The sequence below is a fragment of the Sorex fumeus genome, unplaced genomic scaffold (genome assembly GCF_029834395.1).
Source record: "Sorex fumeus unplaced genomic scaffold, SorFum_2.1 ptg000001l, whole genome shotgun sequence".
NCBI lineage: Eukaryota > Metazoa > Chordata > Mammalia > Eulipotyphla > Soricidae > Sorex > Sorex fumeus.
This window is the reverse complement of record NW_026606058.1, coordinates 3,978,789-4,050,877: the sequence shown is the minus strand read 5'-3', so window position 1 is coordinate 4,050,877 and position 72,089 is coordinate 3,978,789. Positions and strand designations below refer to the sequence as shown.

At 44.8% G+C, this 72,089-nt stretch overlaps 2 protein-coding genes across 2 annotated transcripts; one reads left to right on the top strand and one right to left on the bottom strand.

Moving 5' to 3' along the window:
• Positions 1-41,171: 41,171 nt before the first annotated feature.
• LOC130033401 (late cornified envelope protein 3C-like) lies at positions 41,172-41,887 on the bottom strand. The gene is made up of 2 exons (XM_056125142.1): positions 41,863-41,887; positions 41,172-41,478 (listed from the first exon to the last, which is right to left on the bottom strand). Exon 2 carries the CDS (start codon positions 41,457-41,459, stop codon positions 41,172-41,174), a length of 288 nt encoding a protein of 95 aa, XP_055981117.1. The 5' UTR covers positions 41,460-41,478; positions 41,863-41,887.
• A 9,781-nt stretch (positions 41,888-51,668) lies between these two features.
• LOC130033333 (late cornified envelope protein 3C-like) lies at positions 51,669-52,557 on the top strand. The gene is made up of 2 exons (XM_056125012.1): positions 51,669-51,731; positions 52,251-52,557. Exon 2 carries the CDS (start codon positions 52,270-52,272, stop codon positions 52,555-52,557), a length of 288 nt encoding a protein of 95 aa, XP_055980987.1. The 5' UTR covers positions 51,669-51,731; positions 52,251-52,269.
• The last annotated feature ends 19,532 nt before the right edge of the window (positions 52,558-72,089 follow it).

The following is a 72,089-nucleotide window of genomic DNA, read 5'->3' as shown; positions in this document are numbered from 1 at the left end:
ACAAAGTTAGAAAGAAGGAGAAAACTGCCACGCAGGTCCATTCCAGTCTTTTCGGGCCCAAATTTAAACGCCATTTTTTTCCAAAGAAATTGGAAACTGTCGGGCCACCAAAGAAAAAACACTTAGGAAATGTTCAGGAGTGGGAGACGCAACCACTGCAAGGGAGCAGCGTGCTCAAGGATCCCGGGGGCCTGCAGAAGAGTTACTTCAAAGAAGAGGGCACTCCCCTCAGCCAGAGGCGAGGGAAGGCTTGGTCCATGGCGGGGAACATTGCCCAAGAAAGACGGCAGGGGCAGCTGGCCCCGGAAAGACCGAAAGACTTTATCTTGGCAGGGAGGCCCAGGAAATTGGTGGAAAGCTCCTTCAACGAGGAGTCATCCTTCATCCAGGAGCACAGGACGCCGGCCTCCGTGCCCCTGGAACAGCACTCCATGGGCAGCCCGTCTGCCGCCGCTGCTTTCCAAGTGCCACCGGAGGACGAAATCCCATCCAAAGAGCTGAAAAGAACTCTACGCGTCTTAGAGGATGCGGGCGCTCGAGTTCGGAACATGAAGGTTCCCAGCCCCGTGTCACACACCGGGAAGAACTACCTGTTTCGCAAACTTGACTCTCAGCTGGGCCGCAGAATACCCCAGGCCAGAGTGAACACAGCGACAAAAGAAGCAGCACCGCAGAGGCCGGTGGTGGCCAGGAGGCCTCCTTTCGGTGCAGTGAAGAGCCTCGTCAACTCCCCGCCGAGGCGGGAGTCTCTGTCCTGGAGGCACCAGAACAAACCTGTCATGGAGCCATTCCTTTCATTGCGCTCCAGCCGGGAAAAGAAGACCGCGGAGAGCACGCGTGCTCCAAACGGGGGGGATGCCAGAAGCATCGTGCCGCCAGAGAAAACTGCCGGTATCCAAAGCACTGCCCCTGAGGAGGAAGAGGGGATGGAGGACAGCCTCATGCCGGCTGTCAGACAGCCCAACGAGATGCAGTGGGAATATCAGAAGGTGGCCACCGACATCGACTCCCCCCCACAGAAACCCGACCCCAGAGACGAACTTGAGATGCAGCTCATCCAGAAGTTGTGGCCCCTTATCCCCAACAGTAATGTGAGGAAGTTCATTGCCCAAGTAATTCGGACTCTGAAAATGGACTGCTCCGATCCCCGGGTGCAACTGGAGTGTGCCAAGGTGGTCCACAAAACCGGGCTCCTGATGAAGCTTCTTAGTGAGCGGCAGGACGTAAAGGTGTCCAGTGAAAAATGGGATACGGACCAGTGGGAGGCTGAGAACTACATCAGTGAGAATACCGAAGGCCAGGGTGATCAGAAACAGCCGGAGGCAAGTGAGGTGAGGACAGACTTTTGTTTTTTTAACGGAGTCTCATGCAGAGTGAAATAAGCCAGAAGGACAGACATAGAATGATTGCACTCATTTATGGGACGTAAAAATCACTAAAACTTACTATGAGATTAACACCCAAGGACAGTTAGAAACAATGGCCAGGATGAATGGTCCACGGTTGGAAGCCTGCCTCAAGGGCTGGCAGAGAAGGCAGCTGGGATAGAGAAGGGATCACTGTAACAATGATAGTTGGAAGGGATAGCTCTGGGTGGGAGATGTGTGCTGAAGTGTGTACAGGATCAAACATGATGACCTCAGTATCTGCACTGCAAACCATAACGCCCAAAAGGGGGGCATGGAGTGAGCGGAGAGAGTAAGAGGGGGGGGAGGGAAGAAAGGGGAAAAGAGGGGGGTGGGAAGAGAAAGGGAGGGAGAGAGAGAGAGAGAGAGAGAGAGAGAGAGAGAGAGAGAGAGAGAGAGAGAGAAGAAAAGTTCCTGCCATAAAGGCAGAGGTAGGCTGGGGGCGGGGAGGAGGTGGCAGGAGGAATGCGGGGATTTTGTTGGTGGGTAATGTACACTGGTGGAGGGATGGGTGTCGGAGCATTGTCTGACTGAACCTGGATCACGGTCAGGAAAGCTTTGTAACTGAATCTCACGGTGACCAGGCTCAGGGGCTTCCGGGCTCTCAGGCCATGCCATGAAAGAACACAAGCAAGAAGACCAGGGTGTCTTGGCTCTCCCTCTCCTGCTGGCTCGCTCTCTTTTTTGTGGCCACACAACTTTGACTACAAGAATGATTGTCCCTGTGCTCGTTTGTAGAAAGGTAGCACTGTTCCTAGGAGAGGTAAGAAGAGGACCTAACACACCAGATAAATAAATTGTAGAAGGAAAGGCTACAGACAAGATGGCATAATAGATCTGGTGTGCTCTTTAAGAACATATTGGGGCCTAGTTCATGCCCAATTTAATCAGCTAATCAGTGACTGAATAAATAGCAGTACTCCTACATTTGAAAAAAAAGAAAAAAAGAACATATTGGGGCCAAGGAGATAGTTCAAAAAGAGTCCCCCTGAGTACTGAGCGAGAAGTAGCTCTGAGGACCCCGGATATGGGCTGAAAAACAAACCACCCCAAAATAAAACCACATACAAAATAAAAACCTATAGTCCACTCATTTCAGAGGATGGGGTTTTAGATTAGTAGAATAACCATTCTTTAGAACGCGCTTAAAAATCCTTCCCATCATTTTGTTTAATTGTTCCTGGGTGTTGAAGCGATAGTACAGTGGGTGAAGCACTTACTTTGCATGCCACCAACCCGAATTCTATGCCCAGCGTCCCTTTTGGTCCGCCAGGAGTGATTTCCGAGTGCAGAGCCAGAGTAACCCCTCATCATCACTGAATGTGGCCCCTCCAAAAGTAATGCATGAAAATAATTTTTATTTTTCAGCTCATAAAAGTTCCAGGATATGTTGTGTACCACAATCAAAAAGCAGTCGTTGCGATAAATGTGGCTGTCGTCGTGATAATATTGGTTTTAATTTTATGTCTCATTGAGGTAAGAACAGTTCATTCAGATTTCCAGGATTTAATGTCATGATAATAGATTCAGGGGGTTCAAATGGAACATAAAAGCCCCTTTTCCTCCTACTGATGCTTGATTTTCCTCTTCAGTCTTGAGTAATGAGGTGTGGTTGCTTCTCATATTGCAAAGATAATCCCAGGGTTTGTTGAAGGGAACTGACTCCCAATAGGTCCCTGTGGAAATGAACCCAAATAACAAGCTTTCGAAAATTTTGAAAAGTTAAGAAGGCTAGAGATGAAACAAAAAGTAGTCTTCCTGTGCGCTGTTTGGGGACTACATCCTGTTTGTTCAGGGCCTGCCCCCAGCTCAGTGCAGAGGGGAGAGGGGGTGTCACTTCTGGTGGTGCTCAGGGGACCTTGCAGAACTAGGGATCCAGCCTGGCCCTTCTGCATGCAAAGCATGCACTCTGACCATTCAGCTCTCTCTCTGGTCACCATATAGACTTTTTTTCCCCCTTTTTAAATCAAAAGGATGTCAGTGGTTTAACTTAACACTCACTGACATTCTTCTACTGATTACTTTCCTTGTTGACTGGAAGGATCAAAAGTGTAGAATCTCCACCCTCCTAGGACCTGATCCAGTGCAGTAGCTCTCATTAGGTTTAAGCACCATCTCCCTGGATGAAGTTAAAACACTGCAGCTAAGACTGGGGAGAGAGCTCCGAGGGCTACTTTTCACGCTTTGCGTGAGGGAGACCTGGGTTCCATCCTCGGCAATGCATGCCCTCCCCGCCCCCCCAAGAGCCACCAGGAGCTACCCCTAAACAGCAAATCAAGTTGTTCCTGCCTATTACTGGGTGGCTCCCAAACCAAACACACCCGCACTGCAGCCTGAGCCCGAGCTGGGCTACTCTCAAGCCTGGCAGCGTGCGGTAGTTACTCCAGGAGCTTGCCTATATCTGTCTTCTGTTCAATGACACACCACTGACTTTTCCCAGCAGGCACATTAAAAAAGTGATTTAAGGGCCAGGGAGATAAGTCCAAAGACTCAAACTTCAATTCACTTTGCACGTGGGAACCCCAGGTGCTAGCCACAGTGCTCCATGGTCCCTGAGCACCACCCCAGAAGTAGGCCCCGCAAGCACCAGCTGGCAGGAAGAGCCTCAAAAAATGAACAACAGCAACATGGGATGGAAGGGGTTCGGGATATAGGTTAGTGATGTTGCACTTGTCTTGCATGTGTGAGGCCCTGGGTTCAATCCCTGGCAGCACCACAACCACCAACAAAGAATTAGAATAAATTAGAAGCCATGGTGCTGACTGAGGAAGACCTCTCTCAGTCTTTGGTATGTTTAAGCCGCTCCTTTGTGACGTCATCAGCAAACACAGCTCTGATTTATGCCAACCACAGTACAAGGAATTTCCTGTATGTTGTCTGGTTTAATCCTCGCAATCCTCTAAGGACGGCATTAGCATCCCTCCAATTTTGCTCTTCTTGTTGTGCTGGGTACCGACCCCATGTCTCCTGCATGCAAGGCAGGCATTCTCCCACTGAGCTACCTCCCCAGCCCTATCATCCCGCTTTCAAACATGGGGGTCACCTACAAAGTAGCCCGTGCTCCTTATTGCACTGTTCTGTTTTATCTCCTTAAGGACAAAAGCACGGAAATGCTTCAGGTATTGAAATTTCAGTCTAAGTCGCTCAAAGAGTTGACATATTGATTTAGTTATTTATTTGGGGCAACAGCCATCTGTGCTCAGGGCTTATTCCTGGCTCTGCTCTCAGGCATCACTCCAGGTGGGGCTCAGGGAACCATCTGGAGTCCTGGGATCGAATCTGCGTCAGCCACAGTCAATGCAAATGCCCCACCCACCGTATGATATCTGTAGCCCGAGGAATAACATATCTCATAGGACCTTTATTGTTTTGGGTTTTTTTGGGTAAGAATCATTGCAAATGCAACCAAGTTTTGTCTCCTGTAAGACTCGACTCTGCTTGCTGCATTGATGAGGACTCCTCACTGGGGATGCAGAGTGGTGATGGGAAAGGCATCAGACTGGTTCTTGACATTGTTTAGAAAACGTTGTGAAAAAGTATGTTTCTGTGTTTGGGTTTTGGCAGATACTTTTAATTTCCTACCTCATAGTTTTTAATTTGGATTAATGCGCTGAATTTCTCTGAAACAGTCACTAAGCTGTATTCCTAACGTGCCCCTTCAGTCATGTGCTGTAGGAGAGTCCAGGGACTATTAAACAGGAGAGAATTCCTGTTCTCAAAAAGTGATATCAGTGGGTAGATACAGCAAAGTCGATGGAATTAATAAGGTTTTAGAGAGATCGGTCACCGAGATAATCATGATCATATTTTTTTCCCAAAACAGATTTATTCTTGTAGAGCAAGACAGAGTAAAGATGGAAGATCCAGGTAAATATTAGTCTGACAATCTTTCACTTGCACTGGAGTGTCCTCCCCCTGGTTCTTGGGGACCCTGGAGCCCTTCTGTGTGCTTCTTGGCCCGTGACCTGGGCCTCCTGAGTTCAGTGTTAGTGTCTTAGGGCTCTGCAAGTCCGGGCTGCTCAGTCCCTCCTGTGGGGTGGCTGTTACCTATGCCAGCCCACCTGTGCTCAGGGAGGACATACGGAGCCAGAGGCCAGAGTTGGAGCCTCATGTCCAAAAGGCCCTTTTAACTAGCTCGAGACTACTCCAGCCTCAGTGCTCAGTGTGGTGCCAGGAATTGAACCCAGGGCCTCACACATGCAAGCCAAATACTTTACCACTGAGCCACATCCCCAACCTCTGTCTCTGTCTCTTATTAAAAGGAATAGAGGGAGAATGGAAACTACCTTGCCCTTAGGAACACACTGCTGGTGATTGGGAAAGAGCATGGTCCCTGTCCCTTGGGACCTCTCCATTGACTTGGGAGCTGCGTTTCTTGCCTCCACTCAGCACCCACGGGCTCTGTACACATGATAACACTGCCCGTAAAGTGCAAGACTGCTCTCTCCTCTCTTCACTCTCAAAACTCATCTCCGTGCCTCGGTGCGGTTCCTGCCTTTGATGCTGATACCTGTGGCTTCTTTGCTCACGGGCGATTGTCTGCAGCATGAAAACTAGTGAGCTAAAGGATTTGGCTAATTGCACACAGGCATTTACTCTGGTTCAGCATCTGGGATGAAGCAGCTAGGACGATAGAATCATCCCCCCAGCCCCAACTTCCGGTAAAGGGTGCCTGAGGGACTAAATCCAGAGGCGACCAGTTGAAAAGCTTCTGGACAGACTCTAATGCTTTCGGTGTGGTGGGTAGTTTGTTCATTGCACAGGGCATTTGCTGGGGCAACGGTGGTAACCAGAAATAAATATCCTGCCTGTTTTCCAAGCCAGGTACCTATAAAGGTCTCTCAAGAGTCTACGGGGTCCCTTTGAATGGACCCGACAAATTTCTAAAAATTGCCACAGGCATGCATGGAAACTTTGTCAAGGTGTCAGGTCCTAGTGGTTTGACTCCTCATGGTTCCAGACCAAGGTAGTTTCCAAACAAGACCAGAGACCTCCATCCTAGGAAGGATGGGAAATGGGGTGGGTTATGAATCATGTGCGTCCGTGTTTTCCTCCAAGGACCTTCTTTGGATTATTGCTGCATAGAAGTTCAGTGGAACACGAGAGTCAGGTAACCACTGGGGGGAGGCGGCACTTAGGCAGGACAAGAGTGGGCCGGGGTGCAGGCTTACGCGCTCCCCTTGCCTTTTCCAGAAGGGCTTTTTCTGGCGAAGACGGCCCCTGTGGCTGAGAGACATGTGTCAGCCACTCAAGGCTACATGTAAGAAAAACATGGCACAGAAGCTCCATGACAAGGATTCCTCTGACGAGGATGAGATTTTCAATAAAGACGCAGGGTAAACCATGGCAACAGCTCCAATACCTTCCTGAAGTCAGGAAGTGATGAAGACGGGGCACGTCCCTTTCAAGAGCTGACTGTATTCTTCTTGTTCCAGGGAGCCCAGGGAAGTCATGAAGAGAGCAGCACGGACTCCTGAGGAGAAAGCAGCCAAGGAGACCAAGACAGCCAAGACTCCCAAGACCCAGGGAGCACAGGGGACACAGGCACCACAGCGCCCCCCATCACCAATTGTCCCCCTGGCACGACAGAGCAGCGAGCCTCCACATGGCTCCCTAGAACCACAGAACGCAGAGTCACCACACTCCATCGGGTCTTCACAGCCCGTCGCAGCACGACAGTCCGTCAAGACTCTGCAGACCCCTCATGTGCAGCAGATCTTCAGATCCCAGGAGATCCTGTCATCCCCGGAGATTTCAGATCAAACGGATGAGTAACAAAAGGGGTCATCACAGGCAGCCGTGGTGTTAGAGGCCCTACAGTGAACACCTCCTGCTTCATACCACCTGGACATTTTATTGTCTGAAGAGCCTCTTGGCAGCTGCTGTAAAATTCTTCTTTTTCGTATGTTAAATACATACATGCATAAGAGCAGTGATGGGCTTTGAAATTAACGCCGAGAGTTCATCGATCATGTAACCAATTAAGGCTGTTGGCAGGAAATGCATGACTAGAATCCCTCCCAGAGGTGGGGATGAGGTCCGCGAGGAATGGATGGGATGGGAGGAAGGGAGGCTCCCCGTGTGGTCCCCTGCCAAGTGCCCTCACCGCCCGCAGTAGCCAAATGTAAACGCGGGCGCGTAGCCCGGCACTTTGCGCGCTCGGTGGTCAGTAGCTTGGGGGACATGGCACTTAAGGGGGGTGTCTGAACTGCCCCCCCCCCGGGGGGGATTCAGTGGTGAGCTAGTGTGAGGGGCCGCCCCTGCTGCGTGGCCAGGGTTTCTCCTCACCTTCTCTTCCCCTGGGCGGTCCTGGGGTTTGTGTGTCTGGCACTGGGGTTGGATTCCCTGGGCTGGCCACCTGCCTGGTAGGCATCAGCCAAGTCCCTGAAGGTGAGTGCTGGTGCCTCAGTCACTCCCTCCCCTGCAGGGGCTGGAACCAGCCCTTCCTTCCTGGTGCTGGCCTGGGAAAGTGGAGAGTGCCACCGTGTGGTCGCAGAATGCTGTGTGAGTTTTCCTGGCACATGTTAAGGCCTGTCACCCTGTGCTCCCCCAGCTAGGACTGTTTGCTGCTCAGCCCCAACAACCACCCACTCGGGAGCACTTGGCGATGAGTCTTGTAGTTAGGGGAGTGGATAAGGAGTCCTGGGGAGGCTACTGCCAGGGTGGGTACAGGAGCCATCGAATTTGTTTCTTCTTTCTGCGCGTGCCCGATCACTGAATTTTGACCATTTGGGACACTCCTGGACCCAAGGAACTGTGACATCAGAGCAGCACACACACTTGTCCCATGCGTGGTAGGTGCACATTCCCTCCACATTCTCTTGACCGGACAGCAGAGAGGTGGTTATTTCACAGCTGTGGATACGGACCCAAGGAGAACCCATCATCTCTGTGCCGCTTCTTTGAGTCTCATTCCTTCAGGCTGCTTAAGGTGCCTCCCAGATCCCCCTCCTTGAGACTGGACTCCTCAGAGATGCCAGGAAGTCCTGAGGTGCCAGGACTGGTTTTCTCCTCCTGCAGCTGTGTGTAGTGGGATGAGCTCTCCGGATATCCTCTGATGATGTGTGTCTTCACTTCCCTTTCTCGCCAACTGGAGACACCTTCCCTGTCCCTCTCTGGATTTGTGTGGTGCTGGGGATCAAACCCAACCAGTGAGTGAGTCACTGGCGACAGGAGAGACAGTCATGGCAGGGAAGGGGCCGGGTCTGGCCATCCGCAGCTCACATTGTACATGTAGGTCCCAAATGCTCAGGATCTCTTGAACAGACAATGTTGGGCTTGCCAGAGGCCCCCATGCCAAAGATCAGAGGTGGACCCTTTAAGACACATGCACGAGTGAGCTCAGAGTGTGAAGTGGCATGAAAAAACTGAGGTGACAGGACTGCAGCAACAGTATAATGAGTAGTAACGCCGCTTGCACTTGCCTTGTGTCCAACTGACCCGGGTTCAATCCCCAACACAACATATGATGCCTCGCGCCCTGCCAAGAGTGATCCCTGAGCTCAGAGCCAGGAGTAAGCCCTGAACTCCACTGACTGTGGCCCAGATCCACGATAAATTCAGCTTTGAAAGTTCCTAAAGAACAGAGTCAGTTTCGCAGTTGCTGAGGACAGTGGCACAGAGACCAAAACCAGGCTAGTTCAGGTGGTCATCCTCAAAAGGAAAACGTTGTCAGTTCCTGCGGTGCCATCAGGAAAGTAAAAACACAGCCCAAGGCATACAAAGTTTGGCCAGAGCTGTAGCATAGCGGGTCGGTGTTGCCTTGCAGCACCCAACCAGGTTTGATCCTCGGCACCCCGCATCTTTGAGTAACTTCTGAGCATATCCAGATGTCGCAGGGGAGGAAAAGAAAATTTCTGTACAAGCTCAGTACAGACGCACCCATCACCATCACGGTGGCCTAGTGGTGTAGTGTTTCCCACTGGTCGGTGGTGGGCCTGGGGGCAGAGGGTCAGCTGGAGCCACAGGAGTCCAAGCAGGTCTGGAGAAACGGCCCCTGTGCACAGCTGCCGGGGATGGGAAAGGGTGCAGAGTTCCTCAAAAAGATACAGAAGGCCGGGAGGAGGAGGAGCCACAGTGGGTCAGGAGCTTGCTTGGCATGCAGCTGACTAGGGTTCTGATCTTCTTCTCCCCCTCCCCCTTCCTGGCATTCTTTATGGTCCCCTGAGCCCAGCAGGAGTAATTCCTAAGTGCAGAGCCAGCCAGATGGAACCCAAAAACCCCAACGTCTGTAGGGCCGGGGGGGGGGGGGCAACATTTTTATTGAGCAACTCTTGGCCCATTCCTGTCATGGGAGAAAACTGTTTGCAAATGTGGAAGCAGCCGAATGGGGCAAGAGCAAAGGCCACAGATGAGGCAGTTGAAAGGGAGCATGGGAAGGGCCACAGGAGGCCAGAGCAGAGAGCCACAAAGGGGACCCAGGGAGTGATGAAGCCAGAACCAGTGTCTTGTCTCCTCAGGGTGAGGTGGAAGCTGCACTGTGAGGGCCGACCACTCTTTCCCTGCTTCACAGGCTGTCACCTGGAATGAGGCAGGGGCGGGGCGGGGGAGGGGGGAAGCCAACCTACTGTGGAGTTTTCCAGAACTTGTCTCTCTCCTCACTTGGGGATTCTCCACTTTGTCCTTTGTTTTCATTCTGTGTCACTTTCTTCCCTTGCCCTTCAGAAACCAAATGAACCAGAGCCTCGGGACTAAAGGGTTTCCAAGGGCTGCTTCCTCGTTCCCATGCAATTCCAGGCCCCTAGTTCCTGACTGTCATTCGTAAAACCAAGGAGACCCCGATGACGTTTCTATATTTGGGGGCTTATTAAAGTGCTCCTTGTACGGAGAAAGTGATCACATTTTCCTGATCGAATTTGAGTGACTACTGCAAGCGGAGCACTCAGGGTACTAGAAGGAAGATAAAACCTGTTGTCCGCAACATGTTCATCGTGAAGTGGAGACCGTGCGAACAGCTTCACAGGGAATGGGAGAGGCAATGGACGCTGTAATTACTGGCCTGAAACAATATCAGCCTCCAGTAACTTATCCACAGCCAGTTGTGTTTTGTGGAGAGAGAAAGCTTGGGTGCAGCTTAATGATCTGGTACGGAGGCATAGAAAATAGGGGTGGGCGGAGGAAGCGTGTCAGAATGCCGGTGATTTCAGGCTGCTTGGAAGAATGGACTAGAGTTCAGATCATCTTTCAAAAGTCCTGGATAGAATCTATGTCGTTCTTTTGTTTCGGGGAGAGGTATTTGGGACCACACCCAAGTGTCTGGGGCTATTCCAGAATATCTTGCTCAAGAGTGACCCCTTGGAGTGCTGGGGATACACTCCCAGTCATCAAACAAAACGAGGAACATTATTGATTAGGGATGACTTTTTAAAAAGACATTTTTCTTTATATTTTACATACTATTCCAAGGATCAGAGTTGGGTTGACCACATGGAAGTCAAGCACCTTACCCTCTCTCCTATCTTTCTTAGCCAGGATTTGTGTTTGTTTGTTTTTGCACCACACCTGATGATGTTCGGGGGTTCCTCTTGACTGTGCACTCAGGACTCACTCCTGGCAGTGCTCAGGAGACCATATGGGATGCTGGGGACCGAACTCAGGTCAGTCACATGCAAGGCAAGCACTCTCCCACTGTTGATTCCATTTTCTTTGGAGATGCCGGTATGGAATAAAACCCATTTAAGGACAATCCAGGGCAATTTTCAGAAAAGGGACAGATGGACGCATGTCCTGCGTGTAACACGCAACAGTCCTGATAAAACTGGGGTGCGCCTTGAATCCCTCACGCTCCTACTTCGAGTTTTCTCTACAGCAGCCAGAAAATGAGAAATGATGATGTGGTAGTTTCTAGACTTGTAGATTTCCAGAACAGATAAAAACAACAACAATTCAATTAAGACCATGAGCAAAGATTTTCCACTTTTAAAACAACTTTAAGACTGAAGGGGATAAATAAAAATATCTTCCTTTTCATAAAACAATTATTAGCATTGTAGAAAGGTCACACTTGATTAAAGGAACCAATTTTTTTCTTAGAAAAGAAGAACATTGGTTATATTATCCTTTATTTTTTGAGGGGTTTGTGTGTGGGGGGGGGGAACCTGGTAATGCCCAGGGGTTTCTCCTACCTCTGCACTCAGGAATTACTCCTGGTGGTCCTCAGTGGACCATATGGGATGCTAGGGATTGAACCTGGTCATCTGCATGCAAGGCAAATACTCTACCTGTTGTCCTATCGCTCTGACCCCTGAATATATTATTCTTTTTTCAAGGACCAGGCAAAATATCACAGATGGGATTTGGTGCTGTCCTGACTTTGCTGACCTGAGTTCAATTCCCAGATGCATAAATGGTCCCCCAGCCCCTTCCAGGGGTTCAGTGATGCCTGAGCATAAAGCCAGGAGTCAGTTTGAGCATCACCGGGTGTGGCCCCAAAAGAACACAATTCCATCTGACACTAACATTTTTTTCCCCTTTTGAGTCACAGGGATTATTTCTGGCTCTGCACTCAGGAATTACTCCTGATGGTGCTTGGGGGACCCTATGGGGTGCTGGGAATCTAACCCGGGTCGGCCACATACAAGGCAAACGCTCTGCCCACTGTGCTATTGCTCTAGTCCCTGACACTAACATTACAGATGGGTAGGACCTGCTTGCCTCCCAGGCCGTTGCTCCACCAAATAGCTACAGGGAAGCTAAGAATAGTCTCTCGGGCACCACGAGCTCCCATGTTGGAGCCACGACTTGAATCAACTCGATTCCCCAGTTTCTGCCCTGACCTCAGCTCCGACATCATCCCGGCCCCACAAACTCACCTTCATAATAGTCCAGTATCCTGTGGGGTCAGGATTGGGGTGGGGAGGAAGGAAATTGTTTTTTTTTTTTTTTAATTAGTGAGACACCATGAGGTACAGTCGTAGACTTACAAATTTTGTGCTTGGGTTTCAATTATACAGTGATCAAATACCCATTCAGGCGGGACTAGCACTGACAAAAATTTTTATGACCTGCCTCTTCCACAAGGTCAGCGCTCCTTGTTTTCCAGTTTCTCTAGGTGGTGCTCTCTGTCTGCTACCCAAAGGTCCCTGATGAACAAGAATCCGCTGCTTTCTCCAGGTCCTTGCCCAGTGTCCTTAAATTAGCTCTCTGTCTCTAATCCCGGCGACCAATGGCTCCAAGATGAGATACAACAATTTTCATACACTTTCCTCTACGGAAACCTTTTTGGATCATTTTTAGTCAATTATTTATAGCAAGCAATACAAAATAAACGTTTTAAAATTTTTTATTAGTGAAACACCATGAGGTATAGTTGTAGACTTAGAAATTTTTGTGCTTGGGTTTCAGTTATGCAGTGATCGAGTACCCATCCCTCCACCCGTGCCCATTTTCCACCACCACTGATGCCACTATACCTCCCACCCCCCATCTCCTCGCATCCCACCCTGCCTCTGTGGCAGGGCATTCCCTTTTGTTCTCTCTCTCCTTTTGGGTGTTGTGGTTTTCAAAAGAGGCATTGAGTGGCAAAGATGTTCGGTCTATGGTCTACTTTCAGCATGCATGTCCCATCCTGGGAGGATCCTCCCAACACCCTTTCTTTGGTGTTCCCTTCTCTTTCTGAGCTGCCATTTCCCCTAGCATGTGCAGCTGGCCTCCAAGCCATGGAGTAGACCTCCTGGTACTTATCTCAGCTCTTCTTGGGTGTCAGTCTCCTATTCTGTTACTTTATGTTCCCCAGATGAATGCATATTTTGGGGAAATCTCGGGCAGTGGTGGGAAAACTCACAATAAAGGTGGTGGAAAGGGGTCATGGTGGTGGAATTGGTGTTGAAATATTGAGTGTAATTAAATACTGTGAAAAACTCTTTGAGAAAAAGAAATAAACAAAACTAGCACTCTGGACTCTTCAAGAGAGACTTGTGCTGCTGGAACCCAGCAGGGGTCGAAGGTGGGGACTTAGCACCAAGCCTCATCCACTATGGGCGGGACACAGTAGCCCCGCGCCCAGCAGCCCCACCCCTCGGGCGAGCCCCCTTGGAAAAGCCCGGGCGCGTTCTGCACAGGTGCAGTGCTGCGGGAGCCTGGAGTGCGCAGGCGCAGTGAGGCCGAGGATGGCTGGGCGGTACCTTTCAAAACCCTACAGGTGCGGGAGCTGAGCCCTGACCCGCGCCCGGCTGCATAGCATTGCCTGTGAGCTGGTCCGGAGGGCAGGCCGGGTGTTCCGGGAAAGGCGCCCCGCGAGCCCAGACTTCCCGCCGTGGGCCCGCGTCCTGCCGTGTGCCAAGGGCCCTGTGGCTGTCAGCAGCCGCGACAGTTTCTCGTGCTGGACCCCGGGACCCTTGCGACGCTGCTGCAGCCCGGCTTGCAGAGTGCACAACGCTGGGAACGTGGCCCCCGCGCGAGGGTGGGGGTGTGCGGGGAGCGTGGGCCTCGGTCGCGGGTCTGTGCGGTGGGTGACCGCGGTGCCCCGCAGCATTCTCTGTCCTCAGCCTTCTGCTTTGCCTTCTGATTGCGGTGCGAGTCTTCCCCAAGGCTGTGGCCGCCCAGAGAGGGGTTCGATGTCGTGGTCACCTTTTATTCAGCGTGCGCCGCCCACGCAGCCCAACTGGCCTGCGACCTGCAGATGCTCTTCCAGTCCCCTCTGCTGAGGACCGGTCGGAACTTGGCGGGGGTCGGGGCCATGGGAAGCATTGCTCGGCAGGGTCACCTTACACTGGCAGCTACCCAGCCCACCCACCAGCTTCCCCCTGCCTTGCAGAGTGTCCCCTGGTATCCGGGCAGCACGCAGCTGCTCCCCCAGGGCTGTCTGCTATAGAAATGCCCAGGCTGGTTGCAGTAAGACTAGCTGGAAGGGTCAGTGCCCAGTTCCCAGCCTCTTCTCGGCTTTGAGGGGGTTCACATGTGCGCTTGACAGTCCTGCTGGCTGGAGGGACTCGCGGCCTGCGTCATAGCTCTGTCTTCCGCCAACCGTTCCCAATGCCCACCCTCGTTCCCAGTTCCCACTGAAAACTTTCTTCCCTTTGGCTGCTCCTTGGTCTCCACGGACTTCAGCTCCTGAATTCTGTCTCGCTTAGGCCTCAGTTTAGTCCCATTCTTTTGTCTGGCCCATTTCCATTCTTCTGTGGTTCGGTTTTGGTGGAGCAGAATTGGGTGTGGAGGCGATGGGGGTAGAACCTAGGGGTCTCCCGCTCTGCTGTTTTCCCATGCACACCCCCATCCCTCCCCATGCCTCTGAATATATGAGTGAGGATTATTTTTTCCAAACCTTTGACATGATAATTCTAAGGCTTCTCTGATTGGTTCCCTGAACTGGTTTCTCACTCCCTGTCCTTTTGTCCTCGCCTGCGCCTTCACCAGACATGAGAACACCCTTCTGTGTGACCACAGACCCTGCTGCTCCTCTGCAGACCCAACACCTGCTTCCGCCCCTACTCCAACCCCTAGGAGTGAGATCAAGGTCTCTTGGACCTTATTTGCTTTGCAGACAGTAAGCTGCAGCTAAACTCTGGCCATCTCACGGTCATATTACAGCTGGTATTGAAAATGTTTTTGGCCAGAGTGATAGTAAAGTGGGGGAAGGCTCTTGGCTTGCTCTTGCTAGCACTGGTTGGATCCCTGGCATCCCATAAGGTCTCCTAAGACCCACCAGGAGTGGTTCTTGAGTGCAGAGCCAGGATGAAGCCTGGGCATTGCCTGACCTGGGTTCCATCTCCAGCATCCCATATGATTCCCCAAGCTTGCCAGGAGGGATTCCTGCTATCTGTCCAGGCATATTGCCCTTTATCAGTACCCTGTGAGCTCAAGGTCAGGGGCAGATTTCAGTCTTAGAAAATGGTAAGCTTTCTCAGTCTCAGAAAAAGTCCCATCATTTTTGTTGTTGTTTGCTTTGAGTCAGTGATGCTCAGGGACTCCTGGCTCTGCACTGAGGGACGACTCCAGCAGGCTGGGGGAACTCCACCATATAGGATGCCAGGGATCATCTGGGTCAGTAGCACACAAGGCAAATGCTCTGTCTGCCTTGAGAGACCAAGAATTTGCAGGAACGGCCCAGGTCCCACCCCTCTGCCTTGTAAGCTCATCTACTGGCCTTGTTCCAGAGACTTAAAAGAGATCAACTAGCCTCAAATCATCTCTAGGATACCTGTTCCCTCCAGGCTGATCTCAGAGGGAGGTGGGCCAGCTCTTGCCCTGACAAAGCCTCGGCAGTTGCCCCTACACCCCAGACTGCAACCAGGCTTCCAGCCAGACTGCCCAGTTAAATATTCTGGATTTTCTGGACATTTCCAAAGTCTGCAATACTGATACCCCAGTGGCAGCACATCAGATTGGATGGGATACTATGTAGAAGCCAACCAGTCTTCACTAACAAAAACCTTAACATAGAAGGCTTAAGTTACAATAACAGCTCGGTAAACCCTCAGGCAAGGAGTTAATGTCCCCATGGTGAAATGCAACAGTTTTCACAAATTTTCTTCTACGGAAAGATTTTTTCAGTCATCCCGTTAGCTCTTTGGGGTAACAAGTAATATAAAATAAATTATTGTGGGCCTGCTACAGGGCCAGGTTTGAGGGGTGGTTGGGAAATGGAGACAATGCTGGAGGGAAGGTGTGGTGGTGGCATTGATGTTGGAATAGGGCCTGCCTGTACCAAATCATCATGAACTTTGTAAACCACAGTGTTTAATAAAGTGGGGGGAAAGGAAGAGTGTGCAGGAATGTTTAAAATGTAGAATGGGGACAGCTAAAATGGAACTGTTTGCAGCAACTGTGAGGGGAAGTTAGACTTCCTCTTTCGGTATAATTCAGCAGCACCACTTACAGGCATTTATCCAAAGAACAAAAACACACTAATTCAAAGTTATATTTGCACCCCAATGTTCATAGCAACAATATTCATAACAACCTAAACATGGAATAAATTTAACTGAACAATGAGAAGATACAGAGATCATGGTAGGGCCCAGAATAACACAGTACAGCAGGCAGGACGACTTCCTGGCATGTGGCTGACCCAGGTTTAGTCCCCAGCACCCCATATTATCCCCAAACCCCACCAGGAGTGATTGCTGAGAACAGAGCCAGGAGTAAACCCTGAGTATTGCCAGGTGCACCCCATTCCCTCCCCAATATCTAAAGGAAAAAAAACCATGGTATATATATTCAATGAAATACTACCATGCCATCTGTCACTGTCACTGTTCTCCCCTTGTTCATCGATTTTCTCGAGCGGGCCCACTAATGTCTCCATCGTGAGATTTTGTTGTTACTGTGTTTGGCATATCGAATACCTCACGGGTAGCTTGCCAGGCTTTGCCATGTGGGGGAAAGACTCTCAGTAGCTTGTCGGGCTCTCCAAGGGGGGCAGAGGGATCGAACTTGGGTCGGCCATGTTGGTTGCATGCAAGGCAAACACCCTACCCGCTGTGCTATTGCTCCAGCCCACCATGTCATCTAAAAAGATAAAACCATGTCACTTGGGGCAAAATGAGGGTAGCCAAGGTGATTGTGCTACGTGAAATAAGGAAGCGAGAGGCAATTATTGGATAGATTCACTCTTATGTGGATTATAAATAATCAAGCTAATAAATTGGAAAAAATTAAGAAAACAAATTCCCAGACTCAAAAAAGACTATGGAATTGAGTGAAGAGAAAGAGTGAAGGGTGGCAGAAATGGATCACGGAATCTGTAGTCCTCAAGCCCCACCAGGAGTGATCCTTCATCATAGAGCCGGCATTAAGTCCCGAACACAGCAGGGTGTAACCCAAAACAAAAAAGAAAAGAAAGAGAGAAAGAGACTTGCATATTAGAACCAAATATCTTTGATTCTAATATCTAAAAAATTAAAATACAGATTTCAACAAAATATTGATTTCAACAATGACTTGAGATTAAGTTCAAACATCAAACTAAACTAAAGGAAAATTCAACAAATGGGATAACATCAAACTGAAATCCTATACAGAAAAAAGCAAAATAAAACAAACTATGATTAAAATTTCAGATTCAATACCTGGCACTGCATGGCCCTAAGAATCACTGGGAATAAAAGAACCCTATTAAAATGAAAAGACATTCTACTGAATGGGAGAAAATCTTTATTTGTTCTCTATCTGACAAATTCTTAGTAGCATATACATAATTCATGAAATTCAAAAATAAGAAAGCAATGCCACAAAAGACTGAGAGAAAGTTAAATACTTCAAGGTAGCCATACAGTTGACAAACAGGTATATAGACAAATTATCTTTTATTTATTGTCAGGGCATACAAAAATGACAATGAGATATCACCTGACATGTGTAAAAATTATCTTTATCAACAAATCCATAAATAATAAGTTCTGGAGGGAATGCAAAGAACAAGGAACTCTTCTTTTTACATTTTAATTTTATAAGGTAGTTCACAATTTTTGATTACATTTAATATTCAAACACCAGTCCCACCACCATTACACCTTCCCAACACCATATTTGGGATGTTTCCATCCCAAGCCCCAAGCCCTGTCCCAAAGCACAACTGAAATAATTCCTTGTTCCCTGAACAAGGAACTCTTGTACACTGTATAATTGGTTCATACTCCATGAAAAACAGTGGCATGATGTCTCAAAATATTCAGAGCGTATCTACCATATGATCCAGATCCAGCAATTTAATTTCTAGGTATGTAAAAAAGGTATGTTAAAAAAATCACTCATTAAAAAAGATCCTTACTATATTTCTTGTAACACTATTTAAACATGTTTGAGAAAATACAAAAATAATGAGAGAATTGTAGTCAAAGAAGAGGTGGTAGATACATGCAGTGGGATCAACTCTAAGAAACGATAAAATAATTGCCTTTTGTGACAACACGGATGGAGTCTATGCAAAAAAAGAGTCAGAAGGAGAAAAACAAATACCAGATGATCTCACTCACATGAGGGATATTTGGGTGGCAAAGGGAGGGAATAATTAAAGCCGAAGAAAAATAAACCCTTGGATTCGCAGCAGCACTTAGGTGACTAACGCTGGAGGTCCAGCGGACGGTGGCAAAAGGGGTTATTGTGGATAGCAGGTACTTGAGACCATGTGCACTAGTTAATAATATACATGTTGAAGAGGCATAACAATTTACCCTCAGCACGAGTACTTTCTTGTAAACCATCACCACCTCGATGAAAAATTTCAAAGAAGCAGGGCCAGAGTCATAATACGGCAGGTGAGGCGCTTGGCTTGCATGTGGTTCACCTGGCTTTGATTCCTCGTACCCCGGACGGTCCCTGGAGCTTGCCAGAAGGGACCCCGGATGCAGAGATAGGAGTAAACCCTGAGCACAGTCGTGTATGAACCCCGAAAAGAAAAGCAAATAAAAATCTAAAAATCAAGTAACTAAATCAATAAGACATGCCTCCGTCAAAAAGAGACTGTAAACAATCGGGTTTTTGCTGGGTAAGAATTGGAAATTCCGCTTCTTTCCAGGGCCTGCCAGAGATGGGCGGGGGCGGGCGGGGCAGTGCCTCTGAGCTGACCCCGAGGTGGGGGGCTGCGGGCCTGTCTGGGGGAAGGGAGGAGACCAGGCCTGAGCTCTTGCAGAGGGAGTCATGGAAACCAACACCCGCCCCCGCTCTGGGCTTCCCCCGAGGGCCCCGAACCCGGACAGCCGGCCTGAGGGTATCCCGGATCCCAGAACCTGCCCACCCTTGTGTACAGCCGGAGGGGGCCGCTGCCCAGCTGGTGGCCGGCAGGAAGGGCTGGCAGGCACCGCCAGGGGCAGGGCGAGGGCGCCCGGGCAGCGGGGGCTCCGCGTCCAGGCCTGCCGGGGGACCCGGAGCTTCGCTCTTGAGTCTCAGGGCCTTGGCTGAAGTGACTTATTGAATAAATAATAGTGCCCAATCTCAGAGGGAAGGATTTCAGATTTTTGCTGTTGAGTATGATATTGGGTATGAATTACAAGTGACCATTATTACTTTGAGGAAGAGTCCTTCTATCCTTATTTTATGGAGTTTTTTTTTTTTATCATTAAGGGGTGCACTGAATTCTGTTAAAAAATCTCTTTTTTTTTGCATCTAGTAATGTGATAATGTGACTTTTATTTATTTTGTTGATATGTGTATTGAATCACTTAATTTGTCTATAATGATTCAGCACTGCATCTCTGGAGTAAATCTCAATTAATTTGCTGCAACTTGGATGGAACTGGAAGGAATCAAGCTGAGCAAAATAAGCCATGTGGAGAAGCACAGACACCTGATGATCTCACTCATCAATGGCTTTTTGAGAAACAAAACAAAGGGATAGACATTTATCAACTGATAGCAAACCTTCAGCATTAGGTATAGAAAGGAGAAATCAAAGTGAAAGGCATGGGGAGAAAGTTAGGGGAAAGGTGAGTTGAATTGAAATGACACAGGGTGATTGGTGGGGAATCTTGGGTTCTTTGGTGGTGATGAGGAATCTTGGTGGTGATGGGGAATCTTGGGTTCTTTTGTGGTCAAGATGTTTATCTTGATGTTTATAATATTGGAAATAGATTTACTACAACTATTTAAGTAGATTACTAGCTGAAGAAAGAACACACCCTGGGGCTGGAGCAATAGCACAGCGGGTAGAGCGTTTGCCTTGCACACAGCCAACCAGGGTTTGATTCGTAGCATCCCATATGGTCCCCTGAGCACCGCCAGGGGTAATTCCTGAGCGCAGAGCCAGGAGGAACCCCTGTGCATTGCCGGGTGTGACCCAAAAACCAAAAGAAAAAAAAAAAGAAAAAAGAAAGAACACACCCTTGTTGGGATCCCACCCTTGAACAGATCTCCTAGTAATCTGGGATAATCTCTTAAAATGAGATTTTATCTTAAGTTAATCTCCTCGAGGAGTGGTTTTACCTCTCTTTCTTGATTTGTTAATGTTCAACCCACCTTTGTGTCACCGCCCTTACATGATTGCTATAAAAACTAAGACTATAAGCTGAGAAGAAGGAGAAGGCGCAGGCAGGCAGGTGGAGGCTGAGGCTGAGGCTGAGGCCGAGGCTCGGGCTTGGGCTTGGGCTCCAGAGGGCAGAGTCAGAGGTGAGAGGGGCTCAGGCTTGAGAGAAGCAGAAGGGGAGTGAAGGTTGGAATAAACTACAATTGATACCGACCAGTGTCAGCGTGGCCCTCGCTCATTCCTTCACCTGACCATCGCCATCGACCTCCCCAGGGTGGGGGAATCAACATAAGACTACCAAACGCGGGTGGCGGAAGAGATAGAGTGCCACTGGACTTTTGAAAACACACAGTCTTTTTTTTTTTCTTAATCTTATTGTCTTTGACTTTGACCGTGAGTGTGGAAAGGCAGGACTACAGCTGAATCTTACGAAGACAATGTTTATGAGAAACAGCCTCGTTCCTGACGCCCCATTTGCTCTCAATGGAACGACCATCTCCAAATGCAACAGCTATGTGTACCTAGGTCGAGAGGTCAACATGACAAATGACCTGGCACCCGAGCTGCGCAGGAGGAAGAGAGCGGCTTGGAACGCCTTCAAGAACGTCGAAGAAATAGCTAAGAGGACGAAGAACCTCCGGCTCCGGGCACATCTCTTTGATTCCACTGTTCTTCCTGCATTAACATATGCCTCAGAGACCTGGGCCCTACGCAAACAAGATGAGAAGCTATTCAGGTCTCCCAAAGAAGAATAGAAAGAGCTATGCTTGGAATATCACGTTTCACTCAAATGAGAGAACGAATCCGGAGTTCTGACATCCGTCGACGATCAAGGATCAGGGATGCTGTCTCATTTGCCAAGGTGTCAAAAATCAGATGGGCTGGTCACGTGATGAGATTTAAAGACGACCGTTGGACTAGAGCTGTTACTGATTGGATTCCACGGGATGTCAAGAGACCGCGTGGCCGCCCACCTACCAGATGGTCAGACTTCTTTGTCAAGATCATGAACGATCGGTTTGAGGCCCTCCATGTTCCCGGAGCGAAGAGATGCCATTGGGCTACACTAGCACGCGACAGGGACAAATGGAGACGTTACTGGCGCCCGCTCGAGCAAATCGACGACTAACGGGAAGTTAAGATTCACTTAAGTGATTAAGTGAATCTTATTGTCTTCTGAGTCTTACTTATTTACTTGTTATTTATTGACTTTTGAGTTTTATTATCTTAATTTTATTTTGAGCTTCTGCTTACTTTGTGCTATCAGGTACATAGCACAGCGGGTAGGGAGTTTGCCTTGCACGCGGCCGACCTGGGTTTGATTCCTCCGTCCCTCTCGGAGAGCCTGGCAAGCTACCGAGAATATCCCTTCCACACTGCAGAGCCTGGCAAGCTCCCCATGGCCATCTTCAATATGCCAAAAACAGTAACAACAAGTCTCAAAATCGGAGACGTTATTTGATCAACAACGGGAGGACAGTGCTACAGTGCTAGTACTACTTAGTTTGTTTCATTTGTCTTTTTCTAGTTCCTTTAGGTCTGAGGTGAGATTTATTATTAATTATTATTATTATTAGTGAATCACTGTGAGGTACAGTTATATACTTACAAATTTTCGTGCTTGCATTTCAGTCACATCCCTCCACCAGCGCCCATTCTCCACCACCAAGGATCCAAGTATCCCTCCCACCACCCCCACTCCATCCCCACCCCCACACTGCCTCTGTGGCAGGGCATTCTCTTTTGTTCTCTCTCTCCTTTTGGGTGTTGTGGTTTGCAATAGAGGTATTGAGTGGCCATAGTGTTTGGTCTATAGTCTACTTTTGGCATGCATCTCCCAACCCAAATGGGTCCTTCAAATACCCTTTACTTGGTGGTCCCTTCTCTATCTGAGCTGCCTTTTCCCCCATCATGTGAGGCCAGCTTCCAAGCCGTGGAGCAAACTTCCTGGTCCTTATCTCTACTATTCTTGGGTGTTAGTCTCCCGTTCTGTTACTTTATATTCCACAAATGAGTGCAATCTTTTTATGTCTGTCCCTCTCTTTCTGACTCATTTCACTTAACATGATACTTTCCAAATTGATCTACTTATATAAAAATTTCATGACTTCATCTTTTCTAACAGCTGCATAGTATTCCATTGTGTAGATGTACCAAAGTTTCTTTAACCAGTCATCTGTTCTTGGGCACTCGTTTTTTTTTCCCCCCCAGATTTTGGCTATTGTAAACAGTGCAGCAATGAACATACAGTGCAAATGTCATTCCAACGACATTTTTTTCGTGAGGTGAGGTTTTTTATTATTTTTGCTTTTTGGGTCACACCCGGAAATGCACAGGGGCTACTCCTGGCTCTGCACTCAGGAATCACTCCTGGTGGTGCTCGGGGAACCATATGGAATACTGGGAATCGAACCCAGGTCTGCTGCGTGCAAGATAAACACCCTACCTGCTGTGCTATTGCTCCAGCCCCGAGGTGAGGTTTTTAAATTTGTTATTTTTCTTGTTTCATGTAGAAGCTTGCACAGCTAATGAACTTTTTCTGATACAATATTCAGTGACATGTTGTTTAGTCTTTCTTTCTTTCTTTCTTTCTTTCTTTCTTTCTTTCTTTCTTTCTTCCTTCCTTCCTTTCTCTCTCTCTTTCTCTCTCTCTTTCTTTCTCTCTCTTTCTCTCTTTCTTTCTTTCTTTCTTTCTTTCTTTCTTTCTTTCTTTCTTTCTTATTTTGATTTTAGGTCGCACCTGGGAATGCCCAGGGTTTACTCCAACACTGGAGGTTCTCTCACTGGGCCCCTCTGTGTGAGAAAATCTGACCCATGAATGTTCCGTCTCAAGCCAGAATTATTGAAGCTGGACTATCAGACTGAAGGGGTGCATTTGAGGGAGGTCATTGAGCAGCCCTGGCTCTGCTGCTGGCTCTGCTCACAGGACATCTGGCAGAAGTTGATGATTCTGTGCCAAACAAAATGTATGTCAAGGGAGCAACCTCAGGCCAAGTTCATCCCCTTGGTTTTGGTTAAGTATTGCACCCTGGATGCCTTCTAAGCTAAAATCTCTGTCAGAGTTATAGGAGGTTGGGCAAACATACACATCTGACACCCAGAAGCTCCTGGAAGATGCCCTGAATCCCCGTGCTCCCCATGACAACAGGGGAAGAAGGCAAGTGGAAAATTATCTCGATCTGGGTTCCTCTCATTTCTCCACTTGCTACCCCTTTGCCTGGGATTATTTTAAAATGTATTTTAAAACAAATTTGTGATTTTATTTTGTTTAGGGAGAGCCACACCCAGCAGTGCTCAGGGCTTACACCTGGCTCTGTGCTCAGTGCTCAGAGAACACTCCTAGTGGGGCTCTGAGGACCAGATGGGGCACCCTAGATCAAACCTGGTGAGCCATCAAATCTGGGTCAGCCACAAACAAAGCAAGTGCCCTACCCGCTGTACTATCCTCCGAACCTTATTTTAAGACACTTGTAAGTTTTACACCCAGGTAAAAATCATCGTAACCCACAGTTTAACAAGTTAGGTTTTTGGGGTCAGAGGAAGGGTATTGCAGGGTTGAATATCTGGCACCACTTGTGTCCCCTTAGACCTGCTAAAAGTGATCCCTGAATACCCAACACTTCCAGGGAGCTCTTCATTCACTCACCAGATACAAAGGAGGCAGGAGAAGGCTGCTCTGAAGAGGTGTGAGGAGCACTCGGGCACGAGCCCTTTTATCCCGGCAGCTGCAACACAGGCTGCGCTTTCACCACCACAGAGGTGACCGCCTGGCACTCTCAGGACCCGTCTTCCGAGCATCACCTTCCCATGCGCCTGACTCAGACCTGAGATGAGGGGAACAGGAGGTTCCATGACTGTTAACTCACCTCACTCAGGCACTAGGGGTCCTGCCACCTTCCTGTCAGTCACTCAGCTCACATGCCCTGACCCAGCTCTGCCCCAGGCCTGGTTGGGAATTAGGCACATCTGGATACATGTGGACTCCTCTGTTCCTGGGCAGACACAGTCTGTCGGGAGAGGGATACAGATCACTTGAGACATACTGTTCTTTCCGGTCAGAGTTATCCTTCAGTGCTGGGGTCGCTGTGTGATGTCTCCATTCTTGAGGCCATTGTCTTTGCTATAACTCTTCCTCCTGAACATACCCCACTGCCTGCCCCTCAGAAATCATTAGCTTTCATCTCTCAAGCTGTTGAGAATGAGATGAGTGAGCCCCAAGATGGAAGAGCAGACGGAGAGTCTGTCTGGGCTAAGCCCCCACCACCCAAGTCAAAGTTCATAACATCAGGAGCGTAATCCCAGGTTTCCTGGAAAAGAAGTGGCGAGAGCTGGGTACCTTGTCCTTGGTTATGTATTTGCTACATTTTGAAAGAAAAATAATGGTTAAAACCACCTGCAAAATGTTTAAATCTTCTGAAAGATTTTCCTAAAATTATATTTTATATATTTTATATGAGGAAAATTGTTCATGGACCATTTAGAAATGGTTGACAATAGTTATAAAGCAATATGCATTTCAGCAATATGCAACAATTTGGTTTTGTTTTAAATCCTGCTGTGTTGAGGGGCTGTTCTGTACTTTGTACTGGGGGTTGATCCTTGAAGTACTAGGGGGAACTTGCATTGCCAAAAATCAAACCCAGGTCTCCCTAATGCAAAGCTTGTTCTTAACACTTGAGCTCTCTTCTTAACCCCTTATATGTCATTTTAAATTAAACACTATATGGCAAGTGTGTTTTATTTGTGTGAATATTAAAGTTATAGGGCTGACTTTCTGTTTTTAGAGAGAAAACACTCATTTTGGGGAGGATTTAATTTTCCTTTTTGTTATCTTGTACCATACTATTTAAAATTTTTTTTTATAATTTTATTTATTGAATCACTGTGAGGGCAGTTACAAAGCTTTCGGGTCTAAGTCTCAGTCATACAATGAAACACCCGTACCTTCACCAGTGCCCATTCTCCACCCCCAACAACCCCAGTATACCCCCATCCCACACCCTCCCCCTACCTGTGGGGCAGATGATTTCCACATTACTCTCTCTCTACTTTGATCACATTCAATATTTTGACACCAGATCCACCATTATTATTTGAGATTTTACCCCAACACTCAGATCTGCTGAAAAGGTAACAGTAGACAATTTGTGTTCTATTGCTGGTTATGAATAACATATGATGTCGCGTGGCTGCAGTAAGGCCATGTGATTTTGAAATTCCAAAATTTTAACACTTCAATCTGGAGGGATTTCTGCCCAAAACTGCTGGGTTCCGAGATTTGCTCCCGAGTCTCTGGGATCATGGCCGTTAAGCAGCTTGATCAGGAGCCAAGGAAGCCATCCATGGGCGATGACTTGGGGTCTCGTTGGGACAGGGAGGACAGGACCGGCTCCACCCCCATCCTATGAGGCCCAACAAGTTTCGTCACTGCGGGCCCAAGCCTGACTGTCCAATGGTCTCTGGAGGATTATGGCCACTGAGCCGCCAAGAGGGACCAGGCAGAGGGACAGCACCCTTTCCCCCTGGGGTGGCCCAGTGACAGTAACCTACTGCGGGGTCCAGACACATTTCTGCCAAAAGCCACTGGGTTTCAAGATTTGTTTCTGAGTCTCTGGGATCAAGGCCGTTAAGCAGCTTGATCAGGAGCCAGAGAGACCATTCGTGGGCGATGACTTGGGGTCTCGTTGGGGTGGGGAGGACAGGACCGGCTCCACCCCCATCCTGTGAGGCCCTGGCTGTCTCGTCACTGAGGGCCCAAACCTGACTGTCCAATGGTCTCTGGAGGATGACGGCCACTGGGTCGCCAGGGGGAAGCAGGTGGAGGGACAACACCTTTTCCCCCCTGGGGTGGCCCGGCGACAGTAACGTACTGTGGGGTCCGGATGCATTTCTGCCAAAAGCTGCTGGGTTTTGAGATTTGTTTCTGAGTCTCTGGGATCATGGCCATTAAGCAGTTAAATCAGGAACCAGAGAGGCCATGCCTTCAATTATATAACTGAGCCTGAGGTGGTTTGTGGATGTGTTTCCCACATACCTAATTTGGCCATTTACTCTCTTGGTGAGTTTTTGGGGTCTGGCCAAAGGCACAGCAGCAATTTTGGGGTATCTGGAAGTCTGAAGGTGCCATCAGGCTGCTGATGCACTCACCTCACAGGTACAGATTGACCTGCTGGCGGCACCATACCCGTGATTTTATTTTTAATTTTTTTAAAAAAAATTTGATTAGTGAAACACCATGAGGTACAGTTGTAGACTTACAAATTTTTGTGCTTGGGTTTCACTTATACAATAATCGAGTACTCATCCCTCCACCAGTGCCCATTCTTCACCACCAATGATCCCAGTATACCTCCCATCCCCCATACCCCCCATCCCACCCTGCCTCTGTGGCAGGGCATTCCCTTTTGTTCTCTCTCTCCTTTGGGGTGCTGTGGTTTGCGAAAGAGGCATTGAGTGGCAATCATGTTCAGTCTATAGTCTACTTTCAGCATGCATCTCCCCTCTTGGGTGGATCTTCCCAACACCCTTTACTTGGTGCTCCCTTCTCTATCTGAGCTGCCTTTACCCCTAGCATGTGTGGCTGGACTCCAAGCCATGGAGTAAACCTCCTTGTTGTACTATGTTTAAGCTATACTTTCTTCTAGGGTCCCTCTAGCCCAGGTCTGTGATCCTGTTAGGAAACACCATCCTCTATCTGTTTTCCACAGACTTTACATGTGACCTGAACCCATCTTCCTTATGGCCATCAAATACTGGCCTTACTGAATTTCCACATAACTTTATCTAATAGGTTTTGTGGATCATAAACCATGGGTAAAACCCCATGAACAATTCCTGGAAAAACGGCAGAGAAGGGAGACCCCGTTTCTGTTCCTTTGGAGTTTATAGCCTTGCTCCAGAGTCAAACATCAAGGGCAGATTTTCATCCTTTCCTAGAACATGAGAGTGCTGTGAGACTTTCCTAATCAGTCCTTTGTATAAGTGAATTTAATTTACATGTTTTGTGATGCTCAGAAGTAAGATTAGAGATTAGAAAAAATTATTATTAAAAAGTAAGTTTTAGGAGTTGGAGTGATAGCACAGCCAGTAGGGCATTTGCCTTGCATACAGCCGACCCGAGTTCGATTCCCAGAATCCCATGTGGTCCCCTAGGCACCACCAGGAGTAATTCCTGAGTGCAGAGCCAGGAGTAACCCCTGTGCACTGCCAGGTGTGACCCCAAAAGAAAGAAAAGTGAAAAAAAAGAAAAATAAAAAGTAATTTTTGATCACTTGATCACTTGATACCCTGTTACTCATTGATTTGCTTGAGCGGGCTCCAGTAATGTCTCCATTCATCCCTGTCATGTGCTAGTGTAGCCCAATGGCATCTTCTCGTTCTAGGAACATGAAGAGCCTCAAACCGATCATTCAGGGTCTTGACGAAGAAGTCTGACCATCTCGTAGGTGGGCGTCCATGCAATCTTTTGACATCCCATGGAATCTAGTCTGTAATGGCTCTAGTCCAGCGGTCATCTCTAAATCTCATTACGTGTCCAGCCCATCTGATTTTCGATGTCTTGGAAAATGAGACAGCGTCCCTGATTCTTGAACATTGACAGAGGTCGGAACTCCAGATTCTATTTCTCATTTGAGTGAAGCGTGATACTCCAAGCATAGCTCTTTCGATTCCTCTTTGAGAGACCCGAATAGTGTTCTCATCCTGTTTTCGTAGGGTCCAGGTCTCTGAGGCGTATGTTAATGCAGGAAGAACAGTGGAATCGAAGAGATGTGCCTGGAGCCAGAGGTTCTTCATCCTCTTAGCTATTTCTTTGACGCTCTTGGAGGTGTTCCAAGCCGCTCTCTTCCTCCTGTGTAACTCAGGTGCCAGGTCATTCATCATGTTGATTTCTGAACCTAGGTATATATAACTGTTGCATTTGGAGATGGTTGTTCCATTGAGAGTGAATGGAACGTCAGGAACGAGACTGTTTCTCATGAACATTTTCTTTGTGAGATTCAGTTGTAATCCAATCTTTCCACACTCACGGTTGAAGTCGGTCAGCATTTATGCTGCTTGGTTAATGTTTGGTGTTATTAGAACGATGTCACCAGCAAAGCGGAGGTGGTGTAGTTGCAGACCATCTATCTTCACTCCCATTCCTTCCCATTCTAGTCACCGCATGAAGTTCTCGAGGGTAATTTTTATTTAGCTTTAATTCAATCTTCTTTTCTTTTATTATTATCATTGTTAGTTTGGTTTGGGGGCCATACCCAACTGTGCTCATGGCTTAATCCCATCTGTGCTCTGGAATCTCTCCAGGTATGTATCTGGGGTTCACAGCATACAAGGCAATTGATTTCAACTTTGAGCTATCTCTTTGGTCCCATGAAACCCTGTGTCATTTGATGACAATAATTATAATGTAACCCCTATCACAGTTTTTATCAAGTTCCAAGTCTCAAGCATTCAGAACATATCAGTGGGATGTTTCCTATGTTCTAGAGAAAGTCTAGTCACCTTGTGTTAGGTTTTCCTCAGTTTCCTTGCTGCCTGCCTATCTCAGATTCCTGGCCTTTAACACTGGAGGAGAAACTGCCCTTGAGACATGCAGGGTGTAGCAGGGAGACTCTGCAAAGGTCATTACTTCCAGGGGGCCTATCCCGAAGAGAACAGGCATCACACAACCCAAAGCTGTCAGACAAAGGACAGATACAAAGCTGGATGCATGATTTTAGAGAGGTTCTTAAGTTATTGGTGCTCAAAAGAGGTATTCAGCTCCTCAGGTTTACCTTCCTGGGTACATTTTTATTAGGCCATATAAGTCTAAAAGTTAAAACTAATTTTTTTTAGCTAATCAGCATTAATTATCAATTCAGACTCTCTTGTCACCAAAACTAATCTACTTTGTGACACACTCCTGAGTCACAAAGTAAGTTGAGAGAGATGGAAAATGCCAACTTTTTAATGTTGATTTTGACACTGAGATGTGATTCATATACTATAAAATACACACTTTAAAATGTACAATTGGGGTGGGGGTACAAAGTGATAGTACAGCTGTTAGGGAGCTTGCCTGATCCAGGTTCTATCCTCAGCACCTCAGCATCCTCGAGCACTGCCAGGAGTTTCTCCTGAGTGCAGAGCCAGGATTAGCCCCTGAGCATCACAAGGTATGGCCCCCAAATGAACAACAGTAAATAAATTAAATGTTTAATTTGGAGGGCAGAGAGGTAATACAGTGGTAAAATGCTTACTATGGTTCTATCCCAGTCACAACATATGGTGCCTTACTTATTAGTAAAAGTTATTAGTATAAGTCCTAATAAAAGCCACAGTGGCCCTACCCCTCACCCCTCCAACAAGTTGTTTTTGTTTGGGGATCACATCCAGTGGTACTCAGGGGTTACATTTGACTCTGGACTTAGAAATTACTCCTGATGTGTTCAGGGGACCATATGAGATGCTGGGATTTGAGCCCATGTCAGCTGTGCCCAAGGCAAGTGCCCTACTGCTGTATTATCACTCTGGTCCTCCAACAAAAAATTTTGGAATGAGGTATACAATTTGGTTAGCGGTATAGTAGTTTCACAAATCTCTGTGCCCATCATCACTAATCTCAGAACATTTTTATCATCCTGAAAGGTATAGTCTGTTCCCACTATTCTCCGTTTGCTGTGATCCTCCCTCCCACAGATCCTCGGACAGCCAAGCAGTGCTTTTTACTCCTGTATTTGCTGAATCTAGACATTTTTAATAATTAGAACCTAACAATATATGGCCTTCTGTGTTGGGTTATTCATTTGTTTTCTAGATGATCCATATTGTACCATGTGTCAGAAATATATTTCACTTATGGCTGAATAAATCCTACTTCATGGATACACCCAGTACATTTTATTTAGTTATTCATAAGATGATGGATGGTCTTTGAAAATTTATTTTCTATAACATATAATAATTCCCTTATGAGGTTAATCTTTATTATTTCCTTCCTCTGCTCTAAGTTTGCTTGTCTTTTCCTAATGTCTTCTTCAATAATAAATTATTGATTTATCATTTTTCCTGTTTTAATATAGGTTGTAACCATATATTTTCAACATCCTTTTTACTAAAATCAGTAAGTTTTATTATTTGTGTTTTAATTCATATAGATAGCACAGCGGGTAGGGCGTTTGCCTGGCACGCGGCCAACATGGCCGGCCCGAGTTCAATTCCTCCGCCCCTCTCGGAGAGCCCGGCAAGCTACCGAGAGTATCTCGCCCGCAGGGCAGAGCCTAGCAAGCTCCCTGTGCCGTACTTGATATGCCAAACACAGTAACAAGAAGTCTCACAATTTGTTGTGAGATGTTACTGGTGCCCGCTCGAGCAAATCAATGAACAATGGGAGGACAGTTCTAATTCATATCAAGTATTTTCTGAGTTCTTTCAATATTTCTTCTTTGAAACATTGGGTGCTTTAAAATATGTTGATTAATTTTCATATATTTCTAATTTTTTAAATTTTCCTTCCATTACTGATTCCTACTAGTTAGAGAAAATACATTGCATGATTTCTGTGTTTTAATATGTATTGATATTTTTCAGCAACAGTACTGTAAACCATAGTACAAAGGGAGGGGTCACTGTAAAGAGAAGTGGACACTGGTGAAGGGATTAGTGTCGAAACATGGAATCATAAATAATTTTGTAATTTTATGGTGCCTACGCTGAAAAATATTTAAATGAAGATAAGATTTAGTGATACTTTTTTGAAAGTAAATAGTGAGGGGCTGGAGTGATAGTACAGTGGGTAGGGCATTTGCCCTGCACGTGGCCGACATGGGTTTGATCCCCACTATCACAAATGTTTCCACAACCAATGCCAAGGGTAATTCCTGAGTGCAGAACCAGGAGTATCCCCTGAGTATCTCTGGGTATGGCACACACACACACACACACACACACACACACACACAAATCAAATAAATAAATAAAATAAATGGAAATAAAAGAAAGTAAATAGTGATCTATCAGGCGAAATATTCATATATATACTTTAGAAAAATATGTTTCCTATTGCAGTTGGATGGGTCAACAAGATAACAAAAAAGTACAGGAAGTAGGGAGGGATATGGGGAATGCAGAATATATTGGTGTTTGGAAATCAAAGAAGTTGAAATTTCTGGTAAAAACTGAGAATTCAGGCTAGAGCTATAGTATGTAAGGAATTTGCCTTACACATGGAGCCAGGAGTAAGCCCTGAGCACAGTCAGGTGAGCCCTCCTCCAGAAATAAGCAACAACAAACAGAAAGTTTCCCATTAGAGATTTTCAGTTTGGGCTACATATTGAAATAACTGGAAAGCTGTTTTCCTACACACACACACACACACACACACACACACACACACACACACGCACACACACACAAACACCCCCCCCCCTTTTTTTTAACCGACTCATGAGTTTCAATCCCTATGACTCTGATTGACCTGGCTACAGTTAATACGATTGACTGGTTCAGCACCTCCATGATTGTGTAAAGAATGCCGAGAGAGAGATAGCCACAAAAAGACACCTGTCTTTGAAAACTTTCGGAGCTCATTTGCTATCATGGCTTGGCACAAGCCTCAGGCAACTGCGAGGGAACATCCAAACTTGCAAAGCAGTGCAGAGAAGCGATAAAGGAAGACCTCAAAGAGAGAAGAGCAGCAGTGCTGGTGATGTGGCAGAATCTGGGAAAAGCATTTGCAATGCCTCCCTGTCCTTCGCCAGCTACAAGACCAAGATGACTGCCCTCTGACGTCCTGATGGATCTGTCACATCTTCCAGAAGGGCAATGGAGAAGATTATCCATGACTTCTACTCGGATCTCTTCAATAGCCATGTCCACCTGCCCACATACCAAATTTCGCAGAATGGATATGTCATTCCCAACATTCTCCCTTCTGAAATCCGACATGCCATTTTGTCAGTAAAGAAGTGAACAGCACCCGGCCCAGACAAGGTCAAACCCGAACACCTAAAGAGCCTGCCGTCGGTATTCATCAATACACTGGCTCGGCTCTTCACATGCTATCTGTCTGAATGCAAGGTTCCGTCCCAATGGAAAGCCAGCAGGATTGTACTACTGTACAAGGAGGGAGACATCCACGACATTGGCAACTATCACCCGATCTGCTTGTTGTCTTTCGTCTACAAGCTGTTCACTCTAGTCATCCTGAATAGGATTGGCAGAACACTAGATCAAGGACAACCATGTGAGCAAGCCGGGTTCCAAAAAGGATTCAGCACAATCGACCATATCCACCCGATATCCAAGCTCATTGAGGTTTCTTGGGAGTTCAAGATGCTGCTCTGTCTAACACTCATTGATTTAAAGAAGTCCTTTGATTCTGTTGAGACTGAAGCGGTCATCGAAGCCCTAGCCAGCTTTTTGGTGTTCAAACTCAATATATCAGGATCCTCCGTGAGCTGCATTGCAGATTCACTACCAGGATCTCACCATTCTACAGGGAGGTGATCATTGACATCAAGAGAGGAGTTTGGCGGGGTCATACCATTTCACTAAAACTCTTCATTGCCACCCTTGAGAACGTCATGCAACATGGGAAGGAATGGGAAGGAATGGGAGTGAAGATAGACGGTCGGCAACTACACCACCTCTGCTTTGCTGATGACATCATTCTAATAACACCTAACATCAGCCAAGCTGCACAAAATCTGGCCGACTTTGACTGTGAGTGTGGAATGGTTGGACTACAGCTGAATCTCACGAAGACAATGTTTATGAGAAACAGTCTCGTTCCTGACATTCCATTCTCTCTCAATGGGACAAAGATCTCCGAATGCAACAGTTATGTGTACCTAGGTCAAGAAAGTCAATACAACAAATGACCTGGCACCTGATTTGCACAGGAGGAAGAGAGCGGCTTGGAACACCTTCAAGAGCATCGAAGAAATAGCTAAGAGGATGAAGAACCTCTGGCTCCAGGCACATCTCTTCGATTCCACTGTTCTTCCTGCATTAACATATGCCTCAGAGACCTGGGCCCTATGAAAATAGGATGAGAATGCTATTTGGGTCTCCCAAAGAGGAATTGAAAGAGCTATGCTTGGAGTATCACGCTTCACTCAAATGAGAGAAAGAATCTGGAATTCTGACCTCCATCAACGATCAAGAATCAGGGACGCTGTCTCATTTGCTAAGGTGTCCTAAATCAGATGGGCCAGACACATAATGCAATTTAGAGATGACCACTGGACTAGAGCTGTTACCGACTGGATTCCACAGGACTTCAAAAGGACACGTGGCAGCCCACCTATGAGTGGGTCAGACTTCTTCGTCAAGACCCTGAATGATCGGTTTGAGGCTGTTCATGTTCCTAGAAGGAGCAGACACCGTTGGGCTACACTAGCATGTGACAGGGATGAATGGAGATGTTACTGGCGCCCGTTCGAGCAAATCAATGAGTAACAGGATGTCAAGTGATCAAGTGATAGTTAATATAGTTCAAGTGATTCTTTTGGGAGGGGATGAAGGGTGTGATTCTAATGTATCATGAATTTGTGCTTGCTTCACTATATGACGTAGATGTTAACAAACTAGAGGTTGAGGAATAGGATAGGATTTTCTATGGCCCTTCCTCTTTGCTTCTGTCAAAACAAACACAATTATGAGGCAGGCAGGATCAGTTCCTGTTCAACTCTAGCCTCAATGCTTGCCACCTTCCTCTCCAAATCTCTACAGCAGATTCTTGCATGTCAATGACATTCCAGGGGCTTAAGGATCTGTATCAAACCTGGGCGGGAGGCATCTCAGTGCCTGATGCTTGGTGCTCAGAGACATGGTCTGAACTCCATGAGGAAAGCTCAGGTACCACAAGGAGTGGCATGATAGAGTGTCTGAGAAGTACCTGGCCACCAGATCCTGTGTCACTTGCTTAGAGTCTGTAGTATCATGCGGCAAGTGAGGGAAAGAAGAAAAAATAATTAATTTTATAAAAGAAAAGGAAAAAAGAATTAATTTCCTAAAAGAAGGCATCTAAAAGGCACCAAGACCATCTAGAGATTTTTTTAGTTGCTTGTGGGCTACATTTTTTAATTTCAAACTCATGATTCTTTTAAAAAAAAATTACTCAGCACATTGGGTGTGGTGAAGAACATAGTGAATCATCCATGAGTGAGATTCAGTACTGGTGGGACAGCTCACAGATAGCGGGGCAGACAGACAGGTTGGCCACTAACTATTACACAAAGTGATGAGTGTTGTATTAAGCATGTGGATGGAGGCCTTGGGCTTAGGCAGGGATGGTGGGATGAAGAGTTCAGATGAGACCACTGAAAAGAACTCATGAAACCAGAAACAGAGGCGTTCCCACAAAGAGGAAGGTGACCAAGTGCTGTTTGAATGAAGCTCCATTTAATAATAGATGTGTCAAGATGTTTCATTCTGTGCATTTCTGAAATTTAGGATAGTTCAGAAGAGGTGATTCTTCTAGGCAGAAATAGTTCAGAAAATTTTTATAAAAGATGAATTATCATTATTGCGGGTAACAATGGAAAGATGTGTCATTATATACAACTGGCATTATTCAGTTGATGTAACTTATCTGTTAAAATGACACTTAAATCTGCTTATAGAATTTTCCTCTTTATTTTCTTGTAATACAAAAGATGAGATAAGGGTCTTAGAATACAGTTCAATGGTAAAGCACATGCCTTACAAATACAAGGTCCTGTGTTTGATCTCCTACCTCTCTCTCTCTCTCTCTCTCTCTCTCTCTCTCTCTCACACACACACACACAAACACACACACACAGAATATTTTCTATAAAACTTTTTTTGTAGTTTAGGTAACATGGTTACAGTAATGTTAATTTTCATGATTTTGATGAACAAAATTACTGCACTTACACCTTCACTGCAAGACCAAAGTGCCCAAGACCCACCATGGCTGTTCTTATGTCCCTCTAATTGCATCTCCACATACAAACAACATCTTCCGTTTCCAAACAACACAAAAGCAGAAAAGCAGAAGGTGGGAAGTTTACTACATGTATGGATTTGTAATGCGAAACTTTGTGACCTTGGACTCTGGACTCAATAGGACCCAGGAGCAGAGATCCTCTGCCTGCTTCCCCCAGTCTCCAGTGACCCAGGGGTCATGCCCCTAAGTCACACTCTGACGGCACCAGATAATCTCCTCATCGACCACCCTCCAGAACTCACAGCTGCTCCTCCCAGACTGGATTATAAAAGGAAGCCCCCACGACCATGCCACCTGACACCTCAACAGGCTGTTTTTACTCTGGGCGCCCTGGAGGGGTCCACTGAGAGCCCTCCCCGCCTTGGGGGACCCAGCCCTGCAGCCCACCTCCACTCCCCAACCATGCTCCAGGCCACTTTCCAGACCACGAGGCCATGAAACATCATAAGACACTTCTAACTCATTTTCCATAATTACCATACCATGCTTGATGGAGTTCAGACAGTAGGCAACAAAATATATATGTGTGTGTGTGTGTGTGTGTGTGTGTGTGTGTGTGTGTAATGCCTCTTGGAGAGTATATATATATATATATATATATATATATATGTATATATATATATATTTATCGGAGAGCCCAGCAAGTTATCAAGAGTATCCCGCCCACACAGGCAGAGCCTGGCAAGCTCCCTGTGAGGTATTCGATGTGCCAAAACCAGTAATTATAACAGGTCTCATTCCCATGACCCTGAAACAGCCTCCAATCATTGGGAAAGATGAGTAAGGAGAGGCTGATAAAATCTCAGGGCTGAAACAAATAGAGATGCTATTGGTGCCCGCTCGAGTAATTCGACGAACAACGGGACAATCGTGATATAGTGATACAGTGATGGATTCGTATATATCAAATAATAGAATAATTTCAGAAGACCAATGACACTTAGCAATCTAATATAAATGTATTTGATGAGGAGAGTCATGTAATAAAAGTATTGCTAATTTCTTAAAATGTAAGATTTAAAATATACATTCATGATACCAGAAGTCAGCTGGTACCTGTGGTCTTACCTCTGTGTAATTTTGTGCAATGGTCATTATCAATTCCTGATGTATAATTTTTCTTTTTTGTTTTATAAATTTTATAAAATATAATTAGATAATTGTGACTTACAAAGTTATTGATAATTGAGTTTCAGACATATAATATTTCAACACCAATACCACCACCAATTTCAACTTCCCTCCACCAGTTTTCCCATATTTCCCGGCCACAACCCCACCTCCGCCTGCCTCCTTGACAAGCACATTACAAAGTTCAGTGGTTGCAGCTTAGGTCTCATGTTTTCAATGTTGTTGAGCCTGTGCTGTGAATATATACCTATACCACTCTCCTACGTTATCAGTAGAATCAATGCCCCCTCTCCCACTCCCCATTATTTCCCTTTCCCAGATTTCCCCCCCCCCTCTTGGTTTCTATCCTTTTCTGTTGTCACCCCTAAGCTCTGGGGTCGAGGGTGAACTGAGCATCCTCTCTTCACTATATTATATTTTCTCACTGAGTTAGTCTATGTGCTACAGATTGGTGAGATTATTCTGTTTGTTTTTCTTCTTTTGTCTTCACTCAACATATATTCTAGTTCTAACCATGGTGCAGAAAATTGCCTGATTTTGGCTATAAAATCAAGACCCCAAAGTCCATGGCTTTTCTATACACAAATAATTAGCGAGAAGAAAGTGATGTGAAAAAAAGAAATCCTGTTTACAATTGTGCCTCAGAAAATCAAGTATCTCAGAATCAGCTTAACCAAGGAGGTAAAGGACCTCTACAAAGAAAACGACAACACGCTACTTCAAGAAATAAAAGAGGACACGAGGAAATGGAAAGATATCCCCTGCTCATGGATTGGGAGAATTAACATTGTCAAAATGGCAATACTCCCCAAAGCATTATATAAATTTAGTGTGATCCCTGTAAGGATACCCATGATATTCTTCAAAGAAATGGAGCAAACACTCCTGAAATTCATATGGAACAATAAGCCCTCTCGAATAGCTAAAGCAATTCCTGGGAAAAAGAAGATGGGAGGCATCACCTTCCCCAACCTCAAACTCTACTACGAAGTGGTAATAATTAAAACAGCATGGTACTGGAACAAAGGCAGAGCCACAGACCACTGGAACAGGATTGAATATCCTGACACACACCCTCGAATATATGATCATCTAATCTTTGATAAGGGAGCAAGAAATGTGACGTGGAGGAAGGAAAGCCTCTTTAACAAATAGGGCCATACTGGACAGCTACATGCGAAAAATGGACTCAGACCCCTACCTAACACAAAGCACAAAAGTCAGATCAAAATGGGTTAAAGACCTCAAAATCAAACCAGAATCCATCAGGTACATTGAAGACAAGGTGGGCAAAATCCTCCACGACATTGAAGCTAAAGGTATCTTTAAAGGTGACACCTTTAAATTTAAATCTTTGAATTGACCAAGCAAGTGGAAACAGAGATAAACAAATGGGACTGTCTTAACTGAGAAGCTTCTGCACCTCAAAAGATACAGTGACCAGACTACAAAGACAGTCTACAGAATGGGAAAGGATATTCACACAATACACATCTGATAAGGGTTTGATATCAAGGTTTTACAAGGCACTGATTGAACTCCAAAAGAAGAAAACATCCAACCCCATCAGAAAATGGGGCGATGAAATGAACAGAAACTTTCTCAAGGAAGAAATCCGATTGGTCAAAAGGTACATGAAAAAATGTTCCTTATCACTAATCATAAGGAAAATGCAGATCAAAACAACAATGAGATACCATTTCACACCACAGACACTGACCAGCAACCAAAAGAACAAAAGCAACCAGTGTTGGTGCGGATGTGGGGAGAATGGGACTCTCCTTCACTGCTGGTGGGAATGCCAACTGGTTCATCCCTTTTGGAAAACAGTATGAACACTTCTCAAAAAACTAGAAATTGAGCTCCCATTTAACCCAGCAATACCACTTCTGGGAATATATCCCAGAGATGCAAAAAATATATATAGTTGAAATGACATCTGCACTTGTATGTTCATTGCAGCACTGTTTACAATAGGCAGAATCTGGAAAAAACCTGAATGCCTGAAAACAGATGACTGGTTAAAGAAACTTTGGTACATTTACACAATGGAGTACTATGTAGCTGTTAGAAAAGATGAAGCCATGAAATTTGCATAAAGGTGGATCAACATGGAAAGTATCATGTTAAGTGAAATGAGTCAGAAAGAGAGGGACAGACACAGAAAAATTGCACTCATTTGTGGAATATAAAGTAATAGAATGTGAAACTAACACCCAAGAACAGTAGAGATAAGTATCAGGAGGATTACTCCACAGCTTAGAAGCTGGCCTCATATGATGGGTGAAAAGGCAGCTCAGATAGAGAAGGGACCACCAAGTACAGGGTGCTAGGAGGGCCCACTCGGGGTGGGAGATGAGGGCTGAAAGTAGACTATAGACTAAACATGATGGCCACTTAATATCTCTACTGCAAACCACAACATCCAAAAGGAGAGAGAGAGAGCAGAAGGGAATTCCCTGCCACAGAGGTGGGGTGGGGTGGAAGGGATGGGGTGGGGGTGGTGAGAGGGATGCTGGAACCATTGGTGGTGGAAAATGAGCACTGGTGGAGGGATGGGTACTCAACCATTGTATGACTGAAATGCAAGCATGAAAGTTTGCAAGTCTGTAGATATATCTCATGGTAATTCACTGATTAAAATTTTTTTTAAAAAAATGCCTGATTTCATCATTTCTTGCAACAGCATTGGGTATGTACGCTGCATTCATAATCCACTCTCTATATGGATATATAAAATAATCCATTCATCTCTGCACAATTTTTACTATGTCTAATTTTCTTTGCTTTTTTTTTTTTTAGGGCTGGAGCGATAGCACAGCAGTTAGGGCATTTGCCTTGCACATGGCTGACCCGGGTTCGATTCCTCTGTCCCTCTAGAGAGCCCGGCAAGCTACCGAGAGTATCCTGCCCACATGGCAGAGCCTGGCAAGCTTGCCGTGGAGTATTCAATACGCCAAAAACAGTAACAACAAGTCTCACAATGGAGACGTTACTGGTGCCTGCTCAAGCAAATCGATGAACAATGGGAGGACAATGTTTCAATGCTACAATTTTCTTTGTGGCTTTTTGTTTTAACTTTATGTTTTAATATTTCTCCCAACATTTTAAGGCCTCAGTAGTTTTATTGTGCAAGTCTCCATGGTATATAATTCACCTTCATGTCATTTTTGGTCATCTACAATTGTGCAAGATGTAATATATTCAGATAAACAATTTACCATGTAAAGTGGCCATTAAATATTAGTTTTCTCTTCGTTTTATATGTGCTTCTAAAATTATTTCTGTTATAAAGATGTAAGTAAATGTCTTTTAAGAGTTTTTAAATGATTCTTTCCAGAACTATATTTGCAGGACTTTGATTTTTTGGTATTATAATTTTTAGGAACTCAAGATTGGATAGCACAGCGGTAGGGAGTTTGCCTTGCACGCAGCCAGCATGGCCAATTCGAGTTCGATTCCTCCGCCCCTCTCAGAGAGCCCAGCAAGCTACCGAGAGTATCTCGCCCGCACGGCAGAGCCTGGCAAGGTCCCCGTGACGTATTCGATATGCCAGACACAGTAACAACAAAGTCTCCAGTGGAGACGTTACTGGGCCCGCTCGAGCAAATCGATGATCAACGAGAGGGCCTTTACTTTACTTTACTTTACTTTACAAGATTGAATGATCTCATAAGTACCCAGGGGTTCCTAGCACATGACAAACACTAATAAACTTGGATGTTACAATAAATGTCCATTTACACTCACACACTACTCTTGTTTCTTTTTCCCGTTCTTCTTTCCTTGTCCTCAGATCCATACTCTAGATAGAACATGTGTCCCAAACTCCCAGCAACAACTCTCCTTCAAACCTATATAACTTAAGCATTAGTTGATTCTGTCTTGTCTTCACTCCATCTCCGGTCCCTTTGTTGACTGATTGACTTGTCCATGCTTCCTGATGTTTCTCTGCCTTTCCTTTTTCTTATCATCTCCTCTGAGGATGTTCCACCTTGGCACTCTTGGTCTGTAATGCTGGTGCTGCGGGTGCTTGGTGCCTCCCCAGTGGCTCCCTTGGCTTCACCCACTAGGTACACATGGGACCTAGAAACCACCCAGGGCCCTGTGGCCAGAAGCTCCTTTCAGGGACACATCTCGAGTTCGGAGTCTCCATTCTGCCCACTATTGTTTTGTTTCCATGACACAGTCTCTATTTCTTAATGTGGATGTCAGGAACAGGTCCTCAACAGCCAGAAACAGTTCCTCAGCAGCCAACAGGAACTCCTGATGGAGTCTGGGAGGCCATGCAAACACCCACCCACATTTCACATCTGTCTCGGTGACTCCATTTTCCAGAAGGCTTCCCCAAATGGGTGCATCGCCTGGGGCTCCTTGGAGACAGACCATCTGGGAAGGTCGTTCCTTTACCTCATGGTATGACCCTCTCCTCCTGTGCCCCACTGTCCCACATGTAGGGCACAAAGACCCAGTAACCTCTGTGACCCAGTGACACACGCATCCATCCCTGGGGAGGGGCAAAGTGAAAACATGAGAGTCACCCATAGTGGAGAGTAAGAGAAGCTTTATTCGTCACTGGGTCTGGCAGGGGTGCTGGCCCTCCTTGCTGTGGGAGAGGGGGGCTGTGGGCCTGGGCTTGAGAGAGAAGAAGCCTCCAGGGGACAGGGCCTGGGCAGGGGCAGCCCAGCAGGGCCTGGGAGAGGCGACACTGTGTCCTGGAAAGGCTGCACCAGGCAGGGCTTGTCCTGGCCCTTGGGTTCTCTCTCCTTTCTCAGCATCGAGCTGGTCAGCAGCAGCCCCCAGAGCCCTGGCCACAGCCAGAGCCCCCAGACAGCTGGCCACCGGCTCTGTCACAGGAGCCAGAGCTGCGGCGCCGGCACCCGTGGGACCTGCGGCGCCTGTTGGGGCTCAGGCAGCAGCCGGCCTCGGAGCTGGGCCCGTGGCAGCCCCCGGAACTCAGAGCACAGCCAGAGGGGGCGGGAGGGGAGCACTGTGCTGGGCTCTTTGGGGGGCACTTGGGCGAGGGGCACTTGGCAGGCGGCTGGCTCTGCTGCTGACTCTGCTGGCAGGACATCTTGTGCGAGATGATGATTCTGAAACAAACAAAACTTATGTCAAGGGAGCAACCTCAGGTCAAGTTCACCCCTCCTGTGTTTAGTAGGATATCTGCTCCCTTATGCCTTCTAAGCAAAATCGCTGCCAGAGAAATTAGAGCACTCTGAAGAGAGCTGTCCAGGGCTGTCCCCTGGGTCGCTGTGCTTCCCTGATTAATTACTCAGAAGGATAAAGGGATGCGTTCACGAGGACCTGATGTTGGGGTTCACGGTCCTCATTAAGTGGTGCCATGGCCCTCACTTACCACATGCACAGCCAAACACACACGGAGCCTAATCAGAGACTCTTTCTATTAGTTCTATTCAATTTTGAGCTTGTGCCCCAACCCTCCCAGGGGAAATTCTGTCCTTCCAGACACTCACCGGTCAGAGGAGGCAGGAAAAGGCTGCTCTGAGGAGGCTGTGCTGGGCACCTGGGCACGAGCCCTTTTTATCCTGTGCAGTGGTGATGCATGGCCAGAGCATGCTGTGATTTCACAAGCAAGGGTGGTGGGGGTACCACCCATTGCTTAGTTGCTTGCCTCAGTGTCTTCTGGGACATGAACCAAATGTTCTAACACCATGGAACCAAGGTGTCCTTGTCACTGAAAACTGCTTGCCACTCTAGACCTGTTGTTGCAACTTCATTCATTTATTTATTTGCAACACTGCATTGTCACAAGCTCTGTTCCTTTCACTCCATTCAACTAAAAATAGTAATATAGAAAATTGACAGCATCATCTTTGAGTGCCTCACACTCTTAAATGCTCTACTTCTTAAGCAGATACATCTGTCCTGAAGATCTGGTCCTGTCACAGGAGAATTACTAACATCTCAAGGCTGAAATCGCAACTTTCATTATGTTGGAAGTTCCTAGAGGGGATGGGGTCTCAGATGATCTTGACTGGTGACAATGGGCAAAACTATTGGCAGAGGAGGCTAAGGTATGGACATTTGGAGACAGTTCCAGTCTAAGAGTATCTCTGGCTCCTAGAAGAACCTCATAGTCCCACATGTCAGCATGAGCTGGAAAGGAGTCAGAGAAGAGACTTAAGAGGGGCACTGGTGGAGGGATGGGTATTTGATCATTGTATAATTAAAATCCAAGCACAAAAGTTTGTAAGTCCACAACTATACCTCATGGTGTTTCACTAATAAAAATTTTTAAAAAAGAGTGGCAAAATTGGAAATGTTGAAATCAAGAGAAAATCTTAGAAAAAAAGAGTAGATATGACAATATTAGCACTCAATATTATTAAGAAAGAGGAGAAAGAGGAAAAGACCCACTTTTTCATTGTGCCCACATCCACCTAACTATGGAATATGTTTGCTGATTCTAATATTGTCGATATTCATAGAAGAAAGTGATTCTTGTGAGCATTAAGAAAAATTTATGTAAATGATGAAAATGAGCCATTTTCAAAGACTTAATTGTTAGTTTTGAGATTAACAACGGTATATGAGCCCAACTTTAGATAAACTGAATACAATTTTCTCTTTTTCAGTGTGATATTACAGATGTGACATCACATCGAATTTTTAATTTTTATCTCACATATGATAATGATTCATTACATTTACCAAAAGATGTTTTTAGCAAACTCCAGATGTAAGTATCTCCCATACTTACATCTTCACATACTCTTTAATTTTAAAAATTAAGTAGGATAGTATTACAGCAAAATTTTCTGATTTTCTGTGAGCCTAAAGGACTAGTCCTATGTTTTCAGATACTAAAGTAGTAGCAAAGGCACCAATTTCCTTTTCATATTCAATTTACAGTTTATTTAGTCTGAATAAGTACTTCTCAAATCTTTTGAAATACCTCTAGGGACTCGATTGGCCCTGAATCTAGAGATTGGAGTGCTTGCAGGAGGGCAGGGGAAAGTGGGTTAGGTCTGGGCCCCTCTGCTTCAACGTAAGATCCAGCTCCCTGGGAGTGTGTTTTCAACTAGATCTGGGAGCAGCTCTTCACTCAACTCAGGTATTGTCCCATAACGTGCCCAAACAGAAGATGAGGTTTCAGAGAAGTCTGAAGTGTCACTAGGCCAGAGGTAACAGGACAAAAGCACTGCAGAGAGGGTGCAGATTTCAGGAACCTTCAGCAGAGAGCCCTGCCTGCTCCATCTGACACTCTCTCTGTGAGTACTGTAGACACATCACTCAAAGGCTTTTCTCCTCAACCTCAAGTTTGATTTGAGCCTCTTTCCTTCCTAACTTCCATCTCATGTACCTCTGAATGACGCCATGAAGAGGAGAAGGAGGAGATAAACCTAATTATTATTAGGTTTGTGTAAGGGAGATACATCTGGAGTTTATGCTGTTTAAATTTCTTACTGGACAGTAGTGCACAAACTTGGGTTAATAATAATCCTTAGTTTGTAACAAATATTGTCATTGGTCCATGTAATCCACTCAACTGATTTATCTACCTACTTATTCTATTACCTATCCTCAAATAAAAACAGAAAATCTGCCACACAAGTGAAAATGAATAGTAACTTACAGTACATTCTTAATAGTCCTTCGCCATGCATCTGTCTATCCCAGTTGATGTAAACACTAGCTTGAGTATTGCATTAATTATTTTTGCTTTCTTTTGCATATATTATATACCTTATATGTTACCAAAATGATATATAATTTTTTTAATTTTTAGATTTTAAGTCATGTTTCTTGAGTTATAATTTGCCTATAGAGAAAAATCTATTAAAGCAAGTATATAATTTTATGAACTTTGTCTAGCATATGCAGTCAGGCAAACACCACTGCAATTAAGAACAGTTCCATCAAACAAAATTATTCTTGTTTTAACTTTTATTTTATCAAAGCAGCATTTTTACAAAGTTATTCATAGTTGACTTTCAGGCATACACCATCCCAACCCTAACCTCTTGTTGTCTCATTCTTGCTTTGGACAACCTGGCAGGCTACCGAATGTAACCTGCCCACATGGCAGAGTCTGGCAAATTCCCCGTGGTGTACCCAATATGCCAAATATCAGTAACAATGATGGGTCTCATTCTCCTAACCCGGAAAGGTCCTTGAGTATGGCACTTTTTAAAATCTCAGGGCTAGGGCGAAGGAGACGTTACTGGTGCCTGCTCGAGGCAATCAACGAACAACAGGATGATCGTGATCGTGACCATCCCAACACCAATCCACGACAGTGTTCTCTTCCCTACACCAGGTCCTCGGGTTTCTCTTACCCACCTCCAGCCTACCTCCTTGACACACACATTGTAAAATTTTAGTTGTTGTGATTTGAACCTCATGTTTTCAGTGTTGTTAATTCTGTGGTTTGTGTATATAGCAATACATGTACAATCAGTGTATCCAAGGCCCTTGACCCCAACCTAAAATATTCTGTAATTCTCTGCATTTAACTGCTGATCTATCTTTATTCCTAAAATGTTGACTTTTTAATTATGTAATATAATTGGAATAATAGAATATACTACAACTAAAGTCTCTTTCATATAGAGCAGTGCATTTGAAATCCATTCCTGTTGTTTCATGTAATCATAGCTCATTCCTTTATTGTTAACTAGGATTCCATTATATATTTCTTTTAATTCTTCAGTTCAAGAACACTAAAGTTGTTCCAAGTTCGGGGAAATCTTGAATAAATCAACTGTAAACATTGGCTTCCATGAACACACATTTTATTGTTTTTTGTTAAATACCTAAGAACAGGAATTTCTGGGGCAAAACAGTAAGTATATGTTTGATTTCTTTTAACTGACAAACTGTTTTCCATTTTTACATAATCACTAGCAATGGTTGGGAGATCTAGATACTCCCTTATAGGACTACTCTGGCCATTTGTTTTTATTGTATTTACCTTATAATACATAGAGAGTGATAGATCATTTGTTGTTAATTTGCATTTTCATGGTCACTAATGATGTTGAATGTCTTTTTGTGTGCCTTTTCCCATCCTCATATCTTCTTTGTTGAAATATCTCTTCAAATATTTTGTCCATTTTCAATCAGGTTGTATATTTATTATTGATTTCAAGTATTTCAATCATGAATTGAATTGGACTTTTTTTAAAAAGAGTTTCTTTTATTGAGACACTCATGTGTTTTTATTTTCTCTGTACTCTTCTTTGGGTTTTTATTTTTATTTTTTGTTCTACATCTGCCAGTGCCCAGGGCTTATTCATCATTCTGTGCTCATGGGTCACTCCCGATAGTGCTTGGGGGACCAGAGTAGGCCAGAGATTGAACCTGGATGAGCTGAAAATAAGGAAAATATCCTAGCTACTATACTATCACTTCAGTCCTCTGGTCTGACTCAAACATAGTAGAATCTCAAGTACTCAAAAAATTCCCTAAAATGACTGCTCTCTTAGAATTTTTCTCAATTTGAAAAAAAAAGGCATGTGTATTCTTTTGGTCTATGAACTGCAATTATATTTTGTAATATGCGACGTAAGTATGAGTTGAGTTTTTAGGCTGTGAGTATAAGATGACACCACAATTAATATATTCACCCAAATCAAGCAGGTGGAAAGTCACAAAGGTCTCTGTGTAATTTCTTAGACTCTCCAAAAGATGTGTGACATGGTCATAGAAACCTGTCTGACAGTTTAGGTCACCAAAAAGTCCACCTGCTCTTCCTGATCCAGCTCACATCTTTGGTACCCACCCTACTCCAAGGAGTGAGGGAGTTTCCTATAGCTATGGTGAGAGTGTCAGCATCTATGCCAAGTGGACTTTTAGAGCTACAGTCCAGGAGGAGCAGAAGTAAACAAAGATGATTCCAAGTACCCCGATCACTGGGCCTTTTTCCCTATTTCAGCAGCACACTGGCAATCAGCCCAAAACAGCTCTGCTTTTCAGAAGCTTATCTTGTGCAATTTGGTCAGAATATAGTTCTTGTTCCTTACCCAGATTCTCTCTATTTCTTTAAGAAATAAGTCAGTAGTCCTAGATACTTAAGTTCAAATCTTGGGTTCAAACCCAAACCAGAAACAGGATAAACAGCAAAGACTATCCTGTGGCCTCCTTCTAGAAGGAAAATCTTCTAAGGATAGTAACCAGCAAACCTCAGCAAACCACTGAATCCTATACTGAGCTCCATCAAAAACACACAATCCAGTCCAGATCTCTAGAGGAAACCATATCATGTCTTAGCATAAAGAAGCAGCATCAATAGTCATTTCAATAACTGCTCCAAAATACTATGTTTGTGACCCACTTGTTTTCTGTTAGTTTGGTTCTCTTTCTCCTACAATGTAAGGCCAGGCTTTCATTTCACTACCTCCTCCACATGGAGACTCCATAGAGTTATGTCAGATCTCTCCTTACCATTCTTTGTTGAAATGCCAGAAGCATTCCTGATGCAACTTAAAAATAAGAAAGAATGTTCTTACATGTTTTCACTTCTCAGGCAAAAACTTATCCCTCCAGTTCCATCTCCCAGCCAGAGGCCCTGTGGGAATTCATGGGGGATCTCCATCTTCATGTATAGCTCACTATCCTCTCTCGGGGGTTTCTGTACAGCACAACTTCAAGACAACTGTCTCACATCTCACACTACAACCACTTTTAACTCCAGAACCCACAGATTTAGTTCCTGGTTTCCTCCAGGAACTTCTTGTTAATAATCATTCCTAACTTCCTTCAACTATGCATCCTAAAAAATACCATCAGGCATTAAAGTATTAAGGAATCATAGAGACCAAATTTTCAGTTAGAAAAGAGGTAAGGTCAAGACAATATGGAAATTAGTCTTGTAGTTCCCACTCAGTCCTCAGACCACAACCATAAACATCAGTTTCTGGGAGAGGTTATGAAAGAAAAGAGCAACATTCATACAAATCTTTCAGAGAACTCCCACAGGTAAGCTACAAAGATTTTCCCCCAGATCACAACAGACACAAGCACATAGAAGTTCACCAAATTTAGTGAGTGGAGAAGACAGTCTGGAAGGCTCTGCTAGCATCAACCTCTCTGACAATGACTTTAGAGACAACATGATGAGGATGTTAATGAGTTCAAAGAAGCAATGGTGTAAGTGTAAAAAAGTATGAGAGCAGAATTAAGAAAATTATTATCAGAAGTATTAGAATGGAAGATAATGGTAGCTGAAATAAAAATACTCGAAGGAAGGTCTCAGCAGCAGAGAATAAAAAGCTGAGAAGAAAATTGGTGAATTCTAAGATGCAATGCAGGAGACATCCAAAAACAACAAAAGAGGAGAAAACATCTAAAAAAATAAAAGAATGCACATTGGAAAACTAAGAGATGAGTTCAAGAGAAATAATATACAAATCACTAAGTCCCTGAGGAATATAAAAAGTGAATCTGATGAAGAATTCTTAGTCAAAGAAATCATAAAGGAGAATTCTCAAGAATTAAGCACTTCATCCACTCCAATCCAAGAGGCCCAAAGAGTACCAACCGAAGTAATTTCAGATAAAACTACTCCAAGACATATAATAATTCGAATGAAAAAGTCAAAGACCTTTTTCAAAGAGACAGAATTGAAAGCAGGAAGATCAAAAAAGAAGCGTGCATGAAAATAAAAGCTCATAAGACTCAGAGCAGATCTATTACACGAGTCCCTATGGATCAGAAGAAAATGGAGGTGGGTTGTTATTGCTTTAAAAAATCAATTAATCAAATACCTCACCAAGAATACTTTACACAGCTTTATTCTCATTCAGATTTGAAAGAATTATACAAGTTTCATGGATTTGCAACAGTTTAGGAACTACATAGCCATGAAACCAGTTTTGCAAGGAGCACTGAAGGGACTTCTATAAGAAACAAGATAAGCTTCACAAACACATATAATCAGTAAAAAATAATGGCAACAAATTCCATTATTTCAATAATATCACTCAACATGGATGTTCTGAGCTTACCGATCAAGATAGAGAGAGTGACAGGATAGAACAGAAAGATAAAACAAATTTGCTGCTGCCTCCACCAGACACATCCTAGCAGCCAGGGTAAGCACAGGCTCAAAGTGAAATACTGGAAAATAATCTTACAGGCAAACAATTCTCTTCTAAGGATGGATGTCATACTTCCATCTGACAATATAGACTTCAAAAAACTTTTATTCAAGGTCATAAAGGGGCAGGGTTGACCGTTTCCTAATGATCAAGGATCTATACATCAAAAAGAACTTATACTCCTAAGCAAATATGTTCCTAATGACGGACTATCAAAATATATGATATAACAGCTAATAGACCTGAAGGAAGAGACTGACAGTAACACAAGAAAAATCGTACACTTTAGCCTACCACTCTCACTACTTCATAGATCAACTAGGCAAAAACTCAACAAGAAAATGATGGCAATGAAGGAAGAAACAAAAGATATGGGACCAGCAGACATACATATTACTGTCATACTCAAAAAGGATGAAAATAATGTAGGGTATACATTTTAATCCAGTGTACGTGGGTCATTCTCCAAGATAGGACAGGTTCTGGGTCACATCTTTATAAAATCACATCTCTATAGCACTACAGCACTGTCCTCCATTGTTAGTCTATTTGCTCGAGCGGGCACCAGTAACATCTCCATTGTGAGACTTGTGGTTACTGTTTTTGGCATATCGAATATGCCACGGGGAGCTTGTCAGGCTCTGCCATGTGGGTGGGATACGCTTGGTAGCTTGCCGGGCTCTCCGAAAGGGATGGAGGAATCGAACCCAGGTCAACTGCGTGCAAGGCAAATGCTCTACCTCCTGTGCTATCGCTCCAGCCCCACAACTCTATAAGGCACATTAATATAAACTCAAGAAGGTAGAAATCATATCAATTATCCTCTCAGACCATGGTGCTTTGAAAATGGAAGTGAATCACACACAGAAACGGGGGTGGGGGGGATTTCAAACACTTGAAAGCAAACAACTTACAGCTGAATAACAAGTGAGTCAAAGATGAAATTGGAGAAGAAATCAAAGTTTCCTAGAAAAAACAAGAATGAAGACATGAGTTATCAGAATATGTAGGACACAAGAAAAGTGGTGATAAGAGAGATGTTCATAGCAATGCAAGCATGAAGAAGTAAAACAGGGCCCAAATAAATAATAGTACAACTTAAGTAGCTAGAAAAAAGCTGATAAATTGAACCCAAATCAAGCAGAAGGAAGAAAACAATAAAACTTGTATCAGAAATCAATTAAGATGTGACTTAGAAAACAACTCAAAACAATTGCTAGTTCTGTGTTCCGGGATCTCTCCTGGAAGTGCTCAAGGAGACATATAGGTAAAGGTAAAGGTAAAGGCCCTCCCGTTGATCGTCGATTTGCTCGAGCGGGCCCAGTAACGTCTCCATTGGAGACTTTGTTGTTACTGTGTTTGGCATATCGAATACTCTCGGTAGCTTGCCGGGCTCTCCGAGAGGGTCGGAGGAATCGAACTCGGGTCGGCCATGTTGGCCGCTTGTAAGGCGAATGCCCTACCGCTGTGCTATCACTCCAGCCCTCAGGAGATAACGAAGGAGACATATATTGAATTCAAATATGCTGTGTGCAAGGCAAACTCCCTACCTTCTGTACTACTGCTTCTTCCTGGTCACTCTTATAGGCTTAAGTTGTCTTAAATAATAAAATTAATTTTCCATTTAAAATTGCTTCTGGTGGAGGGATGGGTATTTGATCATTGTATAATTGAAACCCAAGCACAAAATTTGTAAGTCTACAACTGTACCTCATGATGTCTCACTAATAAAAAAAGAATGTTAGTGTACAACTGTACCTCATGGTGTTTCACTAAAAAAAGAGTCTTCCCAAAAGCAAAAAAAAAAAAAAGCTTCATTCATTATATCTTATATTGAGCCAGAAAATAATACATGAGTTAAGACATTTACCTTGCAACCCTCTGAAACTGGTTCAAAACCCCATTTCCACATATGGTTTCCCCCAAGCATCACCAGTGGTTACTCTTGAGCACAGAGCCTGAAACAGCAACTGAGCATTGTAGGTGTTGGTCCAAACATTCCCTTAAGATATATATCAATTGCACATAATAATAGCGATAGCACAGCGGTAGGGCGTTTGCCTTGCACGCAGCCAACATGGCCGACCCGAGTTCGATTCCTCTGCCCCTCTCGGAGAGCCCGACAAGCTACCGAGAGTATCTCGCCCGCATGGCAGAGCCTGGCAAGCTCCCCGTGACGTATTCGATATGCCAGACACAGTAACAACAAAGTCTCCAATGGAGACGTTACTGGGCCCGCTCGAGCAAATCGACGATCAACGGGAGGGCCTTTACCTTTTTACCTTTTAATAGGTCAAAAATATCTTTCCCTGTAAGAAATATTAATACATAATACAACATTTAAGTAAAAAACTATTTTAATTGTACACGGGATCGTCAAATGTATGTTATACTTTATGATGACACTACAGTATAAGAATTAAAATATGCAAGTAGTTCTGAGCTTAGAACAATCAAATGAAAAATTAACTAAGACTTTTCAATGATCTCCACTTAATTTAATCATCCATCAAAATCTAACTTGTCCCTGCTCATTGCACGTCCCCAACTCCAAGCTGCTCTGAGGAGCTCATAAGGAGATCTGAGGCCACTACCATCAAGCAGAAGTCTGGGACTAGTCTCCTACACAATTCATGTCCAGGAATCCAGGAGGAAGGAATGGATTCTCTCTGAGGACCCTGGTCACTGAGGTGCCTGAGGACACTCTACGCATTTGATTACATTCATCACCTGGAATTTGTTTTTAAGATCCATTCATGTGTCTGTGTTTGTTATGACAGTCATGAATCTAAGAATGAAATTGTTTCTAACCATACCTGTCTCCAGGAAAGGATTATGAAGAGAATCTGCATGAAGCATGTGAGCCAGAAGAAGGAAGGAAGGAAGGAAGGAAGGAAGGAAGGAAGGAAGGAGGGAGGGAGGGAGGGAGGGAGGGAGGGAGGGAGGGAGGGAGGGAGGGAGGGAAGGAAGGAAGGAAGGAAGGAAGGAAGGAAGGAAGGAAGGAAGGAAGGAAGTAGGTGGAGGATCATGTCCCGTAGTCCCATGAGGAAGTATGGGGACAGTCATCATGCTCTCTGGTTCAACCTCTTTGGTGGGGCATTATGCAAGTGCCAAGGAAAAAGGTCTGAAGGCTCATCCTGGGAGTGCCAGGCTATCAGCCTCTCTGTGAAAGCACAGCATGACCAGGCTCTGCATCATAACTGAGGGAGGATAAAAGGGCTCCTTCCCTCAACTGCACACCACAGCCTCCTCAGGAACAGCCTCTGCCTCCTCTACTCCGGGTGAGTACCTGGCAGGAAAGGACTCTTTCCTCCCTGAGAAGTGATGCTGCTACAGGTGCAGGAGAACTCTAAGGACACAGGAAAGTAGAGGAAACAAGAGGGTCTGGGGTGAAACGCGAGATGGAGGTGGCAGGAGGCCACAGAGGGGAGAGGACCAGGACAAGAGCTTAGAGGCCATGCCAGGACTTTGTTGATGGAAAGACCATAGGAACTGGCTGTGTCTTTCTCTTCATGGCATATGCGTTTCTGATGATTCCATGAACCAACTAGATGTTTCTGCCAAATGATTGAACCAAATGATTTTTGTGCTACTTTGAAACACAAAACCTGGAGGCCCAGTTTAAATGGCAGCTCAGGATCCCTGGTAAAAGGCTAAGTGGGAAGCATCTTACACGAGCCAATAACTTCCCCATCACTTTCAGCTTTTCCGCAGCTCAGGACTCAGGAAGAGGTTGACATTGGAAGCGAAGACACATTAGATTGTGGTTCCTCAACTGACACTTTGTTTCTCTTCCCCAGAATCATCAGCTCCCACAAGATGTCCTGCCAGCAGAGCCAGCAGCAGAGCCAGCCACCTGCCAAGTGCCCCTCGCCCAAGTGCCCCCCAAAGAGCCCAGCACAGTGCTCCCCTCCCGCCCCCTCTGGCTGTGCTCTGAGCTCCGGGGGCTGCCACGGGCCCAGCTCCGAGGCCGGCTGCTGCCTGAGCCCCAACAGGCGCCGCAGGTCCCACGGGTGCCGGCGCCGCAGCTCTGGCTCCTGTGACAGAGCCGGTGGCCAGCTGTCTGGGGGCTCTGGCTGTGGCCAGGGCTCTGGGGGCTGCTGCTGACCAGCTCGATGCTGAGAAAGGAGAGAGAACCCAAGGGCCAGGACAAGCCCTGCCTGGTGCAGCCTTTCCAGGACACAGTGTCGCCTCTCCCAGGCCCTGCTGGGCTGCCCCTGCCCAGGCCCTGTCCCCTGGAGGCTTCTTCTCTCTCAAGCCCAGGCCCACAGCCCCCCTCTCCCACAGCAAGGAGGGCCAGCACCCCTCTCAGACCCAGTGATGAATAAAGCTTCTCTTACTCTCCACTATGGGTGACTCTCATGTTTTCACTTCGCCCCTCCCCAGGGATGGATGCGTGTGTCACTGGGTCACAGAGGTTACTGGGTCTTTGTGCCCTACATGTGGGACAGTGGGGCACAGGAGGAGAGGGTCATACCATGAGGTAAAGGAACGACCTTCCCAGGTGGTCTGTCTCCAAGGAGCCCCAGGCGATGCAACCATTTGGGGAAGCCTTCTGGAAAATGGAGTCACCGAGACAGATGTGAAATGTGGGTGGGTGTTTGCATGGCCTCCCAGACTCCATCAGGATTTCCTGTTGGCTGCTGAGGAACTGTTTCTGGCTGTTGAGGACCTGTTCCTGACATCCACATTAAGAAACAGAGACTATGTCATGGAAACAAAACAAAAGTGGGCAGAATGGAGACTCCGAACTCGAGATGTGTCCCTGAAAGGAGCTTCTGTCCACAGGGCCTGGGGTGGTGTCTAGGTCCCATGTGTACCTAGTGGGTGAAGCCAAGGGAGCCACTGGGGAGGCACCAAGCACCCGCAGCACCAGCATTACAGACCAAGAGTGCCAAGGTGGAACATCCTCAGAGGAGATGATAAGAAAAAGGAAAGGCAGAGAAACATCAGGAAGCATGGACAAGTCAATCAGTCAACAAAGGGGACCGGAGATGGAGTGAAGACAAGACAGAATCAACTAATGCTTAAGTTATAGGTTTGAAGGAGAGTTGGAGCTGGGAGTTTGGGACACATGTTCTATCTAGAGTATGGATCTGAGGACAAGAAAAGAAGAACGGGAAAAAGAAACAAGAGTAGTGTGTGAGTGTAAATGGACATTTATTGTAACATCCAAGTTTATTAGTGCTTGTCATGTGCTAGGAACCCCTGGGTACTTATGAGCTCATTCAATCTTGAGTTCCTAAAAATTATAATACCAAAAGATCACTGAAAATATAGTTCTGGAAAGAATCATTTAAAAGCTCTTAAGAGACATTTACTTACATCTTTATAACAGAAATAATTTTAGAAGCACACATAAAACGAAGAGAAAGCTAATATTTAATGGCCACTTTACATGGTAAATTGTTAATCTGAATAAATTTCATATGCCACAAGTTAGAGAACCAAAAGGAAATATCCCTTACCGATTAAAAATTTAAATATTTTTATGTACATATGCAATTTTATCACAGGCAATTAAGTAGCAATGCACTGTAACATTGAAATTTTCAGAAATGCAGAAAATAAACTACGTTCTTTCAGAATTCATACTTATAGTATTGGAAATGGTGTGAGGGTGGAGTAATGGCATAGAGAGTTGCAAGAAAATATTTCTGATGGCTAATTTGTTGGGAAAATATTAATCTAAGAGACCTATGTAAAAACAAATTAAAATCTACAAAGAAATTTATATATAAAAATTGTTTGGGAAGAATTGGTTATGGACATTGCACAGGCATAATTCCACAGGTATTAGCTGACTTTCAGTAGCATTAACTGTATTTTAAATCTTGCATTTGGAGAAACTACCAACATATTTCTTTTAATATATGACTCTCCTCAACAAATTCAGATTCATTTTCTATGTGCGATTGGCCATTTGAAATTCTTCTATTATTTGATATATACAAATCCATACAAGTATTCCCGATTAAACTTTCCACCTTCTGCTTCTGAATTTTTTGGAAGGTTAAGATCCTTTAAGCATGAGGAGAGTCAATTAAAAGTAACAAAGGGACAATGTGGAAGGTCTTGAGCAAAATGGTAGTGGGAAGTTGTAGTAACTTTGTACATCAAAACCATGAAAATAAATACTACTGCAACCACATTGCATGAAATATAATACAATTTTTATGGAAAAAAATAATTCAAGGTAGGGTGCTTGCCTTGCACATGGCAACTTGGTTTGATCCCTGACATCCCTTCTGATTCCATGAGCCTTGCAAGGAGTGATCCTTTACCACAGAGCTAGGAAACAGCCCTGAGTACAACTGAGTCTGGCCTCAAAACCAATAGTAATAATAATAATAATTCAGTTAATGTGTTGTGTGAGAGGTAGCAGATCAAAGAGAAGGCCTCACATTTGTAAGGCATGTGTTTTACCATTGAACTGTATTCCAAGACCCATATTTCATCTTTTGTAATATAACCAAATAGGAGAATTCATAAATAGGATTAAGTGTAATTTTAACGGATATTACTTACATCAACTGAATAATTCCAATTTTGTAAAGTGACACATCCATCTATCGTTATCCTCAACAAAGATAATTTATCTTTTATAAAAAAAATTTCCCGGCGTTTTCCACTGGGTTGCTCCAGACAGGGGCAGGTGCTGTCCCCTCCGCCTACCCTCTCGGAGCCCTGGTGGCCACCATTTTCTAGAAGTCAGTGACAAGTACCAGATACGAGTAGTGGTGGTGGCAAATGCCAGGCCTGTGGAACAGGGGAGGAGTGGGCCCTTCTCCTCCTCCCTGCCTGGATGAGACTCTGAGATGATGCCACATCTGGCTACTGTTTACTCAAGTTCCCACATGGCCATGATCCAGAGACACACGAACAAATCTCGGACCCGAGCAACTTTCTGCAGTGATCTCTTCAGACCCTAATTATTAAAATTTTAGAATTCCTAGAGCATGCGGCTGCAAGAGCGGCTGCATGACATTATATCGTATCCATAACAAACAATACAAAACACACTGTCTAGCATTGCCTTTTCGGCAGGTATGAGTGGTGGTGGGTCTGGTCTCGAAATATCAAAGGTAACTAAAGTAGAGAAAGAGAGTATTGTGCAAATTGTCTACGACACGGGCAGGGGGAGGTGTGGAATGGGGGAGGGGCGATACTGGGGATTTTGGTGGTGGAAAACGTGCACTGGTGAAGGGATGGGTGTTTGATGACTGTATGATCAAAGTTCAAACATGAAAGTTTTGTTACTGTACCTCACGGTGAATCAATTTAAAAAAATTTCCTATTCCTGCCTAGAAGAATCATCTCCTCTGAACTATTGAACCTCAGAAATTCACAGACGGAAGAATCCTGACACATTTGTGATTAGATGAAGTTTTATTTTTTATTTTCATCTATGATGTCAACTTTCACAATACATGTGCTTTTATGCTTTATAGAATTGTCTCCCTTCCCCGTCCCCCGCACTTATTCTTCTACTTAGCTATTACCTACAAACCCAAGGGGATAGGGGGAAAGCAGGAATATCTAACCTATTGTCTATGCTTTAAATGAACAATTTATTCTGGTCTTCTCTGTTAGTGACATCCTTTCTTCAAGTAGCACTTGCTCACCTTCTTCTTTGTGGGGACTCCTCTGTTTTTCAGTGGTCTCACCTGAACTGTGTGCTCATTAGGCTCTTCATCCCTCAATTCCTGTTGCAAACACATTGTCGGTCCCTACAGGCCTGACTTCATCTAAGTCACTCCAGTGATACTAATGATAATACTCAAATACACCAGGCAACAGAGGATTGACACCCAGAGCACTTGCCTAAACCCAACTCCTCATTCCCCATGCCTATCACAGCACTCATCACCTTAGTGATGGCCCACCGGTCTGTCTGCCCCACTATCTGTGAGCTGCCTCACCAGGGCTGAAACTCATTCACGGATGATTCTCTATGTCCCTCAGAAGAGTGTAATCTTTAAGAATAAAAGGAAAAAGGAATTTAAATAGCATGAAAGGGCATAAAACCCTAGTTCACAAGTAACTTAAAGAAGATCATGTGGACAGCCGTGGTACTCCTGAGGTGCTTTCTCTTACAAAATCTTAGTATCTGCCCCCTTTCTCTCACAAAGTAAAGTGACACAGAATTTGGTGCCAAGCTTCTGTCCAGACCTCCCCAAGGCTCAGAGTTTCCTGTGACACCTGAGCTTTCCTTATAGAACAAATGTCTCTGAGCACCAACATCTGGCTGCAGTGCCCTCCTTTCTAGCCTTGATCGAGGAGACATTTCAGTCCCCGGACTGCCCAAGAAATGCAGGGAACTAGAGTAGTGATTTGGAGGTATGGCCATTGTTGAGGGTTGTATCTCTCAAAGAGATAAGTCTTATTGGATTGGAAGTTTGTAGTTTACATTTTAAAACTAGGAAACAATATTTTCACAAAAGGAAAAACAGCTGGGAATGGTAAAATATAGATCTCCAGAAATTGAGCAGAAAGTGGTTCTGCCTGATTCATAGTTGCGTTTGTCTTGTGGGTGACAAATCAGTAATTTCGCCTCTTAATCTCCAGGTTATTCTCATTTTTCTAAATAAAATCTAATTAAACTCGCAATATTCAGGCCACAACCCAACTGTGTTAAAGATCCTTGATGGCTGTTTTGCCAAGTAAATGTGTAAGATTTTTAGGAAATCTTGCAACAGATAATCTTCACAGCACAATAATTTGACATACAAATTTTGAGCTCTGTTGACGCACCGTTAATATATAGTGTCTACTAGTACCTTGATTCTAGGATCTTTAACCTACTAGACACACTTTTACTAGGACCTTGGTGCATAGATCAGGCCTGTTACTTTCCTAACCACCCATTTGGGTGAGAGAAACTTACAAACTCTGACCATATTGAGGTATAGGGTGCTTCTCCTTTCTCAAATATCATTCCTAGTCCATCTTTCCATTTTTTCATCCCCCATAATAGTCACAGGAAAGTATTCAGCAAATCCACTGATGAAGCTCAGAGAGGAAATTTCAGTACCCATGTTTTCATGCCCATAAAATTCAATAATATTTTCTCTTTATATTCTTTTCTCCTTCTGGTGAAGGGTGCATGAGAAAACATGTCATCCTTACATGTGGGATATAAAGGTAGCCACAGCACTCTATCCTACTTTGAGCATGTCTTATCAAGTCTACCTATCAACCTACTAATCAAAAGTAGTTTGACAGTTTTCTTGCCAATTCTCAATAAAACAGTAAAACCTAATTTCATTTCCCACACTGACCAAAAAAAATTAGAGAATCATTTCAATGGTCACAAAAAATAAGCATATCTCTCAAGAAGATAGGTCTTGTTGGATTGGAAGTTGTACCCAATAAAAATACTAGGAACCAATATTTTCACGAAAGGAAAAACATCTTGGAATGGTAAAATACAGATCCCCCAACTTTTGCTACTTTATAAAGCCTCTTGAAACATGCCTTCAAATCCACTTTGGAAAGCTCTGAAAATCAGCCAAAACCTAGCAAAAGTAATACTAAAAGTAATATTCCAGAAAAGAAATTGAATCTCTATAAAATAGTGAGCTCAGAGCAGGAGAGACAGTACAGCAGGTGAGATGCTTGTCTTGCACACAACCAACCTGGTTTCAATCCCTAGTACCACACACGGTCCTCTGAGCCCAGCCAGGAGTGATTCCTGAACACTTCCAAGTGTAACTCAACATCAACAACAATGAAAAACCAGTGAGTTCAGGACCATGAGTGATGACTCAAGGCATGGCGTCCTTTCTTTGCATGCTGTCCAATCCCTAACATCACTTGGTTACCCTAGCACCACCTGATGTATACTCCTAAAATAACAGAACAGTGAACTCTGTGCCATTCTCACCATTCTACAGGGAGGTGATCACTGACGTCAAGAGGGGTTCGGCAGGGCGATACCATTTCACCAAAACTCTTCAGTGCCATTCTCGAGAATGTCATGCAATGACTAGAATGGGAAAGAATGGGAATGAAGATAGACTGTCGGCAACTACACCATGTCCGCTTTGCTGATGACATTGTTCTAATAACACCAAACATTAGCCAAGCAGTACAAATGCTGACCTATTTAGACCATGAGTATGGAAAGGTCAGACTACAGCTGAATCTCATGAAGACAATGTTTAAGAGAAACAGCCTTGTTCCTGACGCCCCATTTGCTCTCAACAGAACGAACATCTCCGAATGCAACAGTTATATGGACCTAGGTCAAGAGGTCAACATGATGAATGACCTGGCACCTGAGTTGCCCAGGAGGAAGAGAGCAGCTTGGAACGCCTTCAAGAGTGTTGAAGAAATAGCTAAGAGGAGAAGAACCTCTGGCTCCAGGCACATGTCTTTGATTCCACTGTTCTTCCTGCATTAACATACGCCTCAGAGACCTGGGCCCTCCGAAAACAGTATGAGAACGCTATTCGGGTCTCTCAAAGAGGAATCGAAAGAGCTATGCTTGGAGTAACCCGCTTCACTAAAATGAGAGAAAGAATCTGGAGATCCGACCTCCGTTGATGATCAAGAATCAGGGACAGGCACTGGAGTGATAGGACAGTGGGTAGGGCATTTGCCTTGCACGCGGCCAACCCAGATTCGATTCCCAGCATCCCATATGGTCCCCTGAGCACCGTCAGGAGTAATTCCTGAGTGCAGAACCAGGAGTAACCCCTGATCATTGCCGGGTGTGACCCAAAAAGAAAAAAAAAAGAATCACGGACACTGTCTCGTTTGCCAAGGCGTCAAAAATCAGATGGGCTGGACACTTAGTGAGATTTGGAGATGACCACTGGATTAGAGCCATTACCGACTGGATTCCACGGGACGTCAAAAGATCGCGTGGCCGCCCACCTACAAGATGGTCAGACTTCTTCGTCAAGACCCTGAATGATTGGTTTGAGGCTCTTCGTGTTCCTAGAATGAGCAGACACCATTGGGCTACACTCGCACACGACAGGGATGAATGGAGACGTTACTGGTACCCACTCGAGAAAATCGATGAGTAATGAGATGTCAAGTGATCAAGTGAACTCTGTGCCATTTTACATTTTATTTACATTTTATTACATTTTACATTTTATTTACATATTATTTACATTTTATTTTATTTACATTATTTACATTTTATTTACATTTTATTTGCATTTTATTTACATTTTATTACATTTTACATTTTATTTACATAGTCTGTCCTATTTCCACGCCCATATAATCAACCCCATGGTAGCTTTAAAAAACAAATTCTACTAGTGGTCAAAGGCCTGTAGTTTCCAAAGAGTGCCACTCACCGAGAATTATTATTTTCTGACCAATAGTGCAGTTCTTTGCTAATCTAACAAATAGAGTTTGTGTTTACTCAACAGAGTTACTACCAAAGTGTTGAAAACTCTTAGTGGCAATTATTTAACCACACAACTGATATGATGAGAGTTTAATAAGCCAGGGGATGACCAAAACACTGCCCACTGTCCTCCCATTGTTCATCGATTTGCTTGAGCGGGCCCAGTAACATCTCCAATTTTTTTTTGAGACTTGTTACTGTGCTTGGCATATTGAATACGTCGCGAGTAGCTTGCCAGGCTCTGCCATGCGGGCGAGATACTCTCAGTAGCTTGCCGGGCTCTCCGAGAGGGGCAGAGGAATCGAACCCGGCTCGGCCGGGCTTGCTGTGTGCAAGGCAAAATGCCTTACCACTGTGCTATCGCTTCAGCCTGGGATGACCAAAACAAACTAAAATTATGATGAGAAAAATTCAGAAATATAATCATAGAGTTTTGTTAAGTTCTGATATAATCCTTGAAATCTCTGAGATTATATGGATATATAGAGCAAGATGAATATTTGAAATACACCTGGAAAAGCCCTAATGTCACTTCTTTGGTTTATCTTGAAGTTCTGCAGAAGCATCGAGTGAAATGCAAGGAAGACTTGTAAACTGTTCCTCTAGATTATTTTTGTTTGTTTGTCTTTTGGGTCACACCCAGTGGTGCTTAGTGGTTACTCCTGGCTCTGGACTCAGCAATCACTCTTGGCAGGCTCGAAGGACCATACGGGATGCAGGGAATTGAGCCTGAGTTGGCCTCATGCAAGGCAAGTGCCTTACGCCTGTACTATTGCTCCAGCCCCTGTTCTTCTAGATTTTAAAAAATCTGCCAAATATGAATACAGGAGTTTTCAGTAAAGTCTGAGCTATTTATTATCTCAAGGAAAGATGGAGACATGAAATTTGCTTATAAGTGGATGAACATGAAGACTATCATGCTAAGTGAAATGAGTCAGAAAGAGAGGGACAGACATAGAATGACTGCATTCATTTATGGAATATAAAATAATATAATATGAGACTGACACCCGAGTACATTCGGCACATAGGCCAGGAATATTGCTCCAGAGCTGGAAGCCTGCCTCATGAGCTGGGAGAGAAGGCAGCTGGGACAGAGAAGGAATCACTAAGTCAATGATGGTTGGAGGGATTGCTCTGGATGAGAGATGTGTGCTGAAAGTAGATAAAGGACCAAACATGATGGCCTCTCAGCATCTATATTGCAAATCATAATGCCCAAAACTAGAGACAGAGAGTAAGAAGGAAGTTTTCTGCCATAGAGACAGGGGTTGGGGTGAGAGTGGCAGGAGGGATACTGAGGACATTGGTTGTGTAAAATGGGCACTGGTGAAGGGATGAGTGTTAAATCATTGTATGACTGAAACTTAATCATGAAAGCTTTGTAACTGTATCCCATGGTGATTCAATTAAAAAAAGAAATGCCAATTCATTGATATCAAGTGACCACTAATCTGATCAAATAACTTTTATTGTCACATCAAATTAAGAACACTTATTTCACAGAATCAGTTTAGTAAAATTACTGATCAAATACCAACCAAAATTATAACGAGCAGTAATAAGTTCAAAAAGATGGGCGGGGACTCTCCAGGAATACAATCCTATTATTTCAAATGTCCAGTTTTAGGTTCAGGAGTATGGTCCAAAGGGCTGGAACTCAACGGGGGTGAGTGGGTAGGGGTGGGTTTGATTTCCCAGCAAGACATGATACCTTGAACACTGAAACAAAAGTTGTTCTTGAGCACCTCTTTGTATAATCCAAGGAAAAACAAACAAACATAAATAATACAAAACCCATTTTTCTTTTTTTTCCCACTTAGTTATTTTATTGTCAAACAGCATATTTAGATATCATGGTTGACATTTTTTTGCACTTCTATTTATTTTTTTTATTAAAAAATTTTTTAATAGTGAGACATCATGAGGTACAGTTGCAGACTTACACATTTTTTTGCTTGGGTTTCAATTATACAATGATCAAACACCCATCCCTCCACCAGTGCCCATTTTCCACCACCACTAATCCCAGTATCCCTCCCACCCTGTCTCTGTGGCAGGGCATGCCCCTCTGTTCTCTCTCTCTCTTTCGGTGTTGTGGCAAAACCCATTTTTCACATAAAGTCCTGAGTGGTATGAAGATGTAAGAAAATACCGTCTGGCATAGAGAGATAGCTCCATGTATTGAAGCACATATGTGAGGCCACCAGTTCAATCCCAGGCATCACCAGGAGTGATCTTGGAGCAATCAGGGAGTTACCGCTGAGCACCATTAGGTGTGGCACATCAAATATCTCCCAAAGAAGAAAGTGCCAACTATATACTGGTTTAAAAAAAGGATAAATTAACATTAATGGAAATTGTTTTTTAAAGAAGTTCAGACAAGTATACTTATCACACAAACATAAAACTCCACTATGTTAGTGTCTCCAAATTGTTAATAATTTCAGTTCTCAAGAACTAAAATTAAAAATGATAATATATTATTCAATAGAAAATAGTATATAAATATGTCAGAGCAAAGGAGAATTTGAGCTTGAAAAGTGAAAACGTGGTGAACTTAAAAATAGGTTAAGTTATAATTAATTCCTGTAGGGAACAAGGGCCGGAGAGATAGTACAGTGGGTAGGGCATTTGCCTTGCACACAACTGACCTGGGTTTGGTCCTGGGCATCTAATATGATCCCAAGCATCACTAAGAGTGATCCTTGAGTTAAGAGACATCAGTAACACTGGAGTATCACCAGGTGTGGCACAGAAACAACGACAACAACAAAAAAGGTGCAGGCAGAAATGAGAGAAAAACTATTATGAAAGAATAATGAAAGAGCCACACAAAGATCTGCAAGACATAGTCAAGCAAAGCAATATGTGCCTTAGAGAGTTCTAAGAGGAGACAGAAATACGGCTAATGACTCCAGAATTCACTCTGCAGGTGGCAAACATGTTGTAAAGTCAGTGATAATGTGTGCACAACTTCGTGAATGAACGTACTAAAAGTCACCAAATTTTATACTTAAAGTATGTGGATTCCGTCATCAACAACAGTAACAGAATATGGCATTTTACATCTCCTCTTCTCATTTTACTTAGTGTGACCCAGGTAAGAGTCACTTAGGACCTGACAGGCTAGGGTGACAGGATAGTCAAACTCACATTGAAGACTGACAAAGATTCCCCTTTAACCTATGAGCTGAATGGTCTAAACAAAATGCACCTAGGAAGGTAAATCTGAGAGGCTAACTACCTCTAGCAGGCATTAAGAAGTCGAAAATCGCTCTAAAATCATCTAAAGACATTGGTCTTTGCTGTGTTTAATAGGTTTGGGTTGTGTGATGCCTTTTCTCCTTGCCACAGGGCCCCTGGCAATAATGACCATTGAATGTCTTCCTGTTACACCCTGCATGTGTCAATGGAAGCTCCTCCTACAGGATTGAAGACCATTAACAATAGGATACTGGAACACCTGAGATAGGCTGGTAGGCAGGCAGGAAGGAAGCTGAAGAAAACCCAACACAAGATGACTAGACTTTCTAAGGAAACACCCCACTGATACTTTCTGAATGCTTGGGACTTGATGAAATCTGTGGTTGAGGCTACACCTCAATGATTGTCATCAAATGACTCAAGATCCTGTCCATTTGGCCCCAGAGTTTCTTTGGCCTTGCTTCCAGATAGTCTTAAAATATGTATAAAATATGTAATTAATTTACTTCTGCAGGGGACCGATTAGACAAGCCTCACAGCACTGAGAGATCCCTAGGAGTAGATGAAATTTCCACCCTTGATGTTTGACTTGGGACTTAAAGACTACAAATTCCCAGAGAAGAGAGATGGAAGTCTCCCTTCTTTCCTGTTGTTTTCCTAGGACTCTCCATGAGGCCTTGTCCTTGGTTCATGATCCACAAAGTCACTTAAGTCACTTAACTTCCCGTTAGTCGTCGATTTGCTCGAGCGGGCGCCAGTAACGTCTCCATTTGTCCCTGTCGCGTGCTAGTGTAGCCCAATGGCATCTCTTCGCTCCGGGAACATGGAGGGCCTCAAACCGATCGTTCATGACCTTGACAAAGAAGTCTGACCATCTGGTAGGTGGGCGGCCACGCGGTCTCTTGACATCCCGTGGAATCCAATCAGTAACAGCTCTAGTCCAACGGTCGTCTTTAAATCTCATTACGTGACCAGCCCATCTGATTTTCGACACCTTGGCAAATGAGACAGCGTCCCTGATCCTCGATCGTCGACGGATGTCAGAACTCCGGATTCGTTCTCTCATTTGAGTGAAACGTGATATTCCAAGCATAGCTCTTTCTATTCTTCTTTGGGAGACCTGAATGGCGTTCTCATCTTGTTTGCGTAGGACCCAGGTCTCTGAGGCATATGTTAATGCAGGAAGAACAGTGGAATCAAAGAGATGTGCCCGGAGCCGGAGGTTCTTCGTCCTCTTAGCTATTTCTTCGACGTTCTTGAAGGCGTTCCAAGCCGCTCTCTTCCTCCTGCGCAGCTCGGGTGCCAGGTCATTTGTCATGTTGACCTCTCGACCTAGGTAGACATAGCTGTTGCATTCGGAGATGGTCGTTCCATTGAGAGCGAATGGGGCGTCAGGAACAAGGCTGTTTCTCATAAACATTGTCTTCGTAAGATTCAGCTGTAGTCCTACCTTTCCACACTCACGGTCAAAGTCGGCCAGCATTTGTGCCGCTTGGCTGATGTTTGGTGTTATTAAAACAATGTCATCAGCAAAGCGGAGGTGGTGTAGTTGCCGACCATCTATCTTCACTCCCATTCCTTCCCATTCCAGTCGTCGCATGATGTTCTCGAGGGTGGCACTGAAGAGTTTCGGTGAAATGGTATCACCCTGCCGCACCCCTCTCTTGACATCAACGATCACTTCTTTGTAGAATGGTGAGATCCTGGTAGTGAATCTGCAATACAGCTCACGGAGGATCCTGATGTATTGGGCTTGAATGCCCTGATTGGCTAGGGCTTCAATGACCGCTTCCGTCTCAACAGAATCAAAGGCCTTCTTTAAATCAATGAACGTTAAGCAGAGCGGCATCTTGAACTCCCGAGAAACCTCAATGAGTTTGGTTATCGTGTGGATATGGTCGATGGTGCTGAATCCTTTGCGGAACCCTGCTTGCTCACATGGTTGTCCTTCATCTAGTGTTCTGCCAATCCTATTCAGGATGACTCGAGTGAACAACTTGTAGATGACAGACAATAGGCAGATCGGGCGATAGTTGCCAATGTCATGGATGTCTCCCTTCTTGAACAGTAGTACGGTCCTGCTGGTTTTCCATTGAGATGGAACCTTGCATTCAGACAGGTAGCGAGTGAAGAGCCGAGCCAGTGTATTGATGAGTACTGACGGCAGGTTCTTCAGGTGTTCAGGTCTGACCTTGTCTGGGCCGGGTGCTGTTTGCTTCTTTACTGACGAAATGGCGTGTCGGATTTCGGAAGGGAGAACGTTGGGAACGACATACCCATCCTGTGGAATTTGGTATGTCGGCAAGTGGACATGGCTATCGAAGAGATTTGAGTAGAAGTCATGGATAATCTTCTCCATTGCCGTTCTGGAGGATGTGATGGATCCATCAGGACGTCGGAGGGCAGTCATCTTGGTCTTATAGTTGGCGAACGACAGGTGGGCCTTACGAATACTTTTCCCGGCTTCTGCCGCATCTACCAGTACTTCTGCTCTTCTCTCTTTGAGGTCTTCCTTGATCGCATCTCTGCACTGCTTTGCAAGCTCGGACGTTAGCTTGCGGTTGCCTGAGGCATGCGCCAAACCACGCTGGCGAATTAGCTCAAGAGTTTTCGAAGATAGGCGACTTTTTGTGGCTATCTCTCTCTTGGCATTCCTCGCACATTCATGGAGGTGCTGAACCAGTCGATCGTATTCCTCGTCAATGTTGTCAACAATGGCATCTTCCCATGTTGCCGCAATAGTACCAAAGAGTTCCCAGTTGGTGGTCGTTCTGGGAGTTCTCTTTTTGAACTTTGCAGCCCTTTCTTCCCGCTCTGTGAAGTAGAATTCTGCACGAAGGAGACGGTGGTCCGATCCCGTTCGAAATTTTGGGACAACAGCGACATCAGTCAGGCAAAACCGTCGATTGAATATGATGTGGTCTATTTCGTTGTGGAATCGTCCACCGGGAGACTCCCATGTCCATCGTTTAGATTCTGCCTTCTGGAACTGTGAGTTACCATGAATGGTCTTGGTCGACATGATGAACTCAGACAGTCTCTCACCCTGTTCGTTCCATTCTAGGCCATGGGTTCCGATGTGAAGTTCTTCAGCTGATCTTCTCGGTCCTATCTTGGCATTAAAATCACCCACAATGATCTTGTAGAAGGTGTGGTCTTCTTTATAGAACACAAAACCTGGTTGAATAGAGTGATATGGAATGAATGGCTTAAAGAAAGAGATTCCAGTAAGGCCATATTGATGCTCATTAGGACGAAAAGGGCTCAGGCCACAACCCTGTGGAAAACAGCTAGAGGGTGGTGTGTCCTTAAAGGATCACAGACCAGAGCAAGATGGATCTTCTGCGAAGACCCGAGTCCCTATAAATGACCACTGAACTCCCCCTACTCTGCATTTTCCCAGACATGGGACAACTGGTAACGTTGGTAAAGGTAGCAGCATGTTGTCAACTTACAACTTCTGTCTCAACCTATCACCCATTGTAGAAGGAGACACTTCTCTTGTGTTTGTTCGTGGTGACTTTTAAATCATATCCAGGATGAACCCAAAACACTCTTGTGAAAACAGAGTCTGAAGCAGAGTGGAAGAACCAATAAGTGCCTCATTTACCCTAATCCTCCAAAAGACCTTTACTTCTAACCCGGGGCAATTCACTGTCCACAGATAAAGAGAAGCCTTATAAAAATCTATGTGTTAAAAAGAGAATAACTTGAAAAGTGAAACAAAAATGTGTGAACTAAGCTTCACTGTAAACATTTCCTCTAAAAACAAGTAGCCAGGGGTTGCAGCAATAGTAAAGAGAGTAGGGCATTTGTCTTGCACTTGGCAGACCAGGGTTCAATCTGCAGTACCCCATATAATCTCCTGAGCCCACCAGGAGCAATTCCTGAGTGCAGAGCCAAGAACAGCCCCTGAGCACCACCAGATATGAAGCCCAAAACAATCACTATATCACTGTCATCCTGTTGTTCATCGATTTGCTGGAACGGGTGCCAGTAACGTCTCCATTGTTCCCAAAACAATAAATTAAATTAATTAAATAAATACAGGGAGCTAGTCCCAAAAGCTTTAATCTTCATACAATAATCAAATAACTCACAAAACCATTCCACTTACAATGGCTCATAAATGATCATGTATTATGCTTCATAACTACTGAAAATACATCCACATTAAGATTATATCATGTGCAATATTGATAGTCATAATTCATAAATTCATTTATTGTTAATAATAAATAACATAAATGATAAATAATAAATTAAAATTACTAACATGCTACATCTGGGTCATAAACATTTTTCCACATTAAAAACTTAAACAGGGAGCAATATAATATAAAAGTGATTTTAAAGAGTTTTAGTGTTTTCGCAGTTATTTTTCTTTCAAAATGAAACAGATATATAAAACATACAAAATCAGATGAGAGAAGTCTTCAGTTTGCATGAAGAGATCAATCACACATAAACTTTATGGGTTTCCAGGGCAAGTAAAGACTTTAACTCAACAATCTACCCAGTTCTCTGCACTTCTTTCCCAGGAAATTAGGTGCCTAAAGTCATGAATTTTGACTGGAGCAGCAGGAGTTTATCCCAGACAGATCTCAGCTCCGCTCTTCCATCCTGGTACTTGCTCTTCTCCTTCCAAAGGCTCAAAAGATGAAAGCTGGTGGTATCTGAGGGTCAGGCAGCAGGGTGTGGGCCAAAGAGGAGCTACCCCGAAGACCAAAGGCAATAGCCTCAAGAATGGAGACATCACACAGCGACCCCAGCACTGAATGATAACTCTGACCGAAAAGAACAGCATGTCTCAAGTGATCTGTAACCCTCTCCCGACAGACTGTGTCTGCCCAGGAACAGAGGAGTCCACATGTATCCAGATGTGCCTAATTCCCAACCAGGCCTGGGGCAGAGCTGGGTCAGGGCATGTGAGCTGAGTGACTGACAGGAAGGTGGCAGGACCCCTAGTGCCTGAGTGAGGTGAGTTAACAGTCAAGGAGCCTCCTGTTCCCCCATCACAGGTCTGAGTCAGGCGCATGGGAAGGTGATGCTCGGAAGACGGGTCCTGAGAGTGCCAGGCGGTCACCTCTGTGGTGGTGAAAGCGTAGCCTGTGTTGCAGCTGCTGGGATAAAAGGACTCGTGTCCCAGTGCCCCTCACACCTCTTCAGAGCAGCTTTCTCCTGCCTCAGTGCCCTCTGAGTGCCGAGCAGGTGAGCAGGCCCAGCGGCAATGTTAGACAGGACTCCCACCCCACGGTGAAGGTAAAGAAACAAATTTACCTGGAAAATATACCAGAAATGTTAGAGGAAGGGAATAAGAAAGGAGCAAGTGGGGGAACACAGATGCCAGAAATAAGCTCCGAAGGAATGTGACTGGAATTCCAGGAAATGCAGTGTCCACAGGGACTCACTCGGGCTTTCTGCCTGTGTTCACTTGCTTTGTGTCACATGTTCTGAGACTCCCCAGAATGCTTCCCCCTGAAGGCCCAGTAGATCTGCAGCTTTGGGTCGCAGTTCAGAGCAAAGTGGAAAGCATCTTGCACAATTCAATAATCTCCCCATCAGTTTCTGTTCTTTTTTTGCGGCTCAGTGCTCAGGAAGGTGTTAGAAGTGAGGGAACACAGAACATGCTAGGCTGGCACTTTTGTTCTCTCCCCCAGAATCATCATCTCGCACAAGATGTCCTGCCAGCAGAGCCAGCAGCAGAGCCAGCCCCCTGCCCAGTGCCCCTCGCCCAAGTGCCCCCCAAAGAGCCCAGCACAGTGCTCCCTTCCCGCCCCCTCTGCCACGGGCCCAGCTCTGAGGCCGGCTGCTGCCTGAGCCCCAACAGGCGCCGCAGGTCCCACGGGTGCCCGCGCCGCAGCTCTGGCTCCTGTGACAGAGCCGGTGACAGACCAGCTGTCTGAGGGCTCTGGCTGTGGCCAGGGCTCTGGGGGCTGCTGCTGACCAGGGCTCGATGCTGAGAAAGGAGAGAGAACCCAAGGGCCAGGACAAGCTCTGCCTGGTGCAGCCTTTCCAGGACACAGTGTCTCCCAGGCCCTGCTGGGCTGCCCCTTCCCCCACCCTCCCCCAGGCTGTTTCTTTCTCTCAGGCCTAGGCTCATAGCACCCTCTCCTCTCCCACAGCAGGGATAGCAGCATCCCTCCAGACAGTCAAGAGTAAAGCTTCTGTTCCTTTTCTTGGTTTCTCATCCAACTCTAGTCAAATCTGAGACCAGAAACTTCATTCTGAACCAGGAAGATAGAGGAAATACAATGTCCACTCCACCCAGCAGGCCTATGGAGATTGTTTTCTATTGGAGTGTGACAGAGTGGGCATAAAAATTTAGAAATTCTGTTTTTGTACCTGAGTGGGTTCAGATAACATCTGGGAAAAAACCATGTATGAATGGTGCTTCTACCTCACTTTAGAGGTTGATTCTAGGTCCTCATTAAGAAAGAGATAATTGGCTAGTAAGTGCAGTGGGCCAGAAGGATGACAAACGGGATGATCTCACTTACCTGTGGTATATAGGAGAATAACAGGAGGAGGAAATTTATGTTTCAAAGGTGGGGGGACACCTAGATTACCCTTGGCCCTTGATCATAGAAATGAAAAGGACAGGGAAGGAAACTGAGGGAGGAGCAAGACTAGATAAACTGGAGGTAACAGGGGTTGGAGTTAGCGCCTTGAACACACTGATGATAAAGAAGTATGGTAGAGTTAAATGTATATGTTTGGTATTGTGTATATAATATATATATGTATATATATATATATATATATATATATATATATTACAGAGCCAACAATATTGCAATCATGAAATCCAAACTGCAACCAAAATGTGACTGTCAATGAAGCTAGCTGGAGGATGGTAGGGAACCTGGGGACATTGCTGGAGGGATGACAACAGTAGTGGTAGGAAGCTAGTGTTGGACGTAGCACTCCTGAAACTCAACTATAAATACCTATGTAAATCATGGTACCTTAACATGTAATTTTATCTATTTATTTTTTAGTTCTGAAGCCATGCTTGGCAATGCTTGGGGGTTACTCCAGACTCTACACTCAGGAATCACTTCTGGTGGTGTTTAGGGGACCATTTGAAATGCTAGGGGATCAAACCTGGGTCAACCACATGCAAAGCAAGTGCCCTACCCTCTAAACTATCTCTCTAGCTTGTTAATGTTTAATGTTAAAAAGAAAGAAAAATAAGTAAAAAATTTTAAAACTTTAAAAAAAAAGATAGCTGGGAAGCAAAGAAGCAGAGAGCAGAACAAGAGAAAAATCAAAAGATGAAGGAAGGAGATATAAATCCAAGAAAAGAAAATTGCCTCAGGAGAGAGCTATTTTTGAAAAGTGAGGAAATTGCTCAAATCAGTGATTCATGTTTAGGGAGAATGATGTGACCGGAGTTTAGTGAGTGAGATGAAAAAGAATCAGAAAAAGAGGGTCAAGCAGTAGAGAAAAGTTAGATTTGTAAAGTTCTTCAAGTTTGACCCTTCGACAAATTTAGTTCCTTAACGTATTTTTATAGAGCATCTACTAAGTTCAAGGATAAGATATTCAGTAGAGATCCAGATGAAGTTTCTTCTTTCTGGAATTTGCATCCAAATGGTTTCATGGACTACAATTGTCACTTTTACATGCAATGCAGAGTTAAATATAACTTTCCTCTACTCAGTTGGTTGCTTATTCTGGTCATCAAGGACATAGGTAGGCCTTGGTGTTGGTGCAGTGGATGCAGAGAAAACAACCAGCTTTGGCAAAATAGTAAAGCTTTAAGAGAGTGGTTTTGTTGGTTGCAAAATATTAAAGCTTTAAGATAGTGGCTTTGTTGGTGACCAAAAAAAAAGGGGGCATGATTATTTGCTGACTTTCACATCAGAAAACAACAACCAAGAAAGACACAGTGAGAAATTGTTAATTTAAGGAATATATTAGTCTGTAGGTCTCTATCCTAAGGTGTATGTTAGTTTGAAGACCTTCCAACCCTCATTTCACAGCCCCAATGAAAACTCATGTCAGAGTTTCCCTTTTCATCCCATAAATAGTTCTTATTAGATCACCTAAAAGAGGGGTGAATATAACTAGATGTCTTCCTGTAACAGAACAGTCCATCCTGTAATTTTCATCAATGGCTATGAAATGTTTTATCGTTGCAATTAATATTTGTAACTTTAAAAAGGGCTGGAGCGATAGCACAGTGGGTAGGGCGTTTGCCTTGCATGCAGCCAACATGACCAACTCGAGTTTGATTCTTCCACCCTTCTTGGAGAGCCCGGCAAGCTACCGAGAGTATCTTGCCCACACAGCAGAGCCTGGCAAGCTACCCGTGACGTATTCGATATGCCAAACACAGTAACAAGTCTCACAATGTTACTGGATCCGCTCGAGCAAATCGATGAACAACGGGGTGACAGTGACAGTGACAGAACTTTAAAAAAATTGTCTCACTCATAAATCTGACATTTCTTAATGGAATGCATCATTAATATTACAATAAAAATGCAGTGGAAAAATACCAGACAACTTATGTAATTGTCATTTTCAAAACCCTTTAGTAAATCACTATTACTCAGTTGTCATGCTTCACCATTAATACCCACATCACCACCACACCCACTAAGCATTAAGTGTTAGTCACTCAGCTAATTTCCCTTAGCACTCCAGACAAATGGAAGCACTTCCTCCCTTGAACTATTTCTGGAAACCTTAGAAGAAACGTCACCATCTCTAAGATACTACCATAATGGTCCTCTGATATATCATAATTTGCAAACTATGTCACCACAACTCCTACAGATCTCTTGCCTTCCTCTCTAATTTTTCTCTATCTGCCTTGGTCATCACTTTAGAGATTTTTCTGTCTCTAGACTCTATAAACTAGAAGATAAATAATTCAGAGCCAGGGATATTGTAGGAAGGTAAGGCATTTTCCTTGCATATACTGACCCTAGTTTGATCCCTGGTACCACATATGCTTCCTAAACATTGCCAGGAAGGATTGCTGAGCACAGAGCTGGAAGTAAGCTTTGAGCACAGCCAGGTGTGAACCTCTCATCCACCATCAAAAGAC

What these genes read in the sequence shown, in the direction of transcription:
- LOC130033401 (XM_056125142.1), bottom strand. Translation starts at nt 41,459, where the DNA reads ATGTCCTGCCAGCAGAGTCAGCAGCAGAGCCAGCCGCCTGCCAAGTGC.
- LOC130033333 (XM_056125012.1), top strand. Translation starts at nt 52,270, where the DNA reads ATGTCCTGCCAGCAGAGCCAGCAGCAGAGCCAGCCACCTGCCAAGTGC.